Source organism: Quercus lobata, chromosome 8 (assembly GCF_001633185.2).
Source record: "Quercus lobata isolate SW786 chromosome 8, ValleyOak3.0 Primary Assembly, whole genome shotgun sequence".
NCBI classification, from domain to species: Eukaryota; Viridiplantae; Streptophyta; class Magnoliopsida; order Fagales; family Fagaceae; genus Quercus; species Quercus lobata.
In genome coordinates, this window is record NC_044911.1 from 13998331 (window position 1) to 14060226 (window position 61896).

The 61896-nt window shown below is 33.1% G+C and overlaps 4 protein-coding genes across 5 annotated transcripts; 1 reads left to right on the top strand and 3 right to left on the bottom strand.

The window, feature by feature from the left end:
- Window positions 1-22429: 22429 nt before the first annotated feature.
- On the top strand, window positions 22430-25342 carry LOC115957544. 2 transcript variants are annotated; one of them, XM_031075818.1, is made up of 3 exons: window positions 22432-23485; window positions 23516-23854; window positions 24502-25342. In XM_031075818.1, exons 1-3 carry the CDS (start codon window positions 23161-23163, stop codon window positions 25131-25133), a joined length of 1296 nt encoding a protein of 431 aa, XP_030931678.1. In that variant the 5' UTR covers window positions 22432-23160; the 3' UTR covers window positions 25134-25342. The 2 variants fall into 2 exon arrangements, with proteins under 2 accessions (XP_030931676.1, XP_030931678.1); XM_031075816.1 differs by having other exon boundaries at window positions 22430-23854.
- A 4307-nt stretch (window positions 25343-29649) lies between these two features.
- On the bottom strand, window positions 29650-34678 carry LOC115957898 (putative anthocyanidin reductase). The gene is made up of 6 exons (XM_031076238.1): window positions 34420-34678; window positions 31390-31557; window positions 31088-31305; window positions 30838-30997; window positions 30125-30332; window positions 29650-30032 (listed from the first exon to the last, which is right to left on the bottom strand). The coding sequence occupies exons 1-6, from the start codon at window positions 34571-34573 to the stop codon at window positions 29876-29878; spliced, it is 1065 nt and encodes a 354-aa protein (XP_030932098.1). The 5' UTR covers window positions 34574-34678; the 3' UTR covers window positions 29650-29875.
- Window positions 34679-43719: 9041 nt separating this feature from the next.
- Window positions 43720-47573, bottom strand: LOC115958286 (50S ribosomal protein L24, chloroplastic). Its single transcript, XM_031076690.1, has 4 exons — window positions 47299-47573; window positions 45300-45338; window positions 44452-44682; window positions 43720-44190 (listed from the first exon to the last, which is right to left on the bottom strand). Exons 1-4 carry the CDS (start codon window positions 47401-47403, stop codon window positions 43990-43992), a joined length of 576 nt encoding a protein of 191 aa, XP_030932550.1. The 5' UTR covers window positions 47404-47573; the 3' UTR covers window positions 43720-43989.
- Window positions 47574-52001: 4428 nt separating this feature from the next.
- LOC115958461 (calcium/calmodulin-regulated receptor-like kinase 1) lies at window positions 52002-56658 on the bottom strand. The gene is made up of 8 exons (XM_031076870.1): window positions 56491-56658; window positions 55252-55619; window positions 54566-54719; window positions 54058-54184; window positions 53718-53803; window positions 53528-53599; window positions 53122-53325; window positions 52002-52638 (listed from the first exon to the last, which is right to left on the bottom strand). Exons 2-8 carry the CDS (start codon window positions 55563-55565, stop codon window positions 52303-52305), a joined length of 1293 nt encoding a protein of 430 aa, XP_030932730.1. The 5' UTR covers window positions 55566-55619; window positions 56491-56658; the 3' UTR covers window positions 52002-52302.
- Window positions 56659-61896: the final 5238 nt, after the last annotated feature.

Genomic DNA, 61896 nt, shown 5'->3' on the forward strand with positions numbered 1-61896 from the left:
GGCTAAGGCCAAGAAAATAACGGTCCGGAAAGGCTAAAGCGAAAAAGCTAACAGTCCAATAGATGAAGCTATCATCATATGGACCAGGCCTTAAAAAAACTGACGGGCTAACGAAGGTGTCAAAGACATCAAGGCTAAGGCCAATAAAATGACGGTCCGGAAAGTTACGGTCTAATAGGTGAGCTATCATCAAATGGACCATGCCTTATAAACTGACGAACCAACAAAGAGCCAAACAACAAGGCTAACACCAAGAGAGTGACGGTCCAATAAAGTCAACGTTAAAAAGTTCACGGTCCAATGGATGAAAATATCATCATATGGACCAGGTCCTAGAATTAACGGACCTATAAGGTTGACGGTCCAATAGATGACGGTCTGACGAAAAAGTAAGACCTTACTTATAAACGTGGTTCTCAAACCAACTAGCCTGTAGAAATGACGAAAAAAGGCTAAAAATCAAAAGGTAACGATCTCATCAAATAAATGGGGCCATAAGAAATTAGTCAATAGAAGAATAAAAACATCAGTATACATGTTCAAAGCAACGGATTCCAAGTGCCATAAAATGGGCAGATAAAGTTACAAGTAAAAAGCCCAATAAACGTAAGGGCACTTAAAAACATCGTTCAAAAATTAAAATAAATAAGCCAGGATTAAGTGGCAGGAATGTCCTTAGAGACCCCGTCAGCTTTATCCTTGGCAATTTGTGCTTTATCTGAAGACTCGGCAGGGGTAGTGATGGCAGGCTGGGCTAAAATAACTCCGGCATCATTAAGCAAAAAGTCCAAATTGAGGGGTTCGTCACCTTTGTCAGCAACAGTATCGCCAGCTGGAGTCATTGGCACAGAGGCATCCATGGTAATTCCAGATAGATCCAACTCCGGATAAACTGACGCTACTTGCTTCAGACAATCATCGAAACCTGTGCCATAATAATCAGCGCAGGAATCAATAAATGACTGGGTTGTCTTGAATTTTTGGACCGTGTCAGTCCCAGCCGTCTCTACTTGTGCACGTAAGGATGAAACCTCCTCCTCAAGCTTCTTCTGCTGGCCCTCAGCCTCTCCCAGCTTCTCCCTCACATCCTTCAGATCTGAGTTTAAGAGACGGACGGCCTCCTTATATTGCGCCTGCTGATCCATCAGATTGGAGTTATGCCTCATAACCCGAGAAACGACGCCTTCTTTGGCCACGCACCGGTCTTGAAGTGCTTTAACACGAACTAAGGCCTGAAGGAAGTACAACCGTCAGCCATTAGGCAAGGCAAATATTAAATTGTTCAAAGTAAGAAGCATACCCGTGCTATGTCAAAGAAAGCTGACGCTCCCAGGTCCTCCGTCCCTAGCTGAGCACAAGGATCCAGATCCATCTGTTTTATGAGAGATTCCACCCCCTCAACAGCGTAATCCTTGTGAGTCAACAAGCAACGGGGTCCCCCAATGACGGGACCGGAAGAGGTCATCACTCCTTTCCCAGCGCCGTGACTAGACTTGGGGGGCGACTTCTTGGAAGGCACATCCCCTGGACTGACGGCCACCTTTTTAGAAGGAGGATCGTCCTTTCCGTCAGCCTTCCTCTTAGCTGAACTCTTCAAAGAAGAATGAGGGGTTGACGCTCCTTCTTTTCCCTTGGCTTTCTCTTCCTCCTTCTTACGGGCAGCGGCGGCCCTCACCCTTTGCTTCGCAGCTTCCATCTCTACGCAAAATAAACTGACGGATCAGTAATAGCAGACGAAATAAATAAACTGACGGGTTAAGTAAGGCATCGACTTACGTTTCTGAGAAAATTCTTCCAACCTCCGAGCTTCAGCCGTCGGCTCTGGACCCCCACAATACAGATGGAGAGTGTCTAGGGTGATCAAATCCCTACACTTCCGTTGCTCAAGCGGTATGCCAAGTATCCGACGGATGAATTCCCTTTGTTCGTCAGATATCTCCGGGCGAGCGCTAGCTGAAATAAAAGGGAATAGACGGTGTTAAAAGAGACGGTCTTGAAAAAACCCCCTGATGAATAAGAAGAGACGGTAGAAAGAAAGACAAGGGGGCAACCTGACTCCCTAATATAAGCCCAAGTGTTATCAAAATAACCGCCGGGCAGCGTATCCCACTCATCTGGACGGCACACCCAGTCTGTCCCTTTAACAAAGAAAAATCTACTCTTCCAATTCCTATTGGAGTCTGGCATATCAAACACTAATCTTAAGCTCTTCTCACAAGGAGCAAAATGGTAGGTTCCCTTGGCAGATACTTTATGCTGGGGTCTGTAGCAATAAAAGAACTCGTCTAGCGAAAGGTGACGGTTCCCCCCACTCAAGCGACCCCAAAGGATCTCAGCACCAATGAAGATCCTCCAGGAATTCGGAGCAATTTGGCTGACGGACAATCCCAAAAAATCCGCCAGCCGACGGTGTAAAGCCGTCAGTGGTAATCTAAGGCCTGCTGCGAACATGGCATCGTACATCCCCACATCAGCAGTCCTCCATGTATAACACCTCTCATTTTTTCTAGGGAGACGGATAGGAATGTGGTCTGGGATTTGGAAACGGGTACGCAACTCGTTAAAAACTCTGTTGCTCATCTTTGGAAGGAATTTATTGACGGCCCACTCCTCCGGGAGGATGAAGGGACGGTTACCTCCGGAACTCCCTGAAGTTCCCTCACAGGACTCTTCGTCACCTTCATCCCCATTTCCGTCACTACTAACCTCGTCACCTTCATCCCTATCCCTGTCACTATAAATCTCCTCATCGCCTTCATCCCCGTTCTTGTCAACAACAATTTCCTCGCCTCTCCCCTCGACCTCAACCTCACTTAACACTTTATCCCTAACTCCCTCGACATGGTCTTCTACGTCAATACTAGGGGACTTGGCTGACGTTTCTTTTCCTGACGACTCAGAAAAGCCGTCGGACTCTTGACCTGAGCCAAAGAATTCGTCGTAGCCCGCTCCATCGCGGACTGGCGACTGATCACTCGACGTGTCACTTGACATCTGACTACCTACAAGTGACGAATATACTCTAAGTTCCTAGACTGACGTTCTCAATAAAAAAAAAATTTCAGGTAAAAGTGAAAAAGAAAAAAGCAAAGAAAAGGGAAGAAGAACTTACAGGTGGAACAGATCTTGAATTGATGAAACGACCTTGGAAGTGACGGTATTGATAACAGCTGACGGATCAAATTTGGAGTAAGGGCGACGGATTCTCTCTTGAAAAGTCAGCGAGGTTGAAATGGCGAAATGAGGCAAGGGGCATGGTATTTATATAAGAGGGAAAACGCACGGAAGGCGAGGCGACGCCCGTGTCCAGGAACGAGGCCAACAACTGTGCGCCACGTAACCTTGCATTTAATAGCTCGAAGATCGAGGAGTCATTCATAATTGGTTTTTCTCTAATCATCTTTTCGTTCTAACTCCACATGCTGACGGTCTTAGGCGTCGAACATGTAGAGTAGGGGGCAACTGATGAGGATAAAAGGAGAACCTAACCACACGGACATAAAACTGACGGTTTAATGCAATTTCTTTGTGCGTAACAGACGGTGTTTATGCTGACGGTCATAGGGTTAGCTGGCTCCAAGGCTGACGGCTCCAAGGCTGATGGTATAAAAAAGGTGAGGGAGGTAAATTGAGGCTGACGGACCGGGCATAAGTTTACTTGCTACCCACGCTACGGATTAGGAAAAGTCTCGCTTCCCACGCTAGATAATATTCAAGGGATCCCCATAAGGAAAAGATCCCGTAAAATACGCTCAAGAGGACTCCTATAAGGAAAAGACTTTTACTCCAAGGAAAAGAGGTCAACCCTCTACTAGTATAAAAACCCAAGCACCCTCACAAACCGAGGTACGCATAATTTACCCTCTCTAACACTCTAGAGCAGTGAGAATAGTTCTAACTTGACCTTCAGAGGGTGTTTGGCCGGTACCACACCGGTACTCTCTGCTAGGTTATTCCTTTTCGTTGTGCAGGTGCCATTGGCGATCATACGAGGAACGTGTGACTCACTGGTGGTATTATTTCCGGCATCATCACTGAGAATACCAGCTACAACGTCCATAGCCACAAGTACTAGACAAACAATAAGAACACCTATTTTTGCCATGTCTGCAACTTTGGAGCTACCAGTAGAGATATATGGCCCTTTGAAGAAGAAGGTAGAAGACAAACAAACTAATTGATTATGGATGGGCTTCAGTGGCCAAGGGCGAAGCCATGTTGCTCCTTGGGGGCCATGGCCCCTCCAAAATTTTAAATTTTCTCCACAGCATTTATAACAAAAAGATATAGGCCCCTCAAAAAACGATAACCAGCCCTCCGTTTGTCCAAAAGACTTAAATTTTGTCCAACAGATGAAACTTTTCCTCAAATAAAAGAATAGTTGAGCTCTCCAATTATCCAAAGACTTATAATTAATCTAGTAGACAATGACCTACTCTCTACAAATAGAATAGATGATAGCCCAATGACCTACTCCCAAGCTATGTGCCTTATGCTTTTTTCTCCTCAATGTTGCTGCCAGCCTCATTGTTTAGTTATAATTAACAAAACAAAAGTCATCTCAACACAGCCACACTAAATGTCCTCAAAACTAGTAAAAACAAATCTGTCACTTTTTTTTTTCCATCTCATTGCTGCTATAGTAGAGTGAACTTGGAATTGTGTGAGGATGTGGGTTTTTGTTGGGGGATAATTCATTAAAATATTTTAAAAATAAATAATATGAATGATGAAGTGGATGTTGCTTAAAATAATAGGTGAATTTGTTGTAACATCTATATAATTGAGAAAAAAAATTAAGGCTCTTTTTAGGTTAATTCTTGACTCATATTAAAGCCAAAACAAAATTGATGCATTCCTTAAGAAGAAAAAAATATATATATTAGTAATTTAAAATTTCGAACACCTGTTGCAACAAATGTTTTTTTTTTTTTTTTTTTAATGTAAAATGTTCTTCTTTAATGATTTGATGACTGTGGATGAATTTAAGATGCCTTTAGCAACATTTAGAATTCATAATTTGATGATAATAGAATAATTTTATTCTATGAAAGATTATTGTCATACATAAATTTCATTCAAAATATTCTTTTTTGGATATTAGGTATGTCTATAGTGAACTAGAAAATTTATGGACATATATATTAGAGTTAATAACTTTGTATTCAATATATTTATGAATTATAATTATTGTATAAATACTATAACTTGGCTCCCCTAATAGAACCCACAACCTTGCCACAAATTACCTATATGACAAGTTGTGAGTGATAGAGTAAATTATATTAATAGGTCCATAACTCCACCACTCACAACTCGCCATGTGGACAAATTGTAGGTTTTTGTATGATACTAGTATTTTTTTTTTTTTTTTTTTTTTTTTGGTATGGGGGTATCCATTTTCATTTTTGTTAGAGCAATTTTTTTTTTTTTTGAGGAAACAGAGCGATTAATGTGACAAAGAAATTTCAACTACTTCTTTGTCAACCCACCACTTTTATTATCACTCATTGCAAGTTTGGATTCTGTTCATGGTTAGGGTACATTATTTGTATTTTCGTAAAGTGTAAACCCCACGTGAATGGATACACGTATTATAGACGTGTTACTGAATTACACCCAAATAATTTTGTAATTCATTTGATGGAATATACATGAAGTAGGGCTATCTAGGTGAATTGGTGACCTACTGAAACTGACCGACCCGACGCCGCCCGAACCGAGGACGAACCATTCAGAGCAACCTGGGGACAGTAGCGAGTCTCCGATGTTAGAACCCGAAAGGTGCAGGTTGAGTTGCGGTTTTGGGTTCCAAAACCCGATGAAAATCGAACCAACTCAACAGTATTACGATCACATCCTCGGTCCGTCGAGATCCAAACCATATCCAGCCAGATCTCGTTGAGATCCATCGAGATCTAGTCCAGATCCGGTGAGATCTTGATTGATCAAGCTAGATATCAACCAAATCTCAATGGATCCAGCCAAATCTCAACCCCGGTGACGAAACCCGAAACCAACCAGTACAACCTAAAACCCAAACCAGCCAATCCGACAGAATTCCAAGTCAATTTCGGGTTTTGATTTTATCCACCCGAAAATATCAGGTCGACTCCAGGTTGGGCACAAACCCGACTCGGCCCGACCTATAAACAACCCTAACATGAAATGTTTGGCTTACCTCCCGTGCTTTTTTAATTGGACATCTCCTATTATTTTAAATATACAATGGCAAGTAGTAGTGGATTTTAATCTCTACATTTTATTTAATTAGTGATAATGTGGTAGTTCCTCATTAAAACAAAATGAGATTTCAATTAAAAAAGTAGTAGAAGTAAGCCAAACTCATACATGAAAGTACTCTTTTAATTTGGATCAATGATGTAAAAAGTCGTACAACTTATTGAACATTAAGAAACAATAATTTTTGGGAAACCATGGTTTGAGCATTCCCTCCATAGTTTTACTGTGAGATTTTATCTTTTTTTGCCTTTGGGTGTACCACTGAAAGCTTAATTTATTTTTTATGTATAATTTTATATTACAAAAATTTTAAAATAAAATATTTGATTGATGATATAGCTATTGATCTTTAATTATTTTCAAATTTTACTAATATAAAAGATATTATAAGAAAAATTTAATCCAATGGATTTGTCAAAAAATACACCACAAATAAATAGTACTCCCAAAGAAATGAGGATGTTATATGTTGTCTTACAATATTTTTTATAATAAAAAATATATGTGAATTGGATACAAAGTGAGAAAGTGTTATTTTTCAGGTTTTTTTTTCCATTGAAAAAAAAAATTAAAAGGAAGAGGAAGAAACAAAAAATAAATAAAGAAAGAAAGAAACTTAAAAGTCAACGTGCCCATGGTATAGTATACCTAATAAGAATAATACTAATATGGTTTTGAAACTCATATTGGACCGTACGGTCCGACCAGTTTAATCGGAAATCGCTTCTTAAAACAGTTCTTTAAACTCCAAAACCCGTTCTAAACAAAAAACCCAATGGACCGTGCGAACCTCGGTCTAACCCGTTCAAGCCTAATCTCTTAAAAAATAAAATAATAAAAAAAAAAAAAAAGATGAAAGATGACGACGAGAACAAAGATTAAAAGAAAGGGCACTGTCGTTTTGCTGCGGAGTAGACCCCTTGCTAGTTGTTGATGGCTACCACGTGACTGGCAAAACTGAAAATGTTGATGGCTACCATGTAGCCGGCAAAATCAGCTCATAAGAGCATCCACAGCAGTAAAGCCAAATTTTTAGCTTTTTAGCACCACAAAAAGTCACTTTATCTATTTTACCTTCTCACATCTAACAACGGTGGTTTTATTTTAGCTTTTAACACAATAAAATAATATAAATACTACAATAAAATAATATTTCATTCAACTACTAAAACACAACCACAACCAAAAGTAGTGTGAATGCATGGTGGACATTAGGAGAGACACGGAGAGGTAGTGAGGAGAGAGACAAAAGCAGTGTGAACACAAAATAAATTTTTTCCTTTTAACCTTTCAGCTATAGTGTACAGCCAAAAGTAGCTATGTATTGTAGCTATGAAGTCAAAAAATATAGATTTGGCTTCATTATTATAGGGTACATTTTGATATTTAGTGGTGCTAAATATAGCTATTTAGCACCACTATTAGAGCATCCATAGCAGATGTGGCAAAAAAAATGTCATTTTGCCACATCAAAGACTTACTTTATTATTTTACCACATCATTTTACAACATCTCATTTATCAGATGTTTTATAATTCAATTCTATACATTAGAATAATATTTACTACACATTAAAATAATATATTATCCCCTCCCCCATTATCATCATCAACAGCAACGGCACAACCACCTATCCAACCCAGTCACAGCCTCGTCGAACTAGCCATGGCCACAGCTCCACCGAATTAGCCACAGCCACCACCCATTGCACATCCCAGAAAAACTGAAGTCCACCCACTACACAAACCAAAACCCACACACGACACAAATCGAAACCCACAAAAGCCACACAAACTGAAACACAAGCCACCACACACGACACAAACCGAAACCCACCCATCGCACAAACCGAAACCCAAATCAACCAATAACCAAACACAATAAGAAAGAGTGAGATCAGAAATCAAGCTAATTAGCCGTTCACGCTTCTGATTTCAACAGCCACCACAAGCTCACGAACCGCCACCACCACAATCTTAACTGTACACCACCATGGCAAACCCAACAAATCAAGCTAATTAGTCACCATCATCATACAACCGTGAACCCACAACCCAACAAATCAAGCTAAAGAGAGAGATTAGAAATCAGAAATCAAATCCGCTCCGTTCTGCGAATCCGACGCCGCCGCCGCCACTACCGATTTCGATGAAGTCGCGGCTTCCTTTTCTCCTCTCTTGGCTGCCACCGCCGCCTTCTTCTTGCTCGCGTCCGATTGTGAGAAGAGGAAGAACGGGTTGGGAACTTGGGAGAGAGAGAGAGAGAGAGACAGATTCTGAGAAGGGAGAGAGAAAATCAAATAAAGAAATGAGAGAAGAGAGAAAAGTCGAATAAAATAATAATTTTTGGTTTACCACATCTGTCCGTACCGTTGCAAATTTGCAACGGTACGGACACAAATGATATAATTTTACAACATATGCAATATCTGATGGGAGCTTTTTTTGTGTTCGGTGTGGGATACGTGCCAAATATTTAGCATTTGGCACATATCCCACATCTACTATGAGTGCTCTTACTAATGCTCTAACCTTGAGGACACGGGTTCAAATCCCATGAAAGATGTGAGATTTGAAATAGCCCAACTTTGGGTGTTTCAAGAGTAAGAGAAAAGTAGGATTTGAGAATTGAGAAGAGGATGTATGATGAGAGAAGAGATAAATAAAAGTGAGATTTGAAAGCTATTCATGTGTGTACCTCACAAACAGTGGACTTACGGTTGTGAATTTTTGGGATTTTTTTTTTTTTACTTAAAACTTGCACGCCACACGAGATTGGAAAAGAAGTTTTGGACCTCCGCCATTAGTCTAATTCTTTTTTTTTTTTTGAGAAAGAAAAGCTTTCATAATATTAAACCAAAGAGGCTAAATCAGCCAGAGCTACATGAAGTACGTCTGGTGGCATATTGTCCATCCAGAAATTTTGATTGGGCGAGTTGATTGCCCTCCTAGCCAAAACGTGGGCGACACCATTCCCTTGTCTACGTGTATGAGAGAAGCTAATACAGGAAAAAGAAGATGCTAGCAATTTAACGTCCTGTATAATATGCCCGTGGGGCGCAAGGGAAGGTTCAGTGCTTGCCAAGTCCTTAAACACAATGTCAGAGTCTCCCTCCAAAACTGCCGTGGTGATGCCAAGATCAACTGCAAAAACGGCAGCCCTTCTTGCTGCCAGAGCTTCGACTAGAGGAATGGTCGCTGGTAACAGAATCTGCTCAGAAAGAGAGGCAATGACTACGCCCTCCGAATTGCGGCATACAACTCCCAGGCCGGCACGTCCTTCCTCTGAGAAAATTGCACCGTCATAGTTGATCTTCACCATGTCGCCCACAAGTGGTCTCCAACGTACATGGTTATGGTGAACCATTTTTTGGGTGAGTGATCTAGTGCCCCTAAATTCAGCAAGCCTTCCCTCCGACAGTTTGAGAATTTGGTCCAGTGGGCATGCATCTACCTTGAGCCGGACCTGGTTTCGATGATTCCAGATTGCCCATCCCGTGAAGGCCAGAAGCTCTACCTCTTTCTTTCCTGAGATGGCATAGTTGAATATGTCTTTCATTGGTTGACCGTCCAATGTAAGGAGCCAATGCCATTGAGGATCGGACTGCCACAAGACCTGCACCAAAGGACAAAAGAAAATAGAATGTGAGCCATCTTCACTCCGCACCTTGCAACTGTCACAGAGTGCATCATGAGCAATCTTATGTAAGATTTAAACTATAGGTTAAACAAATACACACAATATTATATTCATTTACAACAACAACAACAACAACAAAAAATGTATAACATTATAGATGCTAATGTCCCCACTATTCAAGTTGCTGCTCTTCTCTAAGGCTTACAGCCAATACGTTGCCTTTTGTGACTAGTTAATCTAATATAATGCAACCTATTGACCAAAAAAAAAAAAGTTGCTGCTCTTTTTAAAAAAAATTAATTTCTTGAGAAAATATCTGTTAAATCTTTTATTGGGTTTCATAAATTAATTTAATGTAAAATTTCTATTAAATCTCATATATTTTTTGGATTTTTTATGCATTTTTTCAATTTTTACTAATTTAATATATATATTTATATTTTAAATGATTATTAAATTAATTATGATATCTTTATGATTCTATCTCGGTTTAACCTCGATTCAACTTTAAAAATTTTTAATTTTTTTTTTATAGTTTATTGAACGGTTCAAGATTAAAAATCATATTACACGTCAAAGAATGATAGAGGAGAAGGAAAAAGGCAAGAAGGGAGAACTTTATATTTGTTCATTTGGTGTGTCCGTACTGAGGATCAAAGCAACTTATCCAGCGACACCATGATCATTATGCAATATTCGAATTCGAAGCCTCCATCCGCAGTGAACAGGAGAGGGTCGTATAGTTTTTTGTTTTTCTAATTTTAATTTGTTTGTAGAAGTAGAATAGAATCTTGCATGAATTCCCTGGCATGGTTAAGTAGTCATATCATATGTCATAGTCATACAGCCGTAACAATAAAACTCAGTATGAAATCATTTTGTTTTTGGTAAGAATTGGGTCCAGCAATGCCGGCCAATAGATTTGGAGACCTAAGCCTATCACCAATAAAATAAAATAAAAAGATTTGGAGACCTAAGACAATATTTTCAAATGCAGCATTTTTGTTAGTGTTTTATATTTTTATATCATAATTTTTTATATATATAAAAAAAAAAAAATCAATCTTCTTACTTTCTAATATGGATTTTTGTTTTTTTAAAAATGCTAAAATTATAACAAATTTTACTATAAAAAACTTATAAAGTGATGTAGTAACTAATTTGATTAGTGATACTTCAAAAAAATACTAGTAATAAACAAGTATTTGAATGAATGATACTAGGGAGATTATAAATTTTACAACATAGAGCTTACAAAAGTAATTCAAAAATGCATTTAATAAGTTGTTGAAATCCACCAATCATATTCATTATTACATCAATTTGTAAAAGTTATACAGTAAAATTTATAGTATTTATAGCATATTCTTATTCAAATTACTTTGTAATTAGTGACACATCTATTTGTAAAACCTATGTATTTAAATTTGTCTTATCTATACCATTATTCAAATTTATGGGCTTTTTTAAATATCTCCAAATCTCCATATATAAACTTAATTTTTGCACCCAAATTTGGGTGTCTTTCTCTAGTAGAGGACAGTAGGAAATGGCCTAAGTGGCGTAGGCCTAGGACTACCCTGGGGTCTAGTACCCATGACAACCCCGTGTGGGCACACAATGACATGAACTATTGATTCGCATAATTGGTCTTCAGCGTGTCGCGCTTAGTTGAAAAACCAGTGGGAGCTACGAGGAATTTATAGTCCAAATATTTCAAAATACCCTCATGGGGGCTGCACATCGATGGTTGCCCGTTGAGATCTGCCATGGGTTAAGTGTTCTTGTATACTCAACCCAAGCCGGTTCATTTTGTTTCCATGTGAGTGTTAGAGTGTGAAATCGAATTTGTTCCTGACTTTGAGAATCTTGATGTTTTAGTGGATCTCTTTTGAGTTTATATGGGCTGAAATCAAAGGTACAACCCTGCACTTGAAGTCCTACTAGTGAATCCAAGGCCCAAGAGTAGAGAGGGAGAAAAATCCAAGGCCCAAGTCCCAGTAATGAATCAAACGAATTAACAATTCTTTAAAATATATATATATATATATATATATATGCTAAACAGTAAACACCAAAAAAAAAAATTTTATCGAAGTGATAAGTTGTGAGTAATTTAACATTACCTTAATAAGGTTTATGATTGATACAATTTTTCACATACTTGTTATAAAAGTTGAGAAACCAGAAAAAGGCGTTTACATAAACTTTCTTGTTTTCTTTTCTTCCCAATTCCACTGAACTTCATTTATTTATTTAGGGTTGTGTTTTTATGTTTCAAATTTCAATCACACCAATCTTTCCCTCTTTTTTCTTTTCTTATTTTAAGGTCTTCTTTTCTTTATAAAATCCTGCTAGATAGAAGAATAATATTCCTCTTCTTTTTTATTTGATGAACAAATAGTGACCTTCCTCTTCAAGTTGGCATTCCCCTGATCTTGATGCAATCTTTAATATATATATATATATATATATATATATCCTAGTCAATGATTTTTATATTGAACAAATTATTCAAATTTTAACCACCAAACAGAAATAAGAAGAAGAAAAAAAGTTTTTTTAATTCCAGAATCCCTGATAGATTCTAATAAATAAATAAATAAATAATAATAATTTTTTTTTTTAAAAGAAGATAAAAGGGCAAAAGTGTAACATAGAATGCTCATGTGATTGCATTAATGGATGAAAGAATACTTTAATACCGGGCCCTTAAATATGACTTGTTGTCCTCCTGCATGAGGCCCCCACATCCACAATCTGGAAATTTTTAGAAACTCAAGAATTGTAATAATAACAATGGTTACGAAATTTTAAAATGTTATCATTAATTCAATATCTTTTTTTTTTTTTTTTTTTTGAGGAATAAATGCTAGCATTGTCTTTGCACTTTGTTTCCACGCTTAGGAACCATGAGGCATAGGGCTGTCCACAGATCGGGTTGGCTTTGATTTGAGCTTGATCCAAACTTGACCCGTCCAAGTCGGGTGGCTTAAAATTTGACCCGTACTCAACCGAATGTACGGGTTGGACCCAACAGTTCGGGCCGCGGGTTGAGCAGGTCGAATTTGTTGGTTAGGTAAGTTTGGGCTTCAAATTGGGCTAATTTTGTGAATTTGCTTGATTTTTTTTTTTTAATTCTATTTTTACAAGCCTTTTTGGCCCAAATTAATGGACTTACTTTTCACAAAGATTTATATTTTTTTAACCTTATCAAATGGGCCTCTTTTTACATCATTTATTTCAATTTGGGCCTTCAAGCTTAGCTTGTATGTATGCCTTTTACATCATTTATTTCAAATTGGGCCTTCAAGCTCAACTTATATGCTACTACACAACTTTGAATCTTTTGGGCCTCCAAACCATATCAGTCCAAATTTAATGCTTCTAGTCCCCACATATAAACAAATGATGACAACAAATACATAAAATGGCATGTAAAAACCTAGGCAAAATAGCAAACAAGCAAATAATAGCACATTTTTAAAATGCCTTAGCCTAAGACCTGGGCAGTACCTTAAAAAACTAGAAACAAATCAAGAAAATACTAGTTTCATAGGCATGAAAACCCATCTCAATCTCAACCTATTAAATTTGCCCACCATTCCACACATGTAACGAATTCCAACAAATAAATCAATCACAAACACACAAGAAGTATGGCAACAACTGATAAGAAGAGCATCCTGCAAGTATGTAAGGCAGTAAACTACTAAGGCAGTAAGCTAGTTACAATATTTCCAACAGTATATATAATTAGTTACAATTATGAAATACCTAAGTATTTCCAAAAAATGGCTTTTCTATAGCATTAATGAACAACTACTTTATTCTTTATAATTAAGTCCATGACTTATAGAAAAGAAAACCTATAAACTATAAGTTTTCCTTTCTATAAGCAAGAGTTGATTTCTAAGTTAGAAAAGCAATATATTAGCTTCCCAAAATGCATCCAAAAATCTGCCTCCTATACAAAATATGTCCTTCCTCCTTCAATAAAAAGGGCAAAGAGATATTTATCAATAATAGTAGTAAGCAAAATTTATAGAAAGGGCAGTAATGAAACTCAATAGAAATAACAGTAAGGGTAGAAACTTGCTTGGTTAGTGATTAGTCATCAAATTAAATCAAATAAAAACAATTAGGGTTTCATCTTTGAATCCAATCTCTTGGTCAATTTTGGTCCCTTAATCTTTGAATCAAATAGAAAAGTATAGAGAGATCGACTACACTGGATACTATGTTTTGTAGTGGAATTAAGGTAAAAATAAATAAAAAATGAATCAAACAAATGAGCAATAAAATACAATCAAATAAAAAAAATAAAATTTTGTTAGGATTTAATTTTTTAAATTAGGGGTTCATCCTTGAAAAGTGATAACTCAAGTCTTTGACCCAACAAATCAAATCAAAACAATTAGGGTTTCATCTTTGAATCCAATCTCTTGCTTAGTTTTGTTCCCTTAATCTTTGAATCAAATAGAAAAGCATAGAGAGAGTGCCTACATGCAACTCTACGGCTAAGCAATTTCTCACAAAAATGATCTTTAAGTTTAAAATAATTTGAACAAGATGATAAACTCATATCTCTAAATAGAGAAAAAGGGTGATGTAAAAGGAAGAAAATATACCTGAGACCGAGAGGCTGAGACCTAGAGGCTGAGAAGACTTGACCCACGGTGGAGAGAGTGAGGCAAGGAAGCTGTGGTGTAAGGTTTGGTGATGAGGAAGAGGTAGCGGCAGCAACTACGGTTTGGAGAGGAGCATGGAGAGTGTGGAGTGAAGAGCAGAGACCAGAGAGAATTGAGACTATAGAAAGAGAAAGGATATTAGATTATGAGAGAGTGAGACGCGGATTGAGAGGATTAAGTTTAAAAATATGAGGTCATGTGGAAATGGAACTGTGGAAGACATCTGAATCCTCTAGAACTCTGTTTTTGATTTGAAATTTAGCCATTTTGATTTGAGTTTGTCTTTGCATGTAAGTTTTAGATAGCATGTAAGGCTTAATAAGTCAGTGCTTAGTCATATCATTTTCAATCTTCACGTGTTCACCTAGAAAGAACCGAAAAGATATATATATATATATATATTTTTTTAAATCTGAAACCTTCGGTCAGGTCAGGTTATACTGGTTTTTAATCCCTTAACCCACTACCCAAACTGAATATTTAGTTTTTGTGAGAGAAGGACCCAAATTCGACTGACCATGGGCTTCGGGTCCACCCGCTAAGCTTCAGGTCAGTTGGTTTCAATTAGTTTGGTTGGGTCCTTTACCCGTTGGACAGCCCTAATGAGACATGATATTGCATCTATTATGTATAACCATAAACAAAACAAAACAAAACAAAACAAAAACAAACAAAAAAAAAAAGGAAGAAAAATAATTCGCAAGAAAATCTCAAAATTGTAATCTCAATTTCATAACTAATTACTACCAATTGGAGCATTCTCAGTTTTGCAAGCATGGAGCATATAATAAGAATATGCAATTTAACGATTAAATTTTCAAAATACACATATAATAAAAAAATATATATGAAGAGTTTGAAGGCTCCTTATTATAAATCAGTTAAGTGTTGGTTTGATATAACTATTTTTATTACTTAATTTTGAATAAAAATAAATTGGGCTAAATATAGTTTTTTTTTAGTGAGATTTTAAAAACTATATATAAATAAATAAGAAAAATAAATGAAAAAAAAAAAATTCAAGCCAAAAGCATATGATTCATCATTGTAGAAAATTAGTAGAATGTAAATAAAGTCTCACCTATTTAGGAGAATTCAGTGATGAAACATTAATGTAAAAAAAATTAACTGATGCCATAAAGAGTATTTATTTAGGAAATATTTTATAAAAAAAATTATGAGAAAAGAAAAAAAAAAAGAAAAAAGAAGAAGAAGGTAACTGAATTTTCTAATGGTTTTTTATATTTCTTATGCTCATGTTAATGAGTGCTTTTAGGACAATTGTTAATAAACCATTTTAGGAAAGTTTTGACACTACTTTTATGGTAAATAGAAAAAATGTCAAAAAATTAATTTTTTTTTTAATTTTCTCATAAAAATATTTAAAAATATTTTCTAAACCAATGTCCTTAAGACATCTCTTAACTTTTTTCTATTTCTTATTAAAGTAATAATTAAAACTTTCCTAAAATGGTTTATTAATAAAATGACAAAATTTAGGTACAGTATCTTAGATTCCCTTATTAATTTTTTGAGAAACAAACACCCCCACAAAAGGGAGAGAAAAAATGAGTTTTAACACAAATGCACACAAATGTTCCCCTATTAAAATTCAGTTATATGACTTTTTTCTCATGGAATAGAAGTATATTTTTAATTAAGTAACCACATTGTTGAATTTTAAAAAAGGAATCTAGGGAACAACACCTAAATACTATATCTAAGTTTTGTCCTTAGTAAAATATCCCAAACAATGCTAGAAACATAGTAAACTTCACAACATACTATGCGGTAGACTGTGATTAGAAAAAAAATAGTTAACTTTATTATACATGTCTCAGTTTCATAAACTTTTTTGGTATTCAAAATTGAATTAAAAAAAGTAATGCATGTGGGGATTAGGAGTCAAATCTAATAATAATGAGTTCTTTATGCGAACATCACTACATATTTTTGGAGTATGGGTTTTCATTATGGTTGTTCCCCTCTAATCCACAATTATAAATGCCATACGCTGATAATTTCGGCGCAAGAACTTTGGACTAGTGGTGTTTAATGCAATGGTTTGGGACTTTGGGTCCGTACTTTTTGAACTTTGAATGGGTGTTAAATTACATGTGCACATGTAAGGACTAATTTTCTTGCGTTCTTTTTTATTTGTTTTATTAAAAAAGTACTAACAAGAAAGGAGAAAAAAAATTACTGATTTTAGTAAGGTTATTTTGTCTTTGGCTTTAATCCGTGTGCCCAAAGCCCCATGGTTTCATAGAGTGCTCACAATTTTATATTACAAAAGCATTAAAAAACACACATACATATATAGTTTATTTAATGTTGTAAGTTAGATTCTTTAATTAAAATCAACTACATGATTGTATTGATTAATGCAACACAAATAGTATTTTATCTTCTCTTAGAACAATTAAAAAAAATTAATTATTTAATTTATTAGTCAATACAACCATAAGGTTGTATTTAATTAAGAACACTAAGATATGACTTCTAAAAAGGATAAAAACCAATACTTAAATTTTGTCCAAACCAAGACGTTTATGATTTAAATTATTCATATTGTCTACTCTCTATTGGAAATATTTTAGTGAATAAATAAGTTTTGATATAGTAAATAATATCCCTAATAATTAGCAAGGATATAAAATAAAAAGAAGTTTAGAATAATCTCACAAAGCTATAGAATCAAGATGCAAAAGTGTTGTTCTTAAAGGTTAATTCATGCCATCTGGAGTAAAACTCGGTGCGACTGGTTTTCTTGATCAAACAACCCCCAGGATTAGACTATAGAGTCAACATTCATAATGGATGCACTTCCATTCACGAAGGTTAAAGAACAACCCTCTATTGCCTTTCTTTAGAACAAATATATATTATAGAAAAATATGTGGGAGAGAAAAAGAATAGAAATTATATATTTATAAAAATAGAGTAGTCAAAAGACTTATAGGAATGGGTGTAGTGATGGGTATTAGATATGCTACTCATGACAATAATAACTTATAGTTATTGATAACTAATAACCCATAAAAGCCCAACGGCTATATTATCAATTATTGTCCAACGACTATTTTTCTCATAATTGTCAACGTCTATTTTACTCATAAATTAACAACAGCTAAAAAATAAATAATAATAAAAGTGTTTGGAACACACACTTACACCAACACTCTTAACCCTAACCGCTTCTTGCCGCTAGAGGTTTATAGAAATATCATGTCTTGTTCATAGTACAAGTCTTTCTCCCCTCTTAAGAATTTCCTTGATAAATGCAAAGAGCCAGAAGCACAAGTATTGGTTGGGACTTGGGAGCATCCGAGCATGAAAAGTAGAGGTGGAAGACCTTCACAAAATTGTTAACAACAGCAGCGTTCAACACATGAAGCTAACTATGGAAATGACTCTAGTGAAAATGTGGGGAACTCAAAATGGAGTGACCGCTAAAGACATATGGGTCCGTTTGAATTGAGCTTATTTTTACTGAAACTGAAAATACTGTAGCAAAATAATTTTTAAATGTATGAATAGTGCTGTGGGACCCATTTTTAATAAAAAAGTTGCTGAAAAGTGAAATTTATGGGTCCGTGAACAGTATACGAGTGCACTGTTCATGGTTGACTTGGTCAAATAGTGCGGCTGAAAACTTGAGAAACGCAAACGCAGATTGAAAACACTGGATTAAGTTGAATCCAAACGCTCACATAGTAGACAACTTTTTACTATTCAAGTTCAGTGATCCTACGGACAAGGCTTGGATGCTACATAATATATAGCCCATGCTCTTTCAATAAAAACTTGGTTGTGTTCCTGGAGGCTATAAAAGTTCTTGTGGGGATTAAAAGTTCCAAGAGGCGAGGCTAATTGAATTCCCTATTATGCTTTGCAAGGGATTAAATTCTATGATAAATAAGTTCTAGTGGTAAAAAGTGAGAAAAAGAAAATTGATTGAAAGAAAAGGGACAAACAATGCAGGGTGGGGGCCAAATTGTGAATACTAATATATTAGCCAAGAGTAGTATTCGACCAAAACAAACCCACACACACAGTACACACATGCATAAATAAACCTTAATATTTTAATACTAGAGTAAGTTATAATTTATAAATATATTGTATACAAAATTATCAACTTTGTTTGAAAATGGTTTTATAGTTTTTTTGATAATTTGATAGTTAAAATGGAAAGAAGGAATTTCAATCTTGAATGTCTTGAAAATACCAAGAGATGCTAGTCAATTGAAAATAGTTAATTAGTTAAAGCTTAGTTAATATTTCTATCTTCTATGATGCAGAAAGGATTATTTGTTTTATACAATGAAAACATGAGCTCTCATGTTCTTAATTGAGGTCATATTCCCAATGATATGTATTTGTTTTTTAAATTTCATTCATCTATTTAAGTCTATCTTAAAAAACTTTTGATTTTGAATAAGTCATATTAAGTAGATGGTCAATAATTTGAAAATATAAGATTAAACAAAGGATTATTTTGAAAATTTGAAAGAAAAAAAATTAGAGTCCCATCCCAAAAATGTTGTAAATTATGAAAGGAATATATAGCTTTATGTTTAGTTTTTATTTTTATTTTTACCAAATTTATGTTTAGTTAATAATCTTTTTATTTATTGGTGTGTATATTAAATAAGTACATGATAAGACATGATTAAATCATGGGTGCCCCATCCTCGCATTGCGTTGAGACATGAGCAGGAAAGGTAGAGGTGGAGTGATGGAATTATGCCATCATTAATGAAATGATCCCAATATGAGAGAAAGAGAGAGATAGTTTTGGAGATAAGTAGTAGAAATGTAATATATATATATATATATATATATATATATACGCACACAATTTTGGGACAAATTGGAACAAGATGGGCCATGTAAGGAAGACATATCCATTCTCTAAAGAAGGCCCGTGCGAGAGAAAAGGAAAGGATGATAGAGTAGGGACAGGGCAAAGGAGTTTTGCTATTCCTACTCTAGAGAGAGATAATATAAATGAGACAAATATGAGATAGCAATAGCATCACTAATACAAGAGCATTTTGAAGCTAGGCCCACACCTTATATTTATTGGTCCAAAATCAATAAAATTTTGGCAAAAATACCATTTTGGTCTTTACATTTTAAGATTATTGTCAATTTGGCCCCAACTTGTAACTCACAAATGAAAATTGACTACAAATTAAAAATAATAAGGATCAAATTAATTGCTATTAAAATGTAAGGATCAAATTGATAATAATCCCAAAACGTAAGGACCGAAATTGTATTTTCGCCTAAATTTCTTTGTTGTTTAGAAAAAAAAAAGTATTAAGGCTATGTTTGGTTGGGTGGAAGGGTAGGGAAGAGAAGAGAAAAGAATAAGTGAGGGAAAGGGAAAAAAATTTATTTCTTTTATGTGTATTTGAATGAATAAGGGAAGAGAAAGAAGAGAGAAAGGATAAGAAAAATAACAATAAGAGTTTATTTTACGATTCTATCCTTATAAGGGAGGGAAAGTAAAAAAGGAAAGGGAAATATTTCCTTTGTGTATTTGGATGAAAAAGGGAAGAGAAAGAAGAGGGAAAGAATAAGAAAAATAATAATAAGAGTTTATTTTACAATTCTATTCTTATAAATTATTAACTAATAATTTATTATAAGGATATAAATGTAATCTCACTTTCACAAAAAAAAAAATGTAATCTCACAAAAAATTAAAACTCTCAAAGGGTATACGAGTAATTTTATGGATTTGGAGGGAAAGTAAAAAAAAAAATATTGGTGGACCCATGGAAACAATTTCTCTCCATTCTCCTCTTTTTCCTTTCAATGTAACAAAGGATTATAAGTCTTTTCTTTTCTCGTTCCTCTCCTTTCACCCAACAAAACGTAGTGGATGGAAAAGTAGAGAGATAATATATATATATATATATATATATATATATATTTTTTGGTTGAGAAGAAAAATGAGATGATATAAAATGTAGTTTGTATAAATTTATTATTGTGTCCATTTACATTAAACAAATTATATATTTTTTTAAAAATTGATGTTAACATAAAAAAATGGAAGAAAAAAAACCCTAAACATTAAAGTTGAAAAGAATTAAAAAATAAATAAAAAAGAAGAAGAAGAAGAAGAAGAAGAGAAACCAGTGTTAAACACAAGTGGGAGGAGATGGGTAATTTTCCATCAAACCTCCTCTTTCCTCCACATTTTCTCCCCAAATTAAGGAGATTCCAAAATCACCCCAAATGTTGGGCGGGTGAGAAAACTCATCGGCCCTACTATTTTCTCTCCCATTTTCCCCCTCAACCAAATACCCCTATCATATTACTTTTGCTTCACTCTTCTCTCGCCCATTTACTATCCACAATAATCACCCCAACTAAACGAGCACTAAGATTATTTCCAATGAAATCAACAGATTTTTTATTTTTTATTTTTAATTTGCCTCTAATAAGCTCACCATCCCTTAACAAACTGGTGTGAAGCATAGCTACAATATACTCTATTTTTGCTAAATAATTTTTTTTCAAAATTTTCTATTATATCGAAAATACTATTTTAGAGTTACTATTAATTTTGTCCTTACATTTTAGTAATAGTCAATTTGGTCAATTTTGTTTTCAATCATAATCAATTTAGCTCTTATAGTCAACTCATTAATAGAAATTGACTATAAGTTAAAAAATAATAAATAAATAAATTAATTAATCATTACCAAGATGTATGACTAAAATAGTATTTTTACTCTTTTAAACCAAAAAAAAAAAAAAAATCCTCCACCCTCACCTGCCTCTTTCTCTCTATTTCCACAGTATCATAAAGAATATGAAAAGCATATTTAAATATAATAAAAATAAAATTAGAGAGTGCTTGGTGTGTATTTGATAATAAGTACCTTTCTAAAAAAAAAATAATAATAAGTACCTAATTTTTTTTATTTAAAAAAATAGGCTTTCTAACCAAAAATAAGGTAAAGACATGACCCGAGCCTGAGTGATTAACGGTCACGGGATAAACAATAAAATCAAATATTACTGTGATTTTTTTTTTTTTTTTTTTTTTTGGGAGAAGAAGTATTACAATGATTTAAATGCATTCACCGAGTCAATTGGGTGGCGCCTAAAATCTCAAATACTTTCTCTTACCTTTTCATTCTCATTTTCCTATTGGCCAAAATCCTTTTTGCTAATTTTTTCCTTTCTGAACATTTTACTATTTCCCTTTTAAAGTTCACCATTTTTTCAATCTTCCGAAACGTCCCAACTTCTTTCTTGTGTAGAAAAGGTGATGATGGTGTTTTTTTTTTTTTTTTTTTTTTTGGGTCAAAATATAAGTAATATCTTTTAATTTAATTATATATATATATATATAGAACTCTTCGAATACTTAATCTCTAAAATATATTGTTCCTCTTTGCCTCTTTGGTAATATTAAAGAGGTTAGAAACTTAGAAGTATAATTTAACAAATTATATGTTTATAGGAAATAATAATAATAAAATCTAACAAATTACATGCTGCCTTTTGAAACTTCTAAAGGATCAAAATCTGAACAGTTTATTATTATGGAATGTCACACGATGGTAGAATATTCCAAGTGACCCCAAAATGAAAATCAAAAGCTACTGCTTACGCATCATGTATTTTTTTTAATAATAGCAAGAATGAAAATAATATGCACCTAAAAAGTCCACCAAAGACTACTGTGCTTTTAGATTGGACGATATAAAGAGCATTCTGCTTGGATAATAACCATTTCAGCTAATGATAATAATAACATCTTTGGCTTTACTTGTGAGTTACCATTCAATATCTTTCAGACACATCCAAAGCAACCCTGCCTGCATGTGTTCTTTGAAGTTTGAAGTTTTGAGTACCTCAATTCAATTGAATTTGACTAATGAGTACCTAACTGGGCATCAATTTTTTTGGACTGTCTCTTTCTGAGTCTTTTTTACTGTTTCCTACCTCACAGTAACTCGCATTTATTGGTGTGTCATAGAACAAGGTTTTTCTTTGTTGGTTGTCATGTTCCCCAAGAGCCAAAGATTCTCCATTTCTTGAATTTATTTCTTTATCTTAAATCTTAATCAAATCAAATGGGTACCCTTGGTTTCTAGTTTTAACTTTCAAGTTCATTTGTCTCTCTTGGTTCCTTCCTTATGGCCTCGTAGACAGCCATTCCAGAGAAAGTTCCAAAAATGCTCCATGTGATGATGGTGTGGTGGCTTTAGTAGTAGACTCCAAAAACAGCATACTTTGAGAATTTTGAATTCTTGTTATCTTATTTTTTTCTTGGTGTTTCATGAAAAATTTTGATTTGGTTTTTCCTCAATGGTTCTTTAGTTTTTGAGTTGTTGGATAAGCGGTTGATTTCTATAAGCAAGAAAGTGTAGAGATAATGTTGGTATCAAGATACCCTTTTCCACTTTCAATGGTGGGAAAAGGATGGATAATGGCAATGGAAAGTGATGTGCTTTTGAGATTGAAGAATGTGGGAATAAAGTTGAAGTGAAAGGTGTTTGAAGCTTTTGGAGCCTAATTAGCTAGAAAAAGGAAAAGAAAATAAGGGGATAATATGCCAACGGTGTGGTTCTCTCTAAAGAAGTCTTTACACTGCAAATCAGAACCGTCAGATGTTCATGACCCAAAATCAAGGAAGCAGTTGAGCACAATCTTGACTAGAAAAGCAGGAAGGTCAGGGTGTTCAAGGTCTATAGCAAATCTCAAAGATGTCATCCATGGAAGTAAGAGACACTTAGAGAAGCCACCAAGTTGTAGTCCAAGATCTATTGGGAGTAGTGAGTTCCTAAACCCAATAGCCCATGAAGTAATTTTGAGTAACTCAAGGTGTGAGCTCAAAATCAGTGGTTTTGGTGGTTTCCAAGAAGGGTGTGGTGGTGGTGGTGGTGGTGGTGGTGGTGGTGTTAGTGGTGGTGGTGGTGTTCTTGGTGCTAATGGTAGCAATGGTGGTAGTGGTTCAACTTTTGTGGGTACTTTAAGGCCTGGTACACCTGGGCCTGGTGGACACCCAACAATGCACTACTTTAATCCTTCTGTTAGGACCTCATCAACTCCTCCAAGGAAATCTCCTTTTCTTGTATCAGATAGAGAAGGGTCTGGCATTTTTGGTGGTGGTGGCATCCATTCAAGCAATAGGGTCTCTCTTGAGACAGATTCTAATGGGTCTTCTACAGTGACTTGCCATAAGTGTGGTGAGCAGTTCAGCAAATGGGAAGCTGCTGAAGCTCATCATCTCTCCAAGCATGCTGGTAAAGAAACCCAAACCCTAATTTAGATTTCCATTTTATTCCTTGTTGCTGTCTTCATTCTGGTTCTCCCAAACTTTTTCATTGGTACTTTTTTTTTTGATGAACTGGTACTTTCTAAATTTTGGTGAGGTATTTTCCTCTTTTTGCTTTGCCTCCTGACCACAAAATCAGTACTTTGAGATACAAAGGAATCTTTTACAAATGTAAGCTTCCTTTTCAGCTTTATGTCCAGTAAGTGTTTGCCTGGTTTATCTCCTTTTTGATTTGGAACTAGATTCTGGATTCACCTGCAATTTTTACCTTCCAGAATTAAAATTTATTTAAAAAAAAAAAAAAAACTCCTTCATTTTTTATGGACTGAGATAAGCCTTTCTAATTAGAACCATGTCTTTCTTTTTGCAATTTTGTAGCTGTAAAGTCTAAATTTTCTATTTGTTTCAGTTGAAAGCTATCAATATCTCAGTAGTGTATCATGAGTAGTTTGTCTTTTTCATTATTCTCCCAAAAATTGCTTGCATGTTGAGGGTTTGTTCTAATGATCTTACATTCTTCAGTTCCATATCTGTTTCCTGAAGTACTTTTTTGATATTTTGAAATTGCTAAGGTTTAAAGGGTGACAGCAGCTCACTATTTATTCTTTTTGACAGTTACTGAACTTGTGGAAGGTGACTCATCTAGGAAAATTGTTGAAATTATATGCCGGACAAGCTGGTTAAAGTCAGAAAACCATTGTGGTCGGATTGAGAGAGTTTTGAAAGTTCATAATATGCAAAAAACTCTTGCTCGATTCGAAGAATATAGGGAGATGGTGAAAATCAAAGCCAGCAAACTCCCCAAGAAACATCCCCGGTGCCTCGCTGATGGTAATGAACTTTTGAGGTTCTATGGCACAACTGTGGCGTGCTCTCTTGGTCTAAATGGTTCCTCAAGTCTATGTATATCAGAAAGATGCTGTGTTTGTCGAATTATTAGAAATGGATTCTCTGCCAAGAAGGAGCTCAAGGGTGGAATAGGAGTTTTCACAACTTCTACAAGTGGAAGAGCTTTTGAATCTATTGAAATTCTTGAGGAAGAACCAGCTGCAAGGAAAGCTTTAATAGTCTGCAGAGTAATTGCTGGGAGGGTCCATAGGCCTTTGGAAAATATACAAGAAATGGCTGGACAAACAGGATTTGATTCTTTGGCTGGTAAAGTGGGTCTTTATTCAAATATTGAGGAGCTTTATTTGCTCAATTCTAGAGCTCTCCTTCCTTGCTTTGTGGTAATATGCAAACCTTGAAGAAAGATAAAAGATGCTTTACATTATCACATTGAAGTTACGTGAATCTGTTTTGGTTATTCTAGAAATTTTGTCTAGAGGTTTTCCCCCTTCTTTGTTGTGGAAGGAATTTGATTTTTTTTCTATCCTCTATTCAATTTCAAATATATTAAAGGTTTGTACTTTTCTGCGTTAATTATATCAGGCTCTTCCTAAGTTTGCAGTTATCATGCTATTGTACACTACCATTCTTCCTCTTTATTCAATGCATGTTGTTGTTAATGCAGAAATCAATACCAAACTGTACATATTCTTGATCATGTTTGAAGTCAAATACTGCACAAACAAAACATTTTGTAGCTACTTCTAGATATGCCTAGGGGTAGTTAGCATTGGGTTGTTGAGGAAGGAAGTTTAAGTGAAAAGGTCTATCACCAATAATTTGAGTATGTACTGAAACATTCAAGAATGAAAGATTTTATATTTTAGTATTGGTTAAATCATGGCATAATATAATGAAAGATGCCTTCTTTGAAAATCATTTGAAATCATTTATTAATTTCATGAAACAATTTGAGTCTTTTGATTATGATATTTATTGAATTATTCAGATGCACATGGCAGTGTCAAGTTGCTCAAACTAACATAGTTTTTAAAATTTTTATATTCATGTCATAATGAATAAGCATCCAAATCTCAGGTGTAAGCTTGAAAATCAGTGCTAATGGTGATTAAATCTATAATGTTGGAATAATATAAAAGTAATAAAAGGCAAAGACGTAATGAGTTTTGAAAAAAGATGCCAGCTTGAATTTTGTGCATCAAAATGCAAAACTAAACAAAATCAATTGTTTACCCTATATATTAACTAGCCATACAACAATTGGAGACAGGGTACCAAAAAAACCGCTAAATTAATGAACTCAAACTTAGACTCCATTTTTATTCTTAAAGAAATTTATAATGACAGCATCTCAGTTATAGATAGAAGGATCATGGAACCATCGTGATATAAGGGAGGCTTAGTGGCTTAAGAAGATAAGACTCTTATTGGCATTTTTTGTATTTCAGTATGCATACTTCCAAATTTAGAAGTAAATAATAGCCACAAGCATTATTCTTTGTGAAAAGGGGCATGTGTATGTGGTCCTTGTTGGAGGGTTATGCTTCAAAGGTTAACCAGAAGACAAAAACCAAGGATCAAAAGTTATATTGCTAACATTCCGGGCATATCTTGTGTCACTTCAAAAATTGTCACTTTTAATTTTGTGCTGTAAATGCTGTGTGTTACTCTTTAATTATCAGGTTTTCTTTCCTCTGGAGCTTAAGGATTCTGTTGGCTCAGGAGCATCTAAAATTTAAGATAAGGTCAGGGGCCCATCTCTCTCTCAGTCTCTATCTTACAGTTTTATAGTGGTAAGTTTTATTGTTCACTTTTGAAAGGCCTTCAAGGACCTCCAACTGGATATGTATTGCTGATTTCATTTCCTTGCTTCAACATCTGTACAGGGCATTTAAAGCTCTCTGGCACATGCATCTCATTAATGTATGCTAACCTAACCTAGCAACTCTTGTCTGAATTTTTGTACTGAGAAAATTGAATTGGTATTCATTTTCTTGAATGTTTAGATGGGGTAGTTTGGTAGCAGATGAGCACAAATGAAAGATATTTAGTGCAGTTTCTATGACTCTTGATTTAGACACTCCATCTGTTAGGCTGGCACTTGCTGTGTCATACAAAGATTTTTGGTGTAAATGCAGTTTTAGTTTTTGCATTTTACATATTTTTCATTTTGGTCCTTATATTTTTATTTTATTATTTTTAATTCTTAAATTAATTAACGCGTTTCATTTTGGACTTTATCGTTAATCACTTAATAGAAATTATTGATGTAGCAAATGGAATACACTATTGACACATTAAATGCTGACGTGACCAATAAAATAATATTAAAAAATGCCACATCAACATAAAATAATGATAAAAAAAAAACACATAAGCACCCTCATCAACTTTTAATTTTAAAAATTAATTTATCTATTTTAACCCAAAAAAAATGAAAAAAAACAAAATTAGAACCTAAAATACACATGAATTCAGATCTGGTCTCATCTTAAACATGAACAAGAAAGAAAACAAAACCAAAATATTCAATCACATGAACACAAACCCAAAAAAAACTTCAACCCAAAACTTCCTTATCAAAAACCGGTTCCCCCAACCCTTCTAAAACATTATCCAAGCTTCCTCTCTCTTCCAAAACTCAAAGCTTCCCCTCTCTCTTCCAAAAAACGGAGATCTCTCTCTTCCAAAACACGTTTATGGCCAAAAGCTTCGAGCTCTACCTCCTTACTCATCACCACTGCCACCACCACAACTATTTGTGGTGCTTTTTTTTTTTTTTTCTCTGACTGACCCATTCTCTTTATCTCTTGATTTTGCTCAAACCCAAACCCAAATGCCTCAAGCTCCTCGCTAAGATCGGTGCTTCGCTCTCTCTCTCTGTGGCTCAAATTGATGTCTTTCTCACTCGGTGGGTCTCTTTGTCTCAGACCGATGTCTCTCCCTCCCTGATTCCCCTTTCTGCTCGTCCCTCCTTGTTTCCTCCCCTCTCCACAACCTTCCATAGTTTTGATTTGGGTTTAGAGAGAGGCTGAGATCAGTGTGGTGGTAGTTGTGAAACAAAAATCAATGGTGGTGGTCGATGGTTGTGAAGCAGTGGTCGGTTGGGTCTGGTGGTGGGTCGAATGGTGGGTTTGTTGATCGTTGATTTTTAGGTTTGAGATGTTTTGGTGTTCTTCTTGGAGATCATTTTGTGTTTGTGTTTGGTTGACAAGAAAGGGTAAGAAAATCCTAGAAAATCTGAGTTTGTGTTCTTATGTTTAATCTGGGTTTGTGTTCTTATTTTAATTTTAATTTTGCTTTGTGTTGATATGGTTGATCTGGGTTTGTGTTGGTATATGTGAATTGATTTTGTTTTGGATAATTTGGTTTATGTATATATACATAAATGGATTAATTTTGTTTGTACAATATTCATTTATGATTTTTTTGGGTTTGATTTTTTGTGTTCTTATGTTTGATTTTTTGGGTTTGTATATATATTTTTTTTTGGGTTTGTGCTCTTCTGTCTTTTTGATGAAGAGGATGGCAGATCTAAATTAATGTATTTTAGGTTCTAAATTTGTTTTTTTTCATTATTTATTTTGTTAAAATAGATAAATTAATTTTCAAAATCAAAAGTTTATGTGATGCTTATGTGTCTTTTTTTTAATCATTATTTTATGTTGACGTGGTATTTTTTAACATTATTTTATTGGCCACATTAACATTTAATAGACCAATAATGCACTTCGTTTGCCACATCAGTCATTTCTGTTAAGTAACGGTAAGATCAAAATGGAACGGGTTAATTGATTTAAGGACTAAAAGTGGTGAAATGAAAATGGAAGGACCAAAATGAAAAAGATGCAAAATATAGGGACTAAAAGTGCATTTACGTCAAGATTTTTTTAATCTTCTGCACTGGCTAAAAGTGTTTAGTTTGTGTTTTCAAACAATAATTTTTAGTTTTTAAACAATATTTCACATAATTCTATATACTTTTTCACCCACACGTATTTCAATAAATATTTTCAAATAACAATTTTCAGTTTTTAAACACATATACCAAACAGGCCCTAGTGTATAAAAACACAATAGGAAGCCTTCAAACCAGGACTCAAATAGAATAGGAGCACAAAGATATAAAGAAGTGCCACCTAATGATTTTCTATAGTTTGGTCTTGCTTCTTCCTGAGTCAACTAATAACAGCCTGTTTTATTTATTTTCTCTCTGAACTTAAACTTACTGGAATAAACAAACTAACCCTTTGCACATTGTGTTTCACATTTCTAGATGATTAGAATGGTACTTGCAAATTGCAATAACCCCTGAAACTAAAAATGGTGGGGCAAGTAGATAGCTCAAAGTGGCCTAGGCTATAACTGAAATATGGTCCTAATGAGAGACAATAAAAATCCAAAATCAACTCAGGGAACAAATGTAGAACTTTGTTAATTAAGTAGAGCTAGTCTTTTGACTAAAGCTGCGTAGCCTGAATATAATTGTTCTGCATTAATTTCCAACCTATTGGCATGTAGAGCAATTTCTTTGTATTATTCTTATATTCTTGCTAGATCTTCTTGTTATTGTTCCGCAATGATTTCCACAACTATTGACTTGTAAAATGACTTCCTCGTATTATTCTGATATTCTTGTTAGATCTTGTTATTGCTATGCTGCAACACATCATCATTTCAATTTAATGTGTTAGCTACTTTTAGGCAGCATATACTATATATGGCTGCCTTTGGCACTTAAAGAGCATCTTATGGCCATTCAATTCTTGAAGCCTAAACTCAAACAAATTTTAAGACTAGTAGTTAATGTGTTTTGATAATGACCTACTAACCCTACATTTGTTAGTTGAAAGTTCAAATCAACATGAAGGTATAGGTTAATTCGGATCTAGAATCAACACCTACAAAGTCAGCTCATAACCGCAAATCATGTTTACAATCAATTTGAATCCAGGCCCACATATTCCGATCATTAATAATAGCTTTGAATTTTTTTAAACTGGGATATCAGAAAACTACACATACCAATATCAAGCTTGAATTTGATCATTTGATTTTTCTCTTTGATTTATTTCTACCAACAATAAAGTTACATCTTTTTATTTCAAAAGTTCAATTTTTTTAACTATAGCAAAAAACATTACTCAACATTTTGAGATAGAAAGCCATAATCTAGGCAGGAAGTGATTGTCTGATGTATTATGTCTTCTACTCCATACTTGTAATTGAAACCCAAATTTCTTAGCTTCTTCGAAGAAATTTCAGGAGGTACTAAATCGTTTTCATTCTCCACCGACCTGCATATGTAAGGGTATTATAGGAAATCTCAAAGTCCCCATTGATATATCATTTAACTTCAAAATTAAAATAGAAAAATAAAAGGAGCTACCTAATATGTGAGCTGGAGTACTCCTCAGCTAGGAGCTCAACCAACTTGGGCATTTTACAATTTTGGGCACAGCATATGTATCGACCTTCTGCTTTAGCATGCTCCATGAGGAACATGTGGGCACTGCATATATCTTCGATGTGAACTAAAGAAATCGACCCCATCCTTGTGTTCACGGCAGACAATATCCCAAAGAACTCAGGGTCACCTATATAGATCATCAATTCCACATGCTTAAACATCTTTACTTTGTTTGTACATGCAGTTTTTTCCCTAGAAGAGTTTTAGGTATGCATTTGATGCAAAGCAAACAAGTTTTAAACTCAGATTTATTTGAACTGAGATATTTTGGACTGGTGTGTACAACTGTACATTAGGATGTCTCAGAAATTAGTTGGAGAAGTAGGTTACTAAAGTGTTTTGGAAGTATTGATGTTTTTAGTCATTGTAGATAAGGTATTGAATGTCCTCATATTGACATTGCCTCTGCCTCCGGTAAGCAAGTTATTTCTTTTGTTCTGGACTTGTAGAGAGCAGTAAGCCATTGAGTAATATGTAATGAGATTATATTTTCTTTTCTATAAATGATAAGTTTATTTGCAGAAAAACACAAAACACAGTAAAGGCGTACAAGAGTAAAACTGAAAGAAATCAGAACCTAAAGAAATTGTAGCATGTGTAACTTAGAGCTCATAAGATAATTGCAAAATCACCTGTTATTGGTGATAAGAGAACTCGAATGCTCGAAGGGACATCAAAAGTGAGGAATGGGCCACCAACGGTAGTTGTTATCACTGATACAAGATCAATACCATTCTCATTTGCAAATTTAAATGCTGCTTCCTCCGATAGAAGCTTCGAAAGGACATAAACCTATGAAACCAAAATCCCCCACAGTAGATGATTATACAACTACTACATGCACAACAATGTCAACAATAAAAGAGGGAGGGGGAACATTACCCATCCGATTGCTTTTGTCTTCCACACATGATCAACATGAGTTTGGCAAGATTCATCAACAACAGGTCTCCAATTGCCACTGTTGTCTTTGGCAGTGATAGTACTAATGGAAGATGTGAAGACAACCCTTTTCACAGATTTCGATTTCAAGCAGGCTTTAAGAAGGTTTAAGGTTCCTTTGATTGTAACGTCTATGATATTTGTTTGAACATAAGTCTCTTCAAATTCAGAAAAGAACCAAAGTGTTAAATTGTTAACTGAAAAGTTTTAGATAGCTTGGGAATTTGTTCTCATGGAACTACCTATGTCTTCATTTGCAAGAACACTAAATTTCATGGAAGCTGCCACGTGAAACACACCATCACAGCCTTTTACAGCCTCATCGAAGCTCCCTTCTTCTTGCAAATCAGCTCGGAACAATCTCAACCGGTTACTGCTCGGCCACAAGGATAATAGGTATAATGACTTTGCTGAGATAAATTAGGAAACCATTTAGTCTACTTATACTACCTCTAATTACAAGAAGATGAAATGGATGTACAGATATCTGATTTCAAACAAAGGTGGAAAAGGCAATTTGAATTGGTAACGAAATGGATAGTACTTGTTATTGCGGCTACATGATCAACTCAATACATTGACCACTACACCAAATACTTTGTGACAAGGAGTACAATTTCTTGTATACAGTAATGAGATGTGCATGATATATAAATAAATCTTGGTCTGGAGGTTCTATAATCGCTTAAACCTTTTGTTAGTGGAACTTTCCCTACACATCTAGGAGTAAATTAGTTTCTTTATGGAGCAGAAAGCCTCTGACTTTACGAGTTCTACCAGGGGAATGAATTTTCAGCGAGCCAGACCTTTACTAATCAGCAATTCTTGAAGCTACTAGACATATGTTACCCCCAGTTATAAATATATGTTACAATAATTCTAGAGCCTTCGTAGATGATAAAGTTTTTATCTTAAAAAAAAAAGAAAAAAAAAAAAGAAAGAAAGAAAGATAAAGTAATGTAAGTGAATGGCCCAAACAAGAACTCATAAAAATGTCAACTAAATTATTGTAAAAAATGTTACAAAAATTATTGATTCTGTAATCTTATTATATATATTAATCCCAAGTCCAAGAGGAGGTATCTCTTTCCCTAGGATCTAGCTTGTGAGAGGCTTGTTCTATGAAACGGACACAAATGATAATCGTTGTAGGTCCAATTGGAAATGAGCCATACATGGGAATTTGGTGCACACATAACTAATTCTCCTACTCTCACACCTCTCATCCATGAGAAGGTATCTAATGAGACAGTTTCATAAGACTTCTTTCTCACAGCATATGAGACAAATATGTGAGGAACTCACACATGTTGTGAAAAATATATTTTATAAAACTGTCTTATAAGATAATTTTTCCTCATGCGTGGTCTACTTCAAACATATATTGAGTTAATTGACTCCGTAGATACACCATTGACCATCCCATGGGCCATCGATCACAAAAACATGACTGCCTCCTTAGAATTGAGCAACAACATTATGTGCCTGCAAAGTAATGAAGGGTTAAAATCGGGTTTAAATGGATTTTAACTAAGAAAAGCCTAAATAAAACGTTACCATGCTACATGGTTTGGAAATATCGTTTTCTGTTTTTGTTTTTGTTTTTTTGTTGTTGTTGTTGTTGTTTTTTTTTTTTTGGTCTATTAAATTTTATACAAAATGACCCTGGTCCTTTACCACTTGAACCAAGACATGGTTGGCATGCTGCAACTTGCAAGGATCTTTGCTTCATCAAATCCATATTAAAATAGGACAAACCTACTGGTATATAGGAGTTATATGAAATGCTTAAAATTTTTCTTTTATGTTGGCCCATAATTTAAGTTACCAAAAAATAATTTATGGGGGCTTAAATGTTTTAAATTCTCCCTTAAGTCAAATGCATAGGTATGTATGCAATAAATATAGGCCACCTACAACCTCAGCATGTATTTTACTAACGAAATGTCTTTTTCAAGAATTAAAAAAATTTCATCCCAAATCAAATATAAAAAAATCATGTGGTTCAACAGCAACATGATTAAGCTAAGTCCTAGTTGGGGAATTGGAGGGATCAAGTTTTGTCTCCTAGAAACATACCATAGATTAGAATGATAGAGTGGACTCCCAACATATAATGGTAAGATAGGCTTTCACGTTCGGTGAGGAATTGAATGATTCAAGTTCAAGAATGATTCTATTCATAGTTTAGAAACGCAGCCAATATCCAATATCGTGTTTTGAGGCTTTCTGTTTCCAGTTTCAACCACCTAAAAAAAGAAAAAGGAAAATCTGCTTTGTTATCTTGTTTTCTGAGAACAGTTTGTTAATCACCAACCATAATGTTCTTAATTTCTTAGTCTAATCTATAAGATTGTTCTACCTTGGCAAGAAATTTTGTCATGCTAATTGAGAATTTATGTCATATAATTTGCAAGAAAATGGTTAATCAGTGGATAGTGCAAAGTCAAAGCGTGACCTCCATGCCATGCCAAAACAAATTCCTATAAAGCTACACCGAAATTTCTAATGTGGACAAAAAAAATATTCTTGCAACTATATGCTCTATATATAGTTTGATACACAACTAATAGTCAGCAATTTCATCTATAAAAAAAATCAGCAATTAACAGTGGCGGCTTTAGGAATTTTTTTTAGAGGGTTTCTTAAGAAGCATAAATTATACAATTTAATAAAAAGAAAAATTCATATATTGACAACAACAACAATAAAAAAAAAATGCAAATATATAAAATTTACGATTATCTTTTATAAGTTTTCATACTTTGAAATCGTTGCATAATAGTCTCATTATCAATGCTACAAATTACTTCTCTTTCAACGTACACAACCAAACAATCATTCATCCATTCAATATAGAACAAATTATGGAGCAAAATTTAATTTTATTGGCATAAAAAAACAGAGGGTGTTGCCAAAAATTTTTTTTTTTGAAAGGTTAGACAAATAAAAAAATTTAAATTATTATATTAAAAAAAAAAAAATCAGGTCAGAACCACCTTAGCCTTAAGGCGGCGCCGCCCCTAGCAATTAAACCTTTTCTTCTCTCATGTTTTCAACCATTTCCATTTCAACTAAGCTGGATTCAAAGCTCAAATCTCTCTCCTTAATAGTAGCAGTAATCAAACCAGAAGCTCACACACTCTCTCTCTCTCTCTCTTTCTTATTAGCAAATCTATAAGCAAGCCAAAAACATTTAAAAAAATAAATAAATAAATAAAAAATAAAAGAGCAAAAGGAGGAGTTTTGAGTTTTGAGTAAGAGTTGCTGACCAGGATCTCGGATAGTGGCATGAACCTTGTAGCCTCTGTCAAGGAGAGTCTTAACCAACCAAGACCCAATATAGCCTGTTGCACCAGTAACACAGTATGTTGGAACTCTCTCCCTCTCTCTATTGCCCTCCAAAATTTCTTCTTGGCTCTCCATTTCCTTTAAAGATTAAACCATCTCACTCCAGTAGAAACCTCTCTTATAAATCTTTCATTCTGGTCAACTGTCTATGATGAGGGAATTATATAACATTAATGATGGTGAAAGTTCCCATCATTCATAACTGCATAAGATTGTTTATATTTTATATTTATAAATTACTGTATTAAATTAAGAACAACTACACAGGTGTAGCATATATCCGGGTCATATTAAAAAAAAGAAAAAGAATTAAGCATATTTGCGGGTCATAATGGTACATTTTATATTAAATGTGATATGGCTGACTAAGATGGTAATGCAATTACATCATAGGATAAACATTAAAAAATTTGGAGATTATGATGGTCTATGTCATCAATGCATGCCTTTTACATGTTAAATTATCTTTGCCATTTGTACATATTCATCTGACGGCAAAGATATTACATTGGGGACAGAAGATTTTTTGGTGGCTGTAAAATAAAAGGGACACAGAAATGTGTTTAGTTTTAGATATGTATCTGCATTTTAATGGGTTTGGTCTTTATGGGGGTGTTTGGATTGTGTTTTCAAACAACAATTTTCAGCTTTTAAATAACATTATACATATATTCACATATTTTTTTGTCCACACATATTTTCATACATATCTTTAAATAATAATTTTCAATTTTTAAACACATGTATGAAACCTTAATTTCTTAATTGTGTAAAGATAAATCAAGTTTTGTTGTGTGACGGTCACATGCATGCATGTGAGGCCGTGACATCAACACGTATGCCACCCTGTCAAGCGTTGAGATTTCTTTTTTCCTTTTTCAATTTTTTTTTTTCGGAAATCTCGCCGTCAAAAGATCCAATTGAGCTAATTAGTAGTAATATAGAACATGGAATTTATACTTTCTGTAACATATACATATTTTATTTACTTTAAAATTTGAAAAATATATAAAAATTTTAGCATAAAATATAGGGAAAAATAGAAATAGAAATATATATATATATTATAGATTTTATTTAAAAAATACTATATTTGTTAGATTAAATATTCCTTAAATATTTTTCAATTAAGTAGCATATATATGTCATCTTATATAATTGTATTTGATACTTTCAGAAACAAAATAATTCATGATATCAGTAAATTAAGTAGTTTATTATATTGCATGTATAAATATACACACAATAATATATATATATATATATATATATATATGTATGTATGTATGTATGTATGTATAACACTAAAATGTAGCTATTTCATCTGGTTTAACTACCGACCTCACCAAAGTTGTTTCAGGTGTATCAAGGATTCAAGATAAAAGTCAAATTTTGTTTGGAAAATAAAAAACGGCCAATACAAAATAAAGAAAATAAAAAACAAAATCAATGGATACAAGTACACCACTGGCCACCTGGACTCATTTAGTATTGTTATTCTAATAACGTTGTTTTTTATTTTTAAAAATACATATATAAAATACATGTAATACTATTTAAATATTAAAAATTATTATTTAAATAGTATAGGTGATACGCCTTGGGTTTGCTATTTTTTATTATTATTATTAGATTATCATTTAAATACATCAATTGTCTACTATTATCAATAAAGTAGCATGTAACCCTTACACAAATACAATTAAAAATAATCATAAATATACAATTCAAATAAGTTTACATTTTTTTAAAATAATATATTTTTAAAATATGAAATGGTTTTCATTATATATATATGATTTAGAATTTAATCGATTTTAGACTATTTGATTTATGCACACAATAATTTCCTTACCACAAAAATTAAAAACTTAAAAAAACACATGGTGGAAAATTTGGATCAATTAAAATTCAATTTAGAATCTAATTAGATTAGACTCTTCAATTTTTACACTCAATAATTCACTTAGAACAAAATTAAAAATCTAATTAAAATTTAATTGGGTTTTTTTTTTCTAAACTTTGCCTATTAATATATATATATATATATATTGGTTTCTTAAAAAAAAAAAAAACTAATAAATTGACATTTTAGCTAGAGATTAGCATATGATTTGATTTGATCTTTGATTTCTTAACCGTGTAAAACTAAAACATGTTTTGTTGTGTGACTAATGACTATCAGACTATGTCAAATGCATGTATGTGAGTCCGTGACGCAACATGGACTGCCACTCTACCAAGCGTTTAGATTTTTATTTTTCTTTCTTTTTTTCGTTCTTTTTCAATTTTTTGGAAATCTCATCGTCAAAAATGACAATTGAGCTTTTTCTTTTTTTTTTGAGAAGAAAAATGCCAATTGAGCTAGTTATACTTTCTATAACATATACATATTTTATTTACTTTAAATTTTGAAAAAAAATAGGAATAAAAAAATAAATAGAAATATCTATAATTATATTACAGATTTTATTTAAAAAGTACTATTTTGTTAGACTAAATATTCCTTTACTATTTTTCAATTAACCTAAGGTTATAGCTTTATTTAATATCTTTTTATTGGATATAAATTTTGATAAATCTACCTTTGGATTACATATCCTTTATACTTGCAAAATTTCTAGAAGATCGAAGATCAATAATTATGTCATCAATTAATTATTAAAATTACAAGTTTTTGCAATCTAAAATTATGCTTAAAAAATAAGTTTATGGATCATAAAGTAAATAACATTTGATTAACACAGAATTTGATACGTGTGTTAAGAGTGTAAAAAATATGCAATCTAACGATTAAATTTTCAAAATATGTAGCAATGTTAATTTTTTTAAAGGAATTTTTAGCCTTAGACTACAACTAAGTTTGTAACCAAATTTTGTCACTTTTCAATTTAGTAGCATACATATGTCATCTTATATAATTTTGTAAGATACTTTCAGAAACTAAATAATTCATGATATTAGTTAATTAAGTAATTTAATATATAGTGTGCGCATGAGCAATGTTAATTTTTTTAAAGGAATTTTTAGCCTTAGACTACAACTAAGTTTGTAACCAAATTTTGTCACTTTTCAATTTAGTAGCATACATATGTCATCTTATATAATTTTGTAAGATACTTTCAGAAACTAAATAATTCATGATATTAGTTAATTAAGTAATTTAATATATTGCGCACGCATGCGCGCGCGCACACACACACACACACACACACACACACATATATATATATATATATATATGTATGTATGAATGTATGTATAACATTAAAATCTAATCATCCAAATTATTTAAAAAATTAATAAAATAAGATAAAATGAATATATAGAAAAGATGGGTAGTTAATATAAATAGAAAACATATAATTAAAAAAATATTGATTTTAATAATTCTTTTAGAAATTATAATATACAACTTGGCATAATAATTTAGTGTTGATAAGAGATTAACATTTAAATTTAGTGCTGATAAAGTATTAAAATGTAATATTTGGGTACTTTTGTACAAGAAATATATATACATATATATATATATATATATATATATATAAATAATTATGATTGTGTGTTATACTTTTTGTTTTGATACATCAATTATTGAAAGTGAGGAGATTTGAACCATATATGTCTTTATTAGAAATATTAAGAAGTGCAGGTTTTAAGTTACAAAACTCTTGGCATGTTGTATTTTTAAATATAAAACCATGTATAGTTTCAAGATTTTTTTTTTTTTTTTTGAGAAGTAGTTTTAAGAGTATTTGAGTTTTCTACTATAAATAGAAGTTATTTTTAAGGAATATTTATGTAAATTAATAAATTTATATTATATTACACATGTTTTATTTACAATGTTTTTAATCCAAAACCTAGAATTCCTTTCTAAGTCCAATTCATTAGATGGGGGAAAAAAAGGATGTTAAAGATATATATATATATATATATATAAATATATATAAGTTGTAATAGTAAATTATTAGATAAACAATTGGGGATTGTGATTTGTGAATATTCTATGGCGAAATTCGAATAATTTACTATATAGTGGAGGACAGATTGGACTACAAACATATGGCCCATGATTTGATCATGAACGGTGCCCCCAATTCCTAGGAGAACATGTGTATTGATTTTACACTTAAATCACGACCGCTGTTGTGACGCATGTACCTTTCATCTTTAAAAGGCCTTAATGATTTTTTTCCCTCATTTATTTCTTTTTGTTTTTATTATTTGGGGCTATTTGGTACCCATTTTTGAACCACCATTTTTTTTTTTTTTTTTTGTTGTTCAACGACAGCCGAACCACCATTTTTAATATTTAAACAATAATAACATTTTTTATACGTATTTTTATATTATTTAAATACATATTTTCATAATATTGAAAATTAAATAACAATATTTAAACACTGTTAATAAACAGATATTATTTGAAAAAGAATTAGTAGAGGGAAGAGGTGGAGAATTAAAATTCAGAAATGTCATTATATATGCAATATTCTTCTAACAATAAAATCAATTTTTTTTTAAGGAAAACTAAAAAATCGATCAGTGTTGAAAAAACAAAACAAAATAAAACACCCAATCATAAAATAAATAAATAATATAATATAATATAACAACTCTTTAGGTCAAGCCAAACATCATGACAGCACCAAAATACGAAGTCACAAACTTTTAATGTTTGGTCTCATACGACAATAAAGTGTCATACCAAACATACAAACACAGATACATGTTTGGTGACTGTGCGGGGAAAATCCAAAAGAGTGGGCCTAAAGGCCCAAAATATTTCAATCATTTAATAATAGAAGAAAAAGCCTAGACCAAACATAACGAGCCCAAATAAAAGGGAGTCGGCCCAGGCAAAGCTCAAACTGATCACGTCCAAAGATCCAACCCAGATAAGCCAGAGCGGACAGACCTCGAAAATACATTTGTAACCAATGCAACGGATAAGTTATTGACATATAACCATTTTGGCAGGGGATCAGCAGAGCCCAAGATAAGGGTGAAGAAATTTCAGGAAGAAGCAGCCATCTTATCCGCATTAAATGCACTTCACCAAACAATCGTGCCGCATTTATAACTAAATGACACCCCCAAATGGTGCTCTAGTAGCTTGTCACCCACTAATCTCATATTCTCAACCTCAAAAGAAAGGGAAGTAGGGGACGGGACAAGTATCCTCCCTACCACACATTTCCACCCTAAAGGTGGATGGTAGAAATGAATCCAACCTCAATATAAATAGAAGTTGATCCCCCGTGCACAAGGCATCTAGAAAAAATTGAATCTAAGGAAAATGATTGTAAAAGTATAGTATAAGTTTCATTGTAAGTTATGATATCAAATAATTGTATTTCTCCTTAGATTGATCGAGAAAGTTCTATAAGAGCAAAATATCTTCTTTTCTACCCTATTTTATCTATCCTTGTTATTAATTCATTTGATTTTTCCTTAAACATATCTGAGTTAGCTTTTTACCGATCTCTACAAATTAGTTGTTTTGCTTTAGGTCTCAATCCTTGGGTTTCTCAGATTTTACCCCATATGGTGGCATTTTTAATGTTTGAGTCTTTCACTCTTTTGGACAAAATTTCAATTTACGATAGCTATATTAAGAGACCCCATTAGTCATTGAATAGTTCTATGGGTAAATTCCAAAATATATCCCTTAAATTTAAAATTGTTTGAATTTTATACTTTGAAATTTGAAAATTAAATTTTACATCTTCAAATTTCCATCCATTAGCAAAAAGCAGCCCCTCTATTAGTGGACTCGCCTAAGTGGCCATAAAGTGACACGCTTGCACCCAAGTCACACTCCAAGTGTAATTTTTTGTCATGTCAGCCATCCCAAACAGCACCGTTTCACATCAAACTGAAATCCATTGCTGGCTCAAGAACGACGTCGTTAGCTAAAGAAAAAAAAATTAAAAACCCACGCCCAACACCAAAAACTCAAAGCCCATTCTCCAAATCACATATACCCAAACCTGCTTCAGCTTAAACCCACAACCCACACGAACCTCTTTCAATCTCCTTTTCATCAAAACAAATAGGAGACTTCCAAGCACACACACAAAATAATCAAAGATAATTCCTTATTTAAAAAAAAAAAAAAAAAAAAAAAAACCTTCAAATATGTGTTAAAGAGTTTAAATTACCAGTCATATCCTTTTCAAATTGAACAGAAAGCTTTGATATTTCTCCGACAACCTCACCATATGCCTTGTACTATACACTTGCTGCACTGAATTCTCTGTCTGCAATTGCCTGAGAGAGCCGAAGTGGCTGGAGCTTTTCTCTGGGTGCTTGGCACCACATGAGTCTCAGCCACATCACTCCTCTCTTAAGTCTTAAGCTTCACTCTTCTCATCCTCTTCACTATTCTTGATCATCACTCCTTTCTTTTACATTTTACAAATCTAAAAGTGTTTAGGTCACCAAATTATTTAAAATTTTAAATAATATGACAATTTGTGCCGTTTTAGATCTATAAAATAAAATATTAACTATTTTTTTTTTTTTTTGGTAGAAAAAGATGCATTACAACAAGAACCAACACTAAACAGGACCAGCTATAACAGGGCATACCCTGTTAACAAACAAGCCATTCTTATCAAAAAAAAAGAGACTCCAAAATGTCCACAGGCGGACAATGGAATTGGACAAAATCTAACTCTTGCTCCAAGCCCATTTTTGCCAATAAGTCGGCGCACCGATTAACTTGACGATAGCAGTGAATGATCTGCACCTGATGGAGACGGGCTACAAGCTGCCTGCAGTCATCCAGCAAAGGGGAAACAATATTATTTACGTAGCTTGTGTTTTTTAAGACATCCACCACCACCTTAGCATCTACCTCCACAATGACACAAGGAATATTAAGATCACAGCAAAGAATGAGACCATCTCTCAATCCCCATAACTCTGCAACAAGGCTGTTAGTTACCCCAATATGTCTTGCAAAACCTGCTACCCAATCCCCATTTTCATCCCTTATAATACCTCCACATCCAGCCTTACCCGTTCCTCCTGCACAAGACCCATCTGTATTTAATTTTTTCCACCCATTTAAAGGTTTCTCCCATCTGCACAAATATTAACTATATAAAGTAGATAAAAGGTTAAAATACAAAACTCACTTTCTAAGTTTCTTTCAGAATTCATTTTAGTTTTCTAATTTTGTTTTTGTTCATTTCATTCTCTAAGTTTTAGATTTATCCAATTAAGGCATTTTTGTCAACTTTTGTTAAAATCTTTTTTAAAAAATCTAAAAAATATTTTTTAATAATTAATTAAATTTTTTTAATTTAAAAAATTGGAAAATTAATCACAACATATAACAAAAATTGATGAAAAAGCCTTAATTAAATAAATTTGAAAGTTAGGTGATTGAAATGAACAATAGCATAGTTAGAAAATTAAAGTGAATTTTGGCGAAACATATAGGGTGAAGTTTGCATTTTAACCTAGATAAAATGAAAAAGACTTTAAATGAAGAGGTTGAAGATTCCCCATCTCTTGTCACCCACATATGGACAAGAAATTTAAGAAACTATACATCTTTTAATTAGTGCCCAAAAAAAAGTGATTAAAAACCTCTTTTCCCTCTCTTCTTCTTTTTTTTTTTTTTTTTTTAGGCATTTTCAACTTAAAGTAATTATAAATTTATATAGGCATTGAAAATTTTCACCTTGCCTACTCCGCTTGGGAGGAGGGAATGGAAAGGAATTAAAAGAATCATTTTAGAATATTCTTCCCTTCTCTTGTTTGGGAGTTTTAATGGAAGGAATGGAAAGTTCATTCCTTTGTTTGGGAGTTTAAGTAGAAGGGAATGGAATGGATAGGAGGGAACACTCATTCCTCTCTATTCCCTTAAAATCTCAAATTTTCATTCCTCTCGAAATTGGGAGGAATGGGAGGGAATAGAATTAGATTTAATGATTTTTTTACTAAAATTCCCAAAATACCCCTGTATATTCAATTCTTTATTTTAAAATAAGGGTCTAATAGTAATATTGTCATAAAGAATAGTAATTCTTTATTCCATTCCATTCCCTCCATGTTGCTCCCAAACAAGATTACTTATATTCCATTCATTTTCATTCATTTCCATTCCATTCCATTCCTTTCCCTTACTTAAATATATTCCATTCTATTCAATTCCTTTCCATTCTCTTATGATCATTCTATTCCATTCAATTCCCTTCCCTTATGAACTCCCAAGCGGAGCCTAAAATGAGGTGAATGGCATCCCACATAAGTTAGTGTAAATTTTCTATAGCAATGCTCTTTGAACAATGAGCTAAACCCCTCTTTTACCCTAAAATTTAGGGAGTCAATCCCAACGTTAAAGCTCCAACAATCTAGCTTTTGAGCAAATAATATTTGCAGTAAGGGTTGCAAACCAATCAAGCTATTCATAAAAATTTTGGGCTTGGCTTTATAAAAAGTTTGTTCATGTTTGTCTGTTTATAAACAAGCCAAGTTTGAACTTAAGTTTTAGACTTGTTTGATAAACGAGTTGAGCCCAAGCCAAAAAAAAAATGTTTATAAACTAGCTTGTGAGCATTAAGGCTCAATATAAAAACAAACTGAGTCAAGGCTTGCTTATAGGTTTGGTAATAACTTGATATGAGCTTGACAAATAAATTCATATCTTATTAAGACTTTAATTAATTAGGAGTTGAGACCACTCATCCAAACAAAATAAGCTTTTATATGACTTGATAATGTACTTGTACTGGATCTCAAGTTCAAAGGCATGATATTAAGCTCGAGCTCGGCTTGAGTAATGAATCAAATTGACCCAAGCCGAGTTCAATCTTTTAGACTTTGTGATGAGCTCAATCTTGATCATTGTTTGTAGGCTTGGTTTGAGTTTGAGCCGAGCTTGACAATGAGCTCAAACTTTCATTACTCCACAAAACTAAACTTGTTTACACAGCCCTATTTGCAGTTGCTGGAGCCACTGTAGTTCTTCATCCTATTATTTTATACTTTTTTTTCACCAACTTCCACTCTCACTCTCACTGATCACCACCTTCATAAAATCCCCAATTTAATAGATGGAAAAATAAAACATGCAATCAACGAAATTTATTTGAATAAAAAATCCTTAGTCAAACAGAGAATCCTCAATCCTCGACCCATATGCACTTCAAAATGCAGAGGACTTAAAAGAAAATTCTCACTTTGAATGCATGGAAAAGAGGGGGAAAAAAGGCATATGCACATACATATCTATCAATTGCATTGAACTCCCAAGATATTACAAAATAAATGTTTAGGCTAGAGATCCATATTCCAATTTGCAGTGGATGATAGGACCAATACAGGATGAAGAAAACTATGTTACTCTAGTGTATGGGGATCAGCAAAGAGCAGTAACAAAATATTTAGACAAGTGAAGATAAAAGAAGATCAGAAATACATCTAGAGATTCAGAAATTACTTAAATTGTGAAGTCATGAATTCGATCTCTACGAAGCAACAGCTACTTCAGTTTTCTTTTTCTCTTCCTTCAGTTTCTTCCAGTTCTCAGCACTATCGATTATTTCCCCAGTCTTTATAAGGTAACGGACTCGTGTACCATCTTCAAGGATTTTATGACCCACCCGGCTTGCTACATTCTGTTCTTTTGAGTAGAGCATCACATTTGAGCTGTGGATAGGGGCTTCAATCTGCAACACCAAATTTAAAACATCTGTTTGTGACAAACAACTAGCAAACAAGAACCGTACACCTCAATAAAAATTCAAAAAGATATTCATTTGTGCTATCAATGTATTTCCTAACATGATGAGAAAATCAAAGTAATCAAGTACCCTTGAAATTCAAATACTTTGTTTCTTTCATTTACATGGTAGAATGTCAGAGTATGACAATAACTAAATAAAATTAAACTGACGATTTCATGTTCCCAATAAAGGAATAAAAATAACCTTAAGAATCTGGCCAGGTTCATCCTCTCCTCTGCTCTTCACATGTTTTGTCTTTAAGTTTATCTCATTCACTACCACGGAGCTGTTATGCTTAAAGATCTTGGTAATTTCTCCAATTTTACCCTTATCACGCCCCGATATTACTTTCACTGTATCTCCCACCTTAACATGCATTTTGTGTAGGACTGGAAGGCTGTTTGGCTTACATTCCTTCCGCTCCCATCGTTTAAGCTGCCATACAATTAAAAAGAGATCCATATTACATAAGATGACAACTCAATCCTGTAAACAAAAACTAATTATTTATAAGCAACAACAACAACAACCAAGTCATTATCCCAAAATTTTGTAGTTGACTATGAATCCTTAATAGACTTATCAAGATTAGTCACATGTATTCTTTTTTGTCATTTTATTCTATCCAAAGTCATGCCCTTTGCTACCAATAATGAAGTGATCAAAATATAAGGCACCACGCACAGACAAAGAGAGTATTTATTAGAAACACAATATTTATGGTATGCCCATACCATGTAAAATTAAACCAAACTTTTATCTTGGTTTCACAAGAATAATAGTTTTAATTTATCCATCTCCTAAATGACTTCCAATTCACCTTTAGGTTGCAATCAAATAACTTCCCCTAAATGACCGAGTTGCACATAATGGATATAGTAGAGTTCTTCAAACAATTCTTTGTTCTACCCCCTTCGAAGATAGCAATTTCATTTCTTTTCTTTTTCTCTTTTAGCTTTTTTTTGGGGGGTGGAGCACACATCATATTTTGTTTAAACAAAGGAAACAGTTTATCAACATGAAAATATAAGGATAGGACCTGCAATACTAACCCTTGCTACAATGAGACATGGCTTCTCTGACGGCTTGGCCTGCATGTAAAATCAACAGAAAAGATGTTATCAAGTAATCCCAATTTTGGTGGCTGCGGTCAAATTCTGACTCTATGGTGAATGACAAAAAAGAAAGAAAAATCCTATGCTAATAGGAGGTCAATTAAGATTTTCTCTAAATTATGATAGCAAGGAATATAGGATCTATAATCACCAGAATGCATCACCTTTTCTTTTTCTTTTCTTTTTTTTTTGTGGGGGGGGGGGGGGGGGGGGGTGGTGTTGTTGTTTGACCTTGAATGGGAAAGAAGAAAACTAAAGCATCTATATGTCATTTTTATAATGGATGAATTTTAGTTAAAGGATTATTATACCCTAGCTAACGGGTAAGATTCAAGAAAAAGATGACAAATAAGAAATTATTACAGAATTTTGGCTTATCAAATTGTCAGGTTGAATCAAAGTCTTGCAAAATTTCCAGGAGGCATTTACACAAATAAGGATGAGATCTGAAAAATGATTAAAATCACTCAGCTATAAATAGATGGCCTCTACTTCCAGTAAGCTAAGTTGCAAGCCTAGAGGGGACAAGCCGCAGTTATATATTGAAGGAAAACTTTTGTGGCAGTGTTAGAGTGTCCCTACTGAGCACAGACACAAAAATGTAGACACCATGATTTACCAGCCAATTGTTTCTGCAAATTTGTGACTACACAACAAAACAGCAAAGGGCTAAAAGTTTTCAAATTCAATTTAGCATGAACTTCTATTCACTAAACAGATTAAAAAATGGTGCAGCCACATCAATGAAGTTATATTTATATACTAAACTAGGGTAATGACTTCCACTTTATTAAGCCTGGGAAAGCAGACTTGGAGTCTACTACATATACTGATAACAGCACCTTGTCTATAAGGACCTAGCACCTTTGCATTCCATCTTCTATTTATTTTATATTTGATGCTAAAGCATATTCAAACCCCAAACCCCTTTGATGCATGTACCACCTGCGGCCAAGGCTCAAGCACATTGGTATTCTTAGGAAGCAAAGACAGCACACAAAGATAAATGACCAATGCTCCAACTAAGAAACACAATCCCTACTAACTAAAACTACTTCGAAATTTCCTAAATGGTTTATAGATTAGACTACAAGTTTTCCTCCTTCATGTAAGGCCTATCTTTTTGTTATTAGATATGAACTATGAAATATAGTTACTAAACCCACCTGCAAACTATCAACAAAGAGCCCAAATACAATGAGAGAAAACCAAAAGAAAAACTTCTTCCAATTGTAGAAGAAACCTTTGGGTACTAACCTCTTTTTCACTCTAGATAAACCTGTTTGAATTTTTTCTAGGATTCAGTTATTGAGAGAAGTTAAAGCAATCATTTCAACATCTAAATTTTAATTCATTTACAAAATAAAGGGAATACTACATTAATATGTGCAAAACCCATAGATATCTATAAATCCAAGTATAACACACATAAAGTGACCAACGTGTGGGTTTTTTGACTCAAACACCAAACAATGAACAGTTGCTCCAATTTGTGCTAGACCCACCTCAATGCAACCAACAAAGAACATAATAGATTAGCAATGCATGTATCTCCAAATTGTGACTTCAACTACCATGAAATAATTAGTTAAAAGCCACAAAGCGCAACAAATTTGAGCAGTACAAAAATCTTTAACTTGTGGAAAACCCATTAAACTATTACCAGTAAAGAATCAAAACATGAGCGGAAAAGACATGATGGCAACTTCAATTACCAACACACAATGAGCTAAGAGAAACACAGTACAAAAAAAAACTGAGAAAAAGCTCCAAGTTGTGAAACACCCATTATAATATGACCAACAAAAAATTATAATTTGAGAAGAAAATCATGATGGAACTTCATATAGCAATGTACAACGAGTTTAAAAGCTACAAAGCACAATAAAATTGAGAAAACAAAAAAAAGGTTTAGAGGATTTGTAGGATAAGGTACCGTGACTGGGTAGAGAGTAGGAGGAGAGAGGCGTTGGCCCAAGAAGGAATTGGAGGAGAGGGAAAGAGAGGTCATGGAGCTCTGAAGTGCAGCCATGGCTGCCATTTTTTGATGCTTCTTCTTTTTCTCTCAGTGACTTTCGCTGATGATGAGGATGTATGGATAATAACAGATAGCTTTTCCTTGCAACTGGAAGAAGTGGAACAAGATTGTATACAAAACGACGACGAATCTGGATATAGATTGGGTTTTGTGGGTCTCTAAATTGGGCTGCTGAGATAACCCATCTCTTGCTCTCTTTCAAAACCATTTTGGAAATAAAAAAATTTATAAATGGATGAATGGAATTTTGAATTTTAGGCTTGGTATTTTTGAATTTTTTTAATATAAAAAAATCTATTAGAATTGATATTTTGAAATTTGATTAAGATATATATAATGATTTATTTATTTATTTTTATTCCTTAAGAGAGTATATTTATGAATACTAATATAATTTGTCTCACCTACCCTTAAAAGTTATCATTACTTTTGAGTAAAGTTTTTGGTGTTCTTTTGTATTAAAATATCATTCCTACTACCTTCATGTGTGTGACTGTTTGTTTCTCACAAGAGTAAAAATATATATTAATTATCATTTATATACTCACCTTAATAAAATAGAGCAATGACCTTAAATTTTTTTTTTTTTTTTTTTACAAAGAGATCTGAATTTAATCCACAGATTTTGAAAAAATAAATACTATTATTTTCTATGACTTGTGTTAAAATAAAAATGAAGAAAAAAATTAGCCCTTTTCATTTTGGATTAGCAATGCATGTTTCTCTCATCAACCGTCAACAGTTAAGAGCAAGGAAAGGTTATTTTTCCATTTTTCTTTATTAACCAATTTAATTAATGATTTTTTTTTAATCCTTTTGTATTATGAAAAATTCAGTCATCTAGTATTTTGGCCCCAAAATTAGAGAAAAATATAAAAGATAAAAATTATGAGTAGTTTCTTATCTTAGGTTCTCTACTATTTTTAAGTAAATTAGGTTCTCTAAATAATATCAATCATATGGCTGTATTAAACAATATAACACAAATAATATATCTTCTTTTTAGCATAATTAAATTCAGTTGTATCACTTTTGGTCAATTTAACCACGAGATTGAATTCTAAGATACAATGCCTAAAAAATTGTAACTAATGGCACATTTGGTACACAATAATAATGATAAGTTAGAAATAAGAATAAGTGTTATAAAAGTTGTAATGGAATAAATATGCTGCATTGGTGTGGTGATAACACAGCAATAGAATCCAAAATATGTATTTCACAATATGTTATAACAAGATTTGATGATAATAATTGAGTCATATTTCAATCAAATTTACTAAAGTGCTTACATAATTATTTTAATATTCTTTGTGGGTCTCGCTTAACATTCAATAATGTATAACTTAAATAATTGTATAATTGAGACAAAAATTTGTCAAGCCAATTACAAAATGCCACATCAAAAGTTTAGTGACAAATTCCAAATTAATATGTCATTAAATTAATTAAATCAAATGATGACATGTGTCATCCAAATTAACATCACATTGGTATATTAAAATTTGCCACATGTCATTTGGCCCACAAAACAAAGATAAATTTCCTATTCAAAATTTAGGGATAATTATCTTTATTAAAATAAATAAAGTTAAATTTTCTATTCAAAATTGATGGATAATTATCTTAATTAAAATAAATAAATTAAATAGAGATTGTAGGGACCCGACTTGAAAAAGCTAACCCAGCATGTGGACAGACTTTGGCCCAAGAGGCCCAAAATAATGAATTTGTAGAGGAATGGGTTGAGACACTAGGCTTTAGTTAATCAGACAACGACATGGATAGGCTTCACGACAAAAAGATAAAAATGGACTATTAAGAAATGAAGAAGGAACGTCCTCAACGAAGTCCGAGGACAACAGTTCTAATATAATGTTCTTAGAAAGTGTTACAAGTTTGATTGTGGATTGCTACTGTGTTTTTTCTCTCTCATTTCCGATCCCCTACATTGTTCTTTCTCCTCTCCTTTTATACTCTCTTCTCTCTTCACCTCAACCGTCCACCTGTATGCTAGATGGTTAGGGTTGATAGTTGTCCCATCAGTCCTTCTTATAAGTCTTTAAGTAGTGGCTGTAAGACTGAAATACACTGTTCAAGCATTGCGTCCACATTAATGCAGCTGGTGGATTAGCTGCAATGCATTTAATGCGGAGGCAACAGCTTTCTCCCTAGATATTTTGGGGTTCATCTTTATCTCATATCTCTGCTGTGCTTATCCACCCCAAACGAATTTCAAGGATTGCCATCTTTGCTATCAATCTATTTCCCAGGACCTCAGCTAAGACGGGCGAGGAAGTTTTCGTCCTCGGCAAACTTTCCGAAGCCTTTAGGACTAAACCCCACCATTTATTCATCAGTGTAAATTCCGCTAATGAAGACATCTCATCCTCGGGCGGATCTTTGTCCCCGGCTTAGGCCATAGGCCCAACATATGAATAAATAATGTACTTCTAGGCCCAAGGACCCTACAGAGATAATTATTTATCTTTGTTGATTATTATCTTTATAAAAATATGACATTTATCAAAATAGATAAATAAAGATAATTATTTCTAAGAAAAATTTGGGCCAATCAGAGTCTACTACATCTTTTCAAGTATATCAATTCAAAGTGGAGTTTATCCTTTAAAACCACTATAAACAGAGGACATCACTATCATTTTCAAGACCAAGTTTTCAAGAAGTCAAAGTTCTGGAGAAATCTTGCCTCTAAAGCACTGAAGAATTTCAACCTAAAATCAAAAAATCTTCAAAGAACTTGAAGAACAATCGAAGGACTTGAAGAACTTGCAGAACAACAAATCTCTAACAAGCTCAAAGCCAAAGATTTGTTGTGAAGACCGTTTAATCCATCTTCCAACCAATGCCAAGAGGATTTCCTGTTTGAGTCAAGACCACAAAAAAGATAGAATCAGAAGAGTATTCTTTTGTGAAAGAATCGAAACAGAGATTTTACTCACTACTTGATTAATACAAAAATAAATTTGTGACACCTTTTTCAATTTGTTTGATTTTCTGCAATTGAGAAATTTTGTGTTTACAACCCAATATATATGTACGGATACAATTAAAAACAATCACAATTACACAATTCAAATTATACATTTTCTTGAGAAGATGTCCAAATTATATATGGTATTAGTTTACACATTTTTTTAAACAATACATTTCTAAAATATGTAATGATTTCTCATATATTATATATTATATATATAATTTAGAATTTAATTGAATTTGGACTCTTTAGTTTTTGCACTCAATAATTCACTTGCCACAAAAATTAAAAAAACTAGATGGACGCAAAATTGGACTCTAATTGAAATCCAATTAATTGGATTTGGACTCTTCGATTTTTACACTCAATAGTTCACTTGGTATAAAAATTAAAAATTAGATGGAACACGTGGCGCAAAATTGAGAATCAAATTGAAATTTAATTGAGTTTTCCCTAAACTTTGGCTTTTAATATAAATATATATATATATATATATATATGTAGATTACTATCTAATCAACTCACCTAGTAAAGTCTCGTGTTAACAAATAAGAGATTTGAAGTTTAATCTCTACTTGCACCAAAAAACAATTAGTCTCTTAACCTGATTAATAAAAGCAATCAAAGAACAAAAACTATAGGCGTGAAATACTATCTTATTTATAAATTAAAAAAATGCTATCTTAATATCTCCCCTAAATACTAGCATGATTATATATTAAACAAGTTTGATTTAAAAAAAAAAAATACATGTTTCATTAAAAAAAAAAAAAAAAAAAAAGGTAGTACATATATTAAATTTAAATTAATACATAAAGAAAATGAGTTTGCAATTTTTTTTAAATTTTTTATTTAATTTAACACTATAATATAAAATTATTATGGTATTAAATTATTGCAATTAATATTTGGAAATGTTACTTTTTATTAACAAAAAATGATCTTACAATATTATAAAGGAGCAATTTTTTTTTTTTTTTTTTGGGAGAGAGTTTCAATATAAAAAAAATAAAAAAAAAAAAAATCCTTATTTAAAGTCCTTATAATGTTTACACCTAAAAAAGAAGTCATTATAATGAAAACACATCCAAATGAGTATTAGCTTATTACAAATTTATAGCCATCCAATTCTAAGTATGTTCTTTCGTACTAAATATGCCGTAAGGTTTGACCGAGAAAAGCAACAATCTACTCTATAATGAATGGGCCCGTGGTGGTACCGTTGAATGATGAGAATGAGTCATCTCTCCCACAACTGCCACAAGTCATTTATTTTGAGAGAAAACTAAAGAAAAGAGCACCCTATCTTAAAAAGGTATGTTGATTTAAAGAGGTTATCAGTTATCACAGTGAAACCTTAGGAGGGTGTAATACTAGAGACAAGCATGATAATGATTGGGTTGACAGAAAGCCAATACCACTCCAAAATAAGATAGAGGTAAAGAGCTATTTTCCTTCATTTTCATTTCTAAAGTATGAATTTACAAACATAAAGATGCGTCGTGTCATATTAGCGAACATAGAGAAAGAGGAGAGAGAGAGAGAAGGGGTTGGGGGGGGGGGGGGGCAAAAGCTAGGAAGCACAGACAGACATGGTTGCCTATAAGACATGGCGACACAAGCAATTTTTGAAAAATTATAATGACACAGCAAGGTACAATACTGGTAAGACACCAGTATGGCACCCCAAATGAAGTGTGTATGCTTCCTAAAGAAAAAGACAACTATCAACTATGTTGCACAAAATTCATGAGACGCTGATCTGAATCCTAAGTCACTTGAGAGTAAATCAGAACTACAACAGATCTGCTAGCCTTTGAACTCCTTTTAGACTGGATATACAGCAAAAAGCAAAACCAAGAAACCAAGGAACAAAACAAATTAACAAATGGAAAAACCATCATCTATAGTTCATAGGTGTCAACTGTGCTATCCATGGATTCCTCTCTTCGGTGTTCAGAGATTGGAGACCTGGTTTCTAGTTGGTCAACATCAATGGAGACTTCATCTGCTGTGGCAGATAAGGAATTTTTGTGATGTTTCCTATTGTGTCTCAACTTAATGATCCTCGACAGCACTTGCACAACATCCCTCATGGAAGGTCGTTTTCTTGGGACTCGGTTGATGCATTTGTATGCAAGAGTTGCCACTTCGTTGAGTTCTTGCACATCAAATTTCCCTTCCAGGTGGGAATCCACAATTTCCTCCCATCCAACTTTTCCCTCAATATTCATTGCTGCCTATTCATCAAACAAGAAAATGCATTAAAATAGCAAGCATACGTGACTGTGACCAGGTCAGCACTTATGCAACACAAGTCAACAATGATCCTTTTTCTTTGAGTAACATAAATTTTCCCTTTGGGATTGGATAAAACAATTGTGACCTTTGGCCTTAACTGCAAAGCTTGTCTTCAGCCATTCTTTAACATTCGGTGCATTTTCACTTATTCTAGAATTTTATTATATGACAAAAACAATAGAGGAATCATAAATATCATTCAAAACTTCAAGGTAATGACCCTTGCACTTCCAGTATCACACTTTTTTCTGAGTAAAATAACTATATTAAACATAGGAAGAAGCTCAAATACGGGTTGTATTAAAACTACTCAAAAAGAATTACAATCTACTTCCAGTACTATATTCCTATATTGCTTTATTTGCATTAATACACACACACGCACACACACACGTAGAGAGAGAGAGAGAGAGAGAGCTTACAAGCTCAACATATTCCATGAGACCCTGTTGAGGATTTCTGCCAGCAATAAGTTCAAAGAGCAACACTCCAAAACTGTAAACATCACTTTTCTTAGTGAAAGCCTTTGTGGATATATACTCAGGATCAAGATACCCAAAAGTACCCCGTACATTAACTGCGTGTTTGTCCACCATCTCTTCTCTTGAAAGCCCAAAATCAGCAACCTGCTTGATCCAGCACAACAAGCTACAACAATATAAGGGGTGGCCTAACCAATTACTTGTATCTTCGGAAAAGTTTTATTTCAAATGATCCAAAACTCAGGAACGTCTATCAAGGGCTTAAATATAAAGGTCCTCTTCAAATAGCAAAATAATTACACTCTTTTGAGGTTAAGATAATCAACAATCATGAAAAGAGACGTACCCTGGCTCTCATGGACTGATCCAATAGAATATTGGAAGATTTAATATCACGGTGTATTACAGGAGGAACTGCCTGAAGTGATAATATAGGTAATAACAAATAAGCACCTTAAATAAATCATATGCATGTACAGGTGTTCACACAAAAAGACAGATATCCATCATTTAGTAGACATAAGATGTCTAATTACCCCATCATGAAGATACTCCAAACCTCTTGCAATATCTAAAGATATATGAACTCTTAAATCCCAGTTCAATGCTTCATGTTCTTCACCTGCATTAAGAAGAAAATTATGATGTTTATTACTAAATATATGAATAAAACAATAAAATGCACAGAGTTATTCTAGCACAAGGTTAGTTCAATGCACCAATGCATTATGAAAGGATGACTCAAGTCACTAGAAGGAAAAAAAAAAAAAGGTCAAGGAAGACCAAAAAATTCAGTCATGCCAGAGACATACAAATCATGCATTTGTAGAAACTCAATATAGTTGAGTTATATCATTAAGATGATAGGCTGCTTACTGTACAAATGAGAAGCCAAGCTGCCTTTATTCATATAGACGTATAAAAGCATATGCTGGCCTTTTTCTGCACAATATCCAACCAAATTCACAAGATTCCGGTGATGCAACCTTCCCAATAACATAACCTGAGAATGATTAGAAGGGGGGTTAAAACTGATGAAACTGTTTTAAGAACAGAAAAATATTACATAAAGAAATCAGTTACATGTCAATGAATGGCAACTAAGACACATTCAAACTGGTGGTTGTTTACACAAAGGCAAAAGGAGTAGTTTTTTCTTGAAGGATGGAATAAAGCTCTCATACATGTTTATAAGCAGCTAATTTCTGGGAGGATTTTGTTTATTAGTTTTCCTGATAGTTATTACGTTGTCTCACTTTCCTGATTGACTGATCATTGAGCTCCCATACTCTACCAAATTTTCCCACCAAATTTATTTTGTAGACAAATATATGCTGTTGGGTACATGAAATATAAAAAAATATCATCCATTAAGCATCACTACCTCTGTCTGGAACTCTTTCTCCCCTTGTTTAGAATCAGTTGCAAGCACTTTAACAGCAACTGTCTCACCACTTGACATCTGAGCTCTGTAAACAGGACCAAATGCACCTTGTCCTATTAAAGTTGTGAAATTGCGGGTTGCTTTCTGCAGATCCCTGCATGAAAACCATTAAGCCAAAATTAATTAAAAAGGGGGTAAAAGGAAAGCTCAAAGAAACCTAGGTGTGGAGAACAGCTACTACTTGTATTAATAGCCACCAAAACACAAAAAGAGCACATCTCAAAATGACAAATCTAATAATCGTTGGAATGGTGTAACATGGGTTATACTCATGAAAAATTCTAACCAATTCTCTCGATTGTTGACAGATTATCATCATTTATATATATATATATATATATATATATATATATATTTTAAGATTCTAATACTGGAAAGACATGATAGGTCTCAACTGAGCATAGTCAACATTTTCACAAATTGTATAAAGTTGCACCTTTTCAAGGGCACAAAAAAAAAAAAAAAAAAAAAAAAAAAAAAAAAAAAAAGAGGCCAAAATGCCACTTCTATATATACAATTGATCATTGTTAAAAATCTTAAGACATATATAGATATGATAATGATAAGAAACTATTTAATCCAAAACCATGGTGTATAGGTGCAGAAAGTGCAAAGGAAAGCATACTTGTAAGGATACTCAAGTATTCCAGATGCCGAGACCACATTGCTCCTCCTGAATCCCTCAAGCCATAAGGACCTGCCATTACGTCCAGACTTCACAGGAGATTCCGGACCAATGGTTGAGTCAGATAATATAGTACAAGAATCAGCACCATTTGTACGGATAGGGATAGCTGCTGCTCTCCTCGAACTGCTATTCCCTATCTGCGAGCGCTTCCTATGGTACCTAAAACAAAACAGTGCAAAAATAGCCAAAACCACTCCAATCACCACGCCTATGGAAATCCCAATAATCAACCCCGATGACTCCCCTTTCATCTCCTCTTCTGTTCTTCAATACTCCCTATTCAATTGTCCAATCCTTTGACCACCCTGCATATTGGCCCAACAATGTTTCAACAAAACTAAGTCGAAAAAGAAAACTGAACCACTAGAAATCCTATCCTACTACTCAATCGAAGAAGCTAAAAACTAAGAAGTCAACTTATAGATCAACTGTTCAATATTCATAGCCACCCAAGAAGTCAAATAGAGATTTCAACAACAAACTAACAGAAATATGCCAGAAGAACATTCCATTAAAACAACCCAGAAAAAGTCTTAATGCACAATTCAATACAAGCACACAATGACAACAACGTAGAAGACCCGATTGAGATTTCAGATTAGATTATAATACAACTATCTTTCCAATTAGTTTCAATTTGACTTTGTTACCATATAAACTTCTAAATAAAAAAAGGGTATTAATCAATTAGCAATATTAGACTTGTACGCCATAAACTACCTCATTTCTGCTCTGAATTTATTAAATTTGATTAGAACGAGAAACCCCCATCTGGCAACAATAGATATTTTACTAAACTATCTATCTGATGCTCAATCTTTCTAAGTAGAAATTTAAATATAGAGCAAATGATCAAGATCACTACACAGAAAAATGGTTAAACAACTGAATATACAATTACTTCGTAAAAATAGACAAGCATTTGATCAAGCTCATGAACACTTTCTTTTCTTCAAGTCAGCTTTTTTTTTTTCCTCAGCAACCAAACACAGCTCAAGAAAAACCAAACAATCAATGAATCAAGAAAAAAAAAGTTTTTTGAATCGACCCCAGAAACCAAAAACCAAAAAGCAAAGAGAAATTGAAAAAAAAACAAAAAAAAAAAAGGAAATAAAAACAGACAGTGTAAAACAGTAACTGCATTGACAGAAGGGACAGTGATTATTTCCACGTTACCTGTTGAATCGACATCGGTTGAGGCAGTTACTACATGTTTTCTGAAAGTGATTTTTCAGAGACTTTTGTTTTTTTAAGAGAAAGAAAGGAATATGTGTTTGTTTGATGAGAGAAGAGAAGAAAAGAGAGAACCAGATACGAACTTCTTTATTTATTTATTTTATTTTGTATGTTTGGAAACAAGAACAAAATGGAAACACTACTGCTAATGCTAAGTACTTCGAGAAAAACAAAAACAAAAAAGCAAGTTGTTGTGAGAAATTGATTTTTAATAAAGGAAAAGTATCTCCAAGAAATGAATGAAAAAGCAGAGTGTGAAGTGGGTTTTTATTTCCCTGCGTTTTAAAATTCCGTGAGTCGCCGTTGGCTGTAATAAAAAAAAAACGCGCCTCGAGGTGGATTTTTTTGGTGTTCCCAAAATGACCTCGGTTTATGTAATATGACCAAAATGCCCCGATGAAATGGAGGGATTTTGGGGATTTTTCAATTTCTTTTGTGTCTATTAGTCTACTCCTACTATAAATTATAGAGCAATACATTTATATTTATATATATATAGAGGGAATGATTTAGTAATTATTTAAAAAAAAAAATTTGAGAAAAAAAGAAGTAATTGATTTTTTTGACTCATTTTTATAATTTTCATGAAAGTGATATTAATTTTTTTTTAATGTTATGTTAACAGGTTTCTTTAAGACAATCGTTAATGAACCATATTAGAAAAATTTTAACACTATTTTCATGAAAAATATAAAAAAGTTAGAAAAATTAATTGTTTTATCATTTTCCCAGTTAGTTTAATTGTTAAAATCTCTTATGGTTGAATAAGAAATTTGGATTCAATTCTTGCCTACACGAAAAACAGATTTGTGTCTTGGTCTGAAGATAAAGAGAGCAATCATTAAAATAGATTGAAACTCTATAAATAATTTAAAAAAAAATGCTCATAGGGCATTTTAGCATTTTTCTTTAAAAAATAGTCCATTAACATATGTTCTAATAGCACTTACTCATTTTAAATATGAATAGAAAAAAATAGTAGTAATTTATGTAAAAGTTATTAACAATCCATTACAATATCCATATAGAATTATTGTAAAAATTGGTATAGAATTAATTATGGTCCTAAAATAACGAGTGCAAGTGTAATTTTTGCTTTTTGGATTGGGACAGGGTGCACTTTTAGTTGGGTAACTATGCAAGTGGTTGGGTTATTCATTGATGCAACGTACACTACGCACTACGTGGTTCGGAAACTACGAAAAAATATATGGTGATTGGATGAGGTACCATCAAGTTATTAGTATTTACCAACTTTTTCCTAAGTATTCGGAAATAGTCCAATAGCACAAGGGGAAATAATTATTTGTGTACTTTCATTATGTTAGGTCTTTTAGGGTTTTTTTTTTTGGTTCTGATTAGTTCAACTGGTAAAGTCTCTAATGGTTATATAAGAGATATGGGGTTCAACCCTACCTACACAAAAAACTTATTGGTGTCTTGGTTTGATGATAAATAGTTATAATCAGAAGTGGACATCATAGGTTGAAACTCCCAATAAAAAAATAAAAAAAAAAATCTTTTTTCTTTTTCCTTCCTAAAATTAATTAGGTTGAAATTTGAGACCTCTATATATTCCTCAACAAGTGATTAAACAAAATTGAGACCACAAAAATGAGAAACATACCACTAAAGAGAAAATAGACTACATCTTTCTAATTTTCTTTTTGAAAATGACTTGTCATAAGTCCATTAGAAATATGTTTTACTTTTGGTCCAATTGGATTGAGGGAGAAAGAGGAAAGTAGAGTAGAATTAGCCCAAACTTAGTCTAGTTTCAGCCAACTCTACTCCAGTACTCCTCCCAATTACCCTCCTTCCCCCCTCAATCCAAATAGGCCCTTAATTTCCTTTGTTATATTGGGCTTTGATGGTTTTTGTCATATACTTTTAGGGATTAGGACTATTGAAGAATCACTAGCATACATCTTTGGTGCAATGATCATCCCACAAGTATAAGTGCTTGTGGGGTATAGAGGGTAAGAGCTGAGGTTCATGTCTCTAAGAAAGAGTTTTACATATATATACACTTAGAGTAGGCCAGAGTATAATTTCTATCTTGTAAAAAAAAATGACTATTGAAGAATCTTTTTCATTATGTTATGTTGGAAAATAAAATGACTTGTAGTTTATTAATGTCTACTTGTTCTTATAATTATTTCCTTTCTTGTAATTACACTTTATAAAATTTAATTACTTTATTTCTTTATAAAATTTATTTATTCTATTTATAATTAACTAAAAATAGAATTTCAATAATATTTAATCTCACAAAGTAACTTGTCCTAAGTCCCATTGGGATTCTGTTTTACTTAATTTCCTCTGTAATATTGCGTTTTTTGACAGTATTTTTCATACACTTTTGGGACCTAGGACTACTGAAGAATCTTTTTCAGCATGCTATGTTTGCAAATAAAATGACTATAGTTTATTAATGTCTATTTCTTCTTATATTTATTTCCTTTCTTGTAATTACTCTTTACAAAATTGAATTATTTTATTTCTTTATCAAATTTATTTATTCTATATATAATAAATTAAAAATAGAATTTCAATAACATTTAATCTCACAAAGTAATATGAAACTATGATAAATTAGGTAACAGTCAACCAATTATGTAGAACAAAAAAGGGTATATTGTCTGCATGTGCCGTACAATCCTAAATGACTATCATTAGGTATTTGCAAGGAACTTTCCAAGGCATGAAAACTAGGTCTAATACAAGAAAAGTTGAGATGATCATGAAGAGGTCGCATTCTAGCTCATAAGTCATAACATTAAAAGGTGATTCCCAAAACTAAACCTTATTCTACGAATAATAATAAGTCATTAATTGAGATGATGACTTCTTCAAGGATAACAATATTGACACCCTTTTTTGAGAGTTATCTCACTCTTACTGCTGTAACATTCTTTGATGTTAGGATCGTAGTTTCTTAAGCTGCATAGAATATTTTGACCTATAGTTCCTAACGTAAGTTTCACTCATATATATAAATTTTGATAGGTGATAAAAGTCTTTTAATATGAGAGCTTAATTAGTAGGAATAGCAATTATTTGGACAATCATGAATCTTGTACATGCTCATGAATGTATGGACTTGGAGTAAGCTTTTATTATATTGTGCTGTGCTCACCACAATAGCGACAGAAGAAATTGTTCATATGACAAATGCATTGGTTGTTGATGTTGGCGGTTAATAGGTACGAAAAAATTTTGAGAGTGGTAGTGAGCAATTGTCAAAATGGTAAACACACCTAATCTGCCTTTTCTTCTTATTTTTTTCTTAAGAAACACACCTAATCTGATAGATTGAAAGAAAAAAAAGGTAATAAACAATAACATAACAGCAAAGTTTAGGTGATGGCAAGTGAACCCCACTTCTGAAATTGATTTAAATGACTAAAATCCTGTCACTACAATCAAGATTGACATCTTGAAAAATCAATGATGATAAATTATTTTCTTAAACTATATATGGCCCATCACTCTGCAATACCCACCTGATCGATGTATATATCTATACCAAAAGATACATCAAAATTCCAATCTGTCTCGCCTAATAACGTGACCTATTATATATTTTTAATCTTTTTGGGTCAAATAAAAATAGGAAGTATAAAAAACTTGGAGAATCTAGCACAATACATGTTCAGCCAGATGTAAGATTGTATACCATTGGTGTATTCAAATTTTTTTGGTTCAATTAATTAGTCATTCTTGGAGTCCAACTGAGCTTTGGAAGGTACGTGCAGTGTCGCATTCTACTTAGACATGAGTATATTTATGAATATATAAGACTGTTTAGCACTTTGGCTAAGCTTTGCTCATTAGGGAATGCGACATTGCTGAACTTAGGAGGTCATTGACCATTTCATCGAAATGAAATACAAGGATATAATTCAATATACAATGTCCCAAGTGGTACGTTAAGCATGAGAGGCAGAACTGCGAGTCAAAAAGAATAACGATTGATTATGAAACACCCACCTAATCTAAATCTAAACACAGTGGCATGACATGGTGGAGGTCACGACGTATTGACTAATTCACACAATATAATAAATGAATCTCTCTCTATATGGAGTATATCCTTATGCCAAAAAAGGAGGCTAATTAAAGCATTCATATATATATTATATGATCCTAAAAAAAAGACAAAAAGAAAAAGCCAAGCCCAATATGGGGGTTGATTTTGTAATCTTGCCTTGAAAAATGACAGAATATTTTGACGGGGATACCAAAGAATGGCTCAAGAAAAGCATAACCAAAATGCACAAAGTTAAGAAATGCTATCGCTTTTGATTAAAAAAAAAGTGCACAAAGTTAAGATCCTACCAAATAAAAAAGAAAAATAAAATACTTTATAGTCAACAATTTGGTTACTGAAAATACAAAACCAAACGACATAAGGTACAAAGTTAGAAGTCTGGATAAAAGTAAAGGAGTAATTCAATGTTTTGGTGATAATTGTCTTTGAAATGAGCAAAATATTGGGATCTCCCTTAACTTTACCAACTCAATGCACAAAAAAGTAAGGCAGTGTATACTATTAATTATTGCTAAAACGGTCGAGTGTGCCCAAACAATGAAACAAAAGCATTAAAAAGAGGCTTTAGGTACGTTGAAATCGGTAACGTTTGTCCCCAGCCTACAACTGGAAAGTTTCTCCCAAAGGAAAATTTTTCTAGACTCAGATACATAAGGTTGATTTTCTAGGCATGGATGAACTTTCTTTTTGCATCTGTACCTCAAAATTCTAAACTTCTCAGCTATATTTGTCCATAAAAGATAGCAATTCTCCAATTTTCAGTTTGCCTCCAACCCACTACTGCTACATGCATAATTTGTATTAATAGTATTATTGAAAGGGTCTAGTTAATGAGTATTTTTATGATATTTATTAATAGTCCATTTCAAGAAAACAAAAATACTCTCTTCAATACGAATATCTCACTTCTTGTCGTCCTTGGACTATATCCATAACTGAAGTTGGCTGTGATGATTATGCGAAATCCTAATCAGAATTAAGATATATTAGCTAGGTGGGAATCTGAACAAGAACAAGGGCACTTCTCAAAAATTTAGGGTAATTTTTGTAATATTGACAAAACCAATGTGGTTAGATGTTAGTACAATTTATATGTACAATTTTTAAATGAGTGAGTTACTGAGTTCAGTATCAAAGAGAGTCAATGGAGAATATTTGAGCCATTTATTTCTATTTCATGAGACCTTTTAATCATGTTACTTCTTTGTATTTACCATTTTTGATTTGATGTGATTTTATTGAGAAGATACGTATATATACATCTAATTGGTCTTGAATGGGGAGAAGTCGAA

Bases quoted from the DNA above. Each gene is read 5' to 3' on its own strand.
- LOC115957544 (XM_031075816.1), top strand. From the start codon at position 23,161: ATGCCAACGGTGTGGTTCTCTCTAAAGAAGTCTTTACACTGCAAATCA. The intron at 23,855-24,501 runs GTAAAGAAACCC...TCTTTTTGACAG, and splicing joins TCATCTCTCCAAGCATGCTG to TTACTGAACTTGTGGAAGGT.
- LOC115957898 (XM_031076238.1), bottom strand. From the start codon at position 34,573: ATGGAGAGCCAAGAAGAAATTTTGGAGGGCAATAGAGAGAGGGAGAGA. The intron at 30,998-31,087 runs GTAATGTTCCCC...TTGGTTTCATAG, and splicing joins AGACAAAAGCAATCGGATGG to GTTTATGTCCTTTCGAAGCT. The intron at 30,033-30,124 runs GTAGCTCCTTTT...TTACATATGCAG, and splicing joins TACTCCAGCTCACATATTAG to GTCGGTGGAGAATGAAAACG.
- LOC115958286 (XM_031076690.1), bottom strand. From the start codon at position 47,403: ATGGCAGCCATGGCTGCACTTCAGAGCTCCATGACCTCTCTTTCCCTC. The intron at 44,683-45,299 runs GTTAGTATTGCA...ATTGTATGGCAG, and splicing joins CATGTCTCATTGTAGCAAGG to CTTAAACGATGGGAGCGGAA. The intron at 44,191-44,451 runs GTTATTTTTATT...TTGGTGTTGCAG, and splicing joins AACCTGGCCAGATTCTTAAG to ATTGAAGCCCCTATCCACAG.
- LOC115958461 (XM_031076870.1), bottom strand. From the start codon at position 55,565: ATGAAAGGGGAGTCATCGGGGTTGATTATTGGGATTTCCATAGGCGTG. The intron at 53,804-54,057 runs GTAAGCAGCCTA...TTCTTAATGCAG, and splicing joins CTTGGCTTCTCATTTGTACA to GTGAAGAACATGAAGCATTG. The intron at 53,600-53,717 runs GTAATTAGACAT...TTATCACTTCAG, and splicing joins TGGAGTATCTTCATGATGGG to GCAGTTCCTCCTGTAATACA.